The sequence below is a fragment of the Colias croceus genome, chromosome 27, assembly GCF_905220415.1.
Source record: "Colias croceus chromosome 27, ilColCroc2.1".
NCBI classification, from domain to species: Eukaryota; Metazoa; Arthropoda; class Insecta; order Lepidoptera; family Pieridae; genus Colias; species Colias croceus.
The window spans coordinates 2602015-2674103 of NC_059563.1; the positions used below are offsets into that span (position 1 = coordinate 2602015).

At 32.6% G+C, this 72089-nt stretch overlaps 4 protein-coding genes across 4 annotated transcripts; 1 reads left to right on the forward strand and 3 right to left on the reverse strand.

Annotated features, from left to right (window-relative positions):
• The first annotated feature begins 26700 nt into the window (after window positions 1-26700).
• Window positions 26701-35498, forward strand: LOC123703842 (protein FAM98B). The gene is made up of 10 exons (XM_045652002.1): window positions 26701-26761; window positions 27386-27618; window positions 28273-28409; window positions 29078-29213; window positions 29847-30001; window positions 31396-31596; window positions 32242-32325; window positions 32682-32941; window positions 33669-33841; window positions 34290-35498. The coding sequence occupies exons 1-10, from the start codon at window positions 26724-26726 to the stop codon at window positions 34382-34384; spliced, it is 1512 nt and encodes a 503-aa protein (XP_045507958.1). The 5' UTR covers window positions 26701-26723; the 3' UTR covers window positions 34385-35498.
• Window positions 35499-37899: 2401 nt separating this feature from the next.
• Window positions 37900-43411, reverse strand: LOC123703667 (BUD13 homolog). The gene is made up of 6 exons (XM_045651744.1): window positions 43202-43411; window positions 42442-42625; window positions 40432-41761; window positions 40032-40125; window positions 39024-39208; window positions 37900-38344 (listed from the first exon to the last, which is right to left on the reverse strand). Exons 1-6 carry the CDS (start codon window positions 43297-43299, stop codon window positions 38172-38174), a joined length of 2064 nt encoding a protein of 687 aa, XP_045507700.1. The 5' UTR covers window positions 43300-43411; the 3' UTR covers window positions 37900-38171.
• A 1253-nt stretch (window positions 43412-44664) lies between these two features.
• LOC123703668 lies at window positions 44665-45810 on the reverse strand. The gene has a single exon (XM_045651745.1). It carries the CDS (start codon window positions 45808-45810, stop codon window positions 44665-44667), a length of 1146 nt encoding a protein of 381 aa, XP_045507701.1.
• A 276-nt stretch (window positions 45811-46086) lies between these two features.
• On the reverse strand, window positions 46087-56169 carry LOC123703669. The gene is made up of 24 exons (XM_045651746.1): window positions 56146-56169; window positions 56066-56095; window positions 55786-55815; window positions 55384-55416; window positions 55092-55121; window positions 54931-54969; window positions 54808-54831; window positions 51639-51692; window positions 51315-51335; window positions 50696-50716; window positions 50113-50127; window positions 49936-49983; window positions 49654-49671; window positions 49547-49564; window positions 49376-49396; window positions 49070-49099; window positions 48914-48931; window positions 48536-48574; window positions 48308-48343; window positions 47714-47737; window positions 47545-47568; window positions 46886-46924; window positions 46696-46716; window positions 46087-46281 (listed from the first exon to the last, which is right to left on the reverse strand). Exons 1-24 carry the CDS (start codon window positions 56167-56169, stop codon window positions 46198-46200), a joined length of 741 nt encoding a protein of 246 aa, XP_045507702.1. The 3' UTR covers window positions 46087-46197.
• Between the last annotated feature and the right edge of the window lie 15920 nt (window positions 56170-72089).

Genomic DNA, 72089 nt, shown 5'->3' on the forward strand with positions numbered 1-72089 from the left:
TCAGTCCTGAAAACGTACGTAATATTCAAACTGCAGACTTTACACTTTCACACGAATTATTATTAACTACCTAGTCAACCTTTAAGAAGCATTGTTTTTTCTCCATGTTTGCTACTTTGCTACATTTTCAGAGATGCTTCGCTCCTATTAGCCGTAGCGTGTAGGTAATATAGCCTGTCTCAAATGGATTTTCCAATAGTAACAAAAGAAAATTCAATTCGAACCGTTCCTTAAATAACATTCAGCTAAACTCACAAACGAATTCTTAAGATTTATACCATTTTTATTAAAGATGAAATAGATTAGTGAGAGATGAAACGTTTTGAAACAATAATTAATAAGATATGAAGGTCTGAGCTGTTTTAATAAGGCAAAGCTATAAAATCCGTCTGCCAACAAAATATTAATGGTATTTACTTACAGCTTCAACCCTGAGGATCTTTATTAAACTAATTCTGAATATTAGATCCCTTTGTGTTTCCGTAATACAACAATAATGGATTACACCAATACTAAACTAGGTTTGTAGACTTGACAAATGTCCTAAATTGAATTCCAGTCAATAAATGTAGGTAGGAATATCTAGAGAAACAAATAAATTGCTAGGAGCGAGACGTACGCATAGAATGAGGTTCCGTAGCTTATATATAAAAGAGATAGTGTATTGTTTGCAGTGAAATGTAAGTATATTCGTAAAAGTTTCCCTGTATTACTTGAGGAGCTTTAAAATTGTTCAAAGGAAAAGGCTGTAGTGTTTTAAATTCAATAATACGTGGGCGAGAACATTAGATATAGTTAGTAGTATAGTAGTAGTAGTAGTATAAGTAGTATGTAGGTTTGAATACCCGTTTCCCTGAAACTTATGAACATGATTTTATCCTTGTGTTAGCTTTTGCTATTTGTTAAACAGCGTATGTTTTATACAATCACTTATTACTTCTATTGTGATTTTGGATGCTTTATATTAAAATTTACAATACTAAATGTATGTACAAAAGTAATACGTATACAAGTTTAAACTTACAATAAAGACAAAATTTAAGAAGACTACACAACCTCAAACCTGATTAACATATTCAATTAAATAAATTAAAGCAATTCATACAAGGACTTTATTATAGTAACTTTACGGATCTCTATAAACTATAGTTAAGTCACATATCGATTACTAAAGTCGCAACAAACGCGTAGTTTTTCATTTCCATCCCCAGTTCTATTCAATTACCACAAACCTCTTTACCTGCAGTTTACTTAAACGTTTTTCTAACAATCTCTTTTAAAGCGAAAAGGTAAACCGTCGCTTTTTATACTTTAAATGAAAAGCCGTAATGAGGGTTTGAATTTCAAAAGTTAAACCGTAATGTAATATAACAGATATCTTTATTTACTATAATTTAATATAGAGATATTTCGGTTAGTATTAAAGAGTACCTACGTTCGGATAAAAAAGAGTACTTACAGATAAAAAGGGATATTCGTGAATAGCTTTTAACAAATTAGAATATATTTTGTACAAAAAGCGTGCATAAAAGAAACATAGGTTACGTTTTAGCAATAATGTGGTGATGTCATTTATTTTCATTTGGCATACACAAAGATAAGTATTAAGTATCATGTGTGTACATACTAGATTTTTTAAAGAATAATATGAATACAAATAGAGTACATTATAAAGAAGAAGAACTGGCACAGAAAGACTATAGTTAATAGTAAATTAAAGTTGAGGCTTATTTTAAAACAGCTTTTATTTCCACCAAACCCAGAGTAGTAGGTATATTTTTATAAAACAAGACTATAAAGCTCGAAAACGGTTCATCAATTTATGAATAACATTAACACAGACAGACACACAAAAAATATGTTATAACACGTTAACCTTATTAAATATTAATCCATACTTAATATTATAAATGCGAAAGTAACTCTGTCTGTCTGTCTGTTACTCAATCACGCCTAAACTACTCAACCATTTTCATGAAATTTGGTATGGAGATATTTTGATACAAGAGAAAGGACATGGGCTACTTTTTATCCCGGGAAAATGACGCAATCCCGGAAATCCCACAGAAACGGAACTATGCGAGTTTTTCTTTGACTGCGCGGACGAAGCCGCGGGCGGTAAGCTAGTTATACATAAAATTTCGACAATCTATCTAGAGCAAAACTTGAAAGGCATAAACTTAGCGACGAAAATATACAAATTATATAAGTACTCCTAACATTTTTGTACAAATTGGCTATGAAAGTTTCAAGTTCACTTTATCGAAATTCAGTAAGGTTTATACAACTTTAAAGCCCGGCATTCACTACACGCACCGCGAGCCGAGCCCCGAGCCGTACCAATCCGTGGACAAATCCGTCATCGCCCACACACTACACGAGCGCCGAGTTGCAGTCCAGTCGACTGTGAACTTTGGTGAGCCTTGCACGTATCTATCCAACCACGAAAAAAAGCTCTCTGGCTCTAGTAGTCGGTGCAATGCTATTGCTTTTAACGCAGAAAAAAAAGCGCGTGTGGGCAAAGGAATAGCTGAAACAACGAAGAAAAAAAGAACGAACGAACTAGAAATGCACATTTGTTTAACTTTTTTCAATTAAAATAATATATTTATAATAATAATGACCGATACGAGCAATAATTTTTATAAGTATTTGATTTTACTAATAAACCATTCTTAACATAATAAACCTTTTCTGATTTAAAGAACTGAACCTTTTTTCTTTTTAAATACTTAGGTACTAGAGACGTTACTCGAAATCTGTTATCTAGAATCCACCATAAATAAATAAATTCGTTGTGATTTATGAATTCTTTTAATCCATACTTACTAATATTATAAATGCGAAAGTAACTCTGTCTGTCTGTCTGTTACTCAATCACGCCTTAACTACTGAAGCAATTTGCATGAAATTTGGTATAGAGATATTTTGATACCCGAGAAAGGACATAGGCTACTTTTTATCCTGGGAAATAGGATAGGTTTTATCCCGGCAATCCCACGGGAACGGGAACTATGCGGGTTTTTCTTTGACTGCGCAGGCAAAGCTGCGGGTGGAAAGCTAGTTATTTATAAAATTAATTATGTATATGGCGAATGACTGACAAGTTCACCGACAAATCCGCGCGCGCACACACACGGATTTGTCCGGCGCGGCTCGGGTGCGGCGCGGCGCTCGCGTCTCCAGACGGCGAGCCTGCGCCGAGCCGCGAGCCGCGCACAACTACACATACACACGCAGATTGGTCCGCGGACTTGTAGCCAGCTACAAATCCAGCGGATGGGTGCGCCTGTGAATGGTACCCATTAGTGTTCAAGTGTCTGTTAGAAATCATTACAAAAGATATTCTACTATTGAAGTTGTCGCCAGAGTTTTTATTAAAACTAGCTGCGTCCCGCGGTTTCACCCGCGTTAATATGTTATTCCTTTTAATCCTATTGTACCTGTGGAAATGTAAAACCTGTGTTCACTCCTTATAAAATCAGCAGTCTGTTATGAAAGTCCCACCAAAATCGGTCTAGCCGTTCCAGAGACTGATAGCACAGATTAGAGAATAGTTACTGATATTTTTGGCAGACAGCCAAAAATTGTAAAAATTATCAATTTTGGTGTATCTACCGCAATATGTAGATTAGGTATATAATATTATTATGTAGATGAACAACCAAAATTGGTGAATTTAGTAAAAAGCGTTTATTTCAATATAACAAACAGACACTCCAATTTTATTACTGGTATAGATGTTCTAGAAACTAATAAAAGGCAAAGTGCTTGGAACTAGCTATGTACATAATCGAGTTACTTCAGTTTTACTTACATTGATTGAAAGCACGGAGTCGCTTTTGTAGCCTTTTAGTTAGTGACGTAAAAATGGTAAAGGACTAAATTATCTTGGTGTTGTTTCTTTAGTTTTAAATAGATATTATTATGGACATCGAAATTTTCTATAAAAATATGAACAAGGGTCTGAAGTGAAACTTCTTTGGCAAGATTCAAAGATACCAAAATGGTCGCCTTACTTCATGACGTGACGGCATTGCCATGACGCGTCCTTCAAATTTTGCTCTCAACTCGCCTAAAGGACTTTCATTTAAATACTAAGATTTATGAAGTTTCATTTCCATTTTCCCTTTTTTAAAGATGAAAGGTATTTTTTTATTAACCGACTTCAAAAAAAGGAGGAGTTTATCAATTCGGCCGGTATGTTTTTTTTTATGTATGTACACCGATTACTCCGAGGTTTCTGAACCGATTTACGTGATTCTTTTTTTGTTCGATGCGGGATGGTGTCGAATTGGTCCCATAAAAATTTTATTCGGATAGGCCCAGTAGTTTTTATTTTATGAGCATTTTTGTCTGTACCTATTTGTAAATGTTGCAAGTGCAAGTTTGAAGTCGGTTGTTTTTAACGCAGTTATATAGACTTGTTGTACCTAGGTACTTTTAAACTTCTGCTAGGTACGTTGATGTTTCTATAATATTACAGTTTACTTGCGCTAGAAAATAAATAAGCGGATAAAATAATACGATTGCAATCCGTTCCCCTTGACGCGTGACATAACAATATTAAAAGACGTATTGAGCTATAAGTCCATGCATGCAAGAGACGTTGAAATATTCCATCGTTTTTGAGTTTATTTTGTTGGGAAAACATATTCATTATTTTAGCTTTAGTTCTGTAGATAAAACTTGAAGTCTATTTATTTATTTAAAAAGGCTTCTAGAAGCACTTTTGTGACATATGATAGATTTACCATTTACCACCGGTTCGGAAACCAGTTTCTACAGTTACAATAATTTCAACAGGTCTGTAGGTGCTCTTTTAAAGTAATATCAAACAATAATATTAGGCATTAGACGGATAGGACGTTTACGATGTTGAATTAGCGGTCCGCCCCGGCTTCCTCCGTGGTAAATATTTCGCAATAAAAGGTAGCCGCAGTAAATGGTATGTTCTTTCTCAGGGTCTAAAGATTGTCTGTGCCAAATTTCATCAAAATCGGTCCAGTAGGTTATGCGTGAAAACCATACATAGATACATACAAACTTTTCCTCTTTATAATATTAGTACAGATTAGTAGGATTTTGTACTTTTGTGGTAATTTATAATACACCTAACGATTTACTTTTATTTTAATGTTAAATTAACTGCCACGAACCGAGCACCTCATCCTTATATGAAGGTAGTTTATAACTAACGACGTAGAGCTACCAGTATAAAAATAGATTATTGAAATACATATTTGAATAGAACGATTCCAGCGATCAGATATTCTCAATAAAATACCAAATACTGAATTTCTATCGCATTCAACTCCAATTCCATACTACTTCGTATTTATCCTACTAATATTATAAATGCGAACGTTTGTGGGTTTGTTTGTTTCTCCTTCTAGCAAAAACTGCTAAACCTATTTTCATGAAATTTTCACATAGAAGGTAACTTCGATTAACACTTAGGATAGTTTTTATCCCAAAAATCCCACGGGAACGGAAGCTATGTGCGTTTTCCTTTGACTACGTGGGCGAAGCTGCGGGCGAAAAGTGACTTTTTGAAAAGCTACGTCTAAAAAGCTAGAACCGACATCATGAAAAATACCATAAGTATTCATTTCTATCTGAAAAACACTTTGCAATTGCTTCTCATGAAATTTATCAATTCCCACGAAAGTACAAAATCCTTATATAAAAGAGGACATTTCCTCAAGCGCTCACAGTTGCAGCTGTTGAAACAAGAAAGCTCTCTTGATTTATTTTTATTTAGTATTCTGAATTTTATTACAACTTGAGGGTAGAATTTACGTGCTATATTTATAAGATTTTCGTATTTTTTGCAACATCTCTCAGAGCGTTCGTTTTACTGTTTCAGTTGTTGACTGTGGTTATTTTAATAAGTACCTAGTGGCTGAGCTAGAAGAAGCTTGTTCGAAACGCACTCATATGAGTAAAAAGTATTTTAATATTCTGAAATGATTCATAATTAAAACAGTTTCTAATTAGATGTGGAGATCAATATACATATTTTGAAACATTATTTTTCGTAACAGTGTGATCAGGTTACTACGACATTAATATAATATTTAGTCATGTAAAACGTGGTCTTGTGTTCTCCTATATTTAGGTATATATAAAACATTTATTTGCATAAGTATACTATTAGTCTTGGACTTTTCGTAGACAGAAATCCAACCCGAGATCGCAATCTGTACCTACTGATTCGCTTACGCAATTTATCTACCAAGATACACCAATTAAGAACTAATTCACCAACTATATATATATATTATATAGCTTAGAATAATTAATATTGCGAGCTTCGTTAAATCCCATCATATTCTGAACGATGTTATATCACAGATGTTCAGGAAATTAAGTAATACAGAAGCATTAGCGAGATTGTCATATGCATCGTGAAATTGATTCGCCGAAAATTGAATTAAGCAAGCTAGAAACCCATATCACAGTATAATTGTAACAGTATGGAAACTATTTCTATATTTATACCTTCGAAATAGTTCACTCACACATACATGCGCGTTGATGAGACTCGAAGCAGTCATCGCGGTGTTGTTAGTATACCCTACCAAAATAGATAAAAATATTGCACGTTCTTAAGAAGCTTTGTCTCTGTACAATTTATTTACTCATGTGGTAACAACCTTATAGCTTCAATGCGTAAGAATTTTATCAAAAAGGCTCAGTTGCCTTACTGTTCCTTACTATTTACTGTACTGATATTGCCATATCTTCATATCCTGCAATCCCATTTATAATGGAAAACCGAGGTTGCTATCAGCCGCAACTATCTTCGATACATAATATGGGATTTGATAGGATGGGATTGTTATTGATGCAGTTGCTATTTACTTGCGTTGTTTTAACGTTTACGTTACTTGCAAAACTGTAAGTTACACAAAATACACAATATCTATGATCAATAATTAAGCGAGTTTTTTGTATTTTTTTTTTTGTATTGTTTTACATTAAATAAAAATTCAATATTAGTTTAGTTTGCAAATTCATATTTAATACGTAGTAGTTCAATACGTAGGTAAGTATGAAGAATGAAGGTGACTTTTAAAATTATTAGATATCTTTTACTTTGAAACGCAAGAAGTTTATGCAAAAGGAGAACAATTACAGTTCTGCCAATCTTTTAGTGAAGTAATTTCCAGTTTTACATTGAATATTACTGCAATAGTTTTCAGTTTATTATTTAAGATATAAAAATACTATAAAGACGTATTTAAATATACCTATTTAATAGCGACTGATTTCGAAAATTATTACGCCAGGTAGCACATATTCCTTAGTGACATAATATGTTGTGTTTTACCTTTTCTATCCCGATTCAACACATTGCGAGCGTTACGTCAATATTATTAGCAGATTACCTTCACATATTTTTTTTATGAACGTCTTTTTTTTTCAAATTTATAGTCAACAGATCTCTTATCTTATACAACATAGTGCTCTTAAGTATAGGTACTATACTATTACATATTATATAACCATTTCCATCAAATAAAAGGCGCTAATTATTCATCACAACAACGCACACTAAATGCACCGTCTTGACAAAACTATAGACAGTCATTACAGCTAGGAAACCGTAAAAACACTCAAAAGAACGAGTGCTTATGTACGTTAAGTATGTGCAAGTAACAATGCTTAGTGCTGGATTCAACACTAGCCGTGTTGGCTTGCCTCCTTGTGATGGTAGCGCAAGTTGTGAGTGATGGCGGTTGTGAATCCGCTTTGAGGACATCTTAACAGGTGAAGCGATTTTTCGAGATAATAACAGGTCAATTCACGTATTTTTATGGCTTCATAATAAATATGGTACAAAATGTTGATTGGTGAATTATTGATAAATATATTTTAATTTAACAATAAGGCAAACCGACAGACGATCCTTACTAGTACATAGATACACCTCCATGCACTACAATTTTATAAAAAAAGAAGTAAATTAGAAGCAAAGTAAAAATACAACAAGTTAGTTTTTCAGTGAAAATAATAAAAGTATATTTTACAATTTATTTTCGTTAACAATAAGGGGATTTAAAAGACACATCTACGAATACGATTATTATCAACTCTATATTCTAATAGTTGCTATATTATGTACTCATAACAATAAAATATCTAAGTACCTATATACCATTACATTCTGTATAGTCGCTATTAGCCCATAACTTACATTCCAAACAAATACGCAGACATACCGAGTGGTGTGTATGAACTTTTCAGTGCTTTCGACGGGAAATGTAGCCAAAGAAAACGTGTTTTCCTTACATGCACTCGGCGGGTAATATCACAGTCCACAGACTATACGCATTAGTTTCAAGACGTATACAGATAATATATAAACACAGATATAGTGAAGTTTTAGTGTGAATTATTTTTATGGCAATTTGATACTGTGTTATTTACAATTTATATGTTCTAAGCAATTGACTTATAGTAAACTAGAGGTCCGCCCTGCCCTGGCTTCGCCCGTGGTACATATTTCGCAATAAAAGGTAGCCTATGTCCTTTCTCGGGTATCAAAATATCTCCATAGCAAATTTCATGCAAATTGATTCAGTAGTTTAGGCGTGATTGAGTAACAGACAGACAGACAGAGTTACTTTCGCATTTATAATATTAGTATGGATGTGTAAGTTTGTATAGTTACTGAATTTTCAGGATATTATGTTAAGTATAATTGGTTAAGTGTACGCAAATGAAAACTTTTTTGGTAGATATTACATCCGTTGCTTTGTCTGAAAAGGCGATATGTTTGATATCTTGCTCCTTTTCTAAATACAAATTGATTTATAAATTATTTCTTTATTCCCTTATCCCTTTTAAGAAAAATTTAATTACGATGCTCACACAATGCTTCTTATGTTTAATTTAGAATGAGTTTAATCTTAAAGTTTATCTGCAAAAAATTATCAACAAATTTTCATACGACACGTTGAACGAAAAACACTTCAAACGTAGAATACAATACGAATTAGTATTGCATTTAAAGATTTTCTCACGTCCTTTTCATTTTTAGGGTCATTACACACTCAGCTTATCACGCAGGTCGTGTAAACAGAGCCTAATGACGCGTCGTCGCCATTTTTCAATTGCGTCATAATTATCGTCGCAAAAAGCCTTTGCACTTTTCAAATTTTAATGAATCTTCCTTTTATTGTGATTTATATGCCAAAATGTATTTTTAGTATAATACAAAAATTTTAACTTTTACGTGCTAATACCCGCAATCAAGATGTCAAGAGACATATTTACTTATACAGGGTGTCCCAAAAAGTAGTGATGAACGGAAGCTGGGAGGTAGAGGACCTAGAGGGCTATCCGAATCACCCCCATGTGTGTTATGCGATTTTTCGTATTTTCGGAGTTATGACATTTTTTTCAATTTTTCATCTATCGCTGAGTACGGTGATATTTTCACTCATGGTGACGTCAATTATTGCGCTAGATGCTTGATTTTTATTTGGGTTCTAAGCTGAAAGATAGGCCGATTCAGTATGGTAACATTTACTATCGTTAGATCTTCGAATGGAATAAAAAAAAGAATTATATGCCAAGAAAGATAAAATTACCCAGTATGTTCACAACTTCAAGGGCCCATAAAAAAATAAAATCACATAAAAAAAGTTTTCCATTTGGCTTTTAAAAACTTGCTCTATCTATCAGGTAGCTTCCCTAAAAATTTCATTTTATTATTCAGAAGGCTTCAATCGAAAAATTGAAATCTAAATGTGGTAAGTGCAAAAATTGAATTAACATGATGATTAATAAAAACAAATTAAAACCAATAACAAGGTGTTTAATTACCAGGAATTTTTAAAATAACCCCATTGTTGCTCAATGTTAGTGCGACATCACCGTAAAAAGTTGTCTTTTAAATTTATGAATGCCCTTTTATCATTTTTAATGGTTTCTTCTGCTACTATGAATTTCTGGGTTATTTCGTCCAAATTGTGGCATTCTCTCAAGTAGCCAAGGTCTTTTTAGTATCCCCATTGAAACAAATCAATGGGGCTTAGGTCGTGGGACCGTGGAGGTCAGGCTTTAAGGCAAGCGTCACCGGCGCATGCGCAGGCTGCAACGACCAATCCATCTTTCAGGGTATGTTTGCCCTTTAGCCTGGAGTCCACGGTCCCCGGACATAAACCCTATTGATTTTTTTCCGTGGGGATACTACAAAGACGAGAGACTGCCACAATTTGGACGACATAACCTGGAAATTCATAGTAGCAAAAGAAACCATTAAAAATGATAAAAGGGCATTCAGACATTTTAAAGACAACTTTTTACGGTGATGTCGCACTTGCACTGAGCAACAGCGGGGTTATTTGAAAAATTTCTAGTAATTAAACACCTTGTTATTGGTTTTAATTTGTTTTTATTTATCATCATGTTACTTCAATTTTTGCACTTACCACATTTAGATTTCAATTTTTCGATTGAAGTCTTCTGAATAATAAAATAAAATTTTCAGGGTAGCTACCTGATAGATGGAGTAAGTTTTTAAAAGCCAAACGGAAATTTTTTTTATGTGATTTTATTTTTTTACGGGCCCTTGAAGTGGCGAACATACTGGGTAATTTTATCTTTCTTGGCATTTAATTCTTTTTTTTATTCCATCCAAAGATCTATAGATAGTAAATGTTACCATACTAAATTGGCCTATCTTTCAGCTTAGCACACAAAAAAAATCAAGCATCTAGCGCAATAATTGACGTCACCATGAGTGAAAATATCATTGTACTCAGCGATAGATGAAAAATTGAAAAAAATGTCATAACTCCGAAAATACGAAAAATCGCATAACATACATGGGGGTGATTCGGATAGCTCTCTAGGTCCTCTACCTCCCAACTTCCGTTCATCACTACCTTTTGGGACACCCTGTATAATATAATTAGGTGTATGATTGCTCTTATCTCAGAAACTAATGGTTCGATTTGAAAATTTATTTCACTTTTAGATAGCTCGATAGGCCAATAGGAGCGGAGCAATGAGGATAAAACTGTGGGACACTACTATTATTCAGATAGTTGTATAGCATTCTTACATTCTTATGTAGGTACCTACTTTAGCTAAGTTTCCCGCAAAAATCCATAAAGGACACTAGATCTCGGTCGCACATAAAAAATTAATGAAACAATTTTGCCCCAGTACCTAGGTATATTATACCCAGCTTGTTTATAACTCGGGTTTTATTATTAGTACCCTCATTTTTTATTTATACATAATATATTTTTCCACTGCGTAAAGCAAAGATTTTAGCCTGCTTATAACCCTAGATGGAACTTGTTTTGTTTTAATTTTCAGTTTTGCGAAAAATATAATATTAATATATAACAAAAAATGTTGTTCATCCAATCCTCAGAAAAAATTAAATGAAAATTGTTTGCTGTTTTCGTATTTAAAATTGTGAAGAACCGATTTATATAGTATGGTAGGTATTATACAGAATAAAAAAATCTATATACAGGGTGTCCCACTATCGGTATACTAAGCGCGAAGGAACTTGTAGTCTGGCATACACTGATCATGTAAAAAATACTTAAACAACAAATTTTTTTGGTAATTTTTTTCTTAAAATTCTTGTTTTCTTCTCTTGCTTCGCGCAGTCGGCATATTATAATGCTTCGCTAATGTGAGCATATTTTTGTCTATGAAAACATAATCTTAAACAATAGCTCACGTGCGGGTGGCAAAGTTGGGCGGGATGCTTGTTAGGGGTGAACACAAAGAGTTTTAAGAATTCATCTATTTGAAAAAAATGTATCTGGAATTCTATAAGTATTTTTTACGTACTCAACGTATGCAAAATTATAACCTCCATTGAGCTTAGAATACCAACGGTGGGATACCCTGTATTACATAAATAATTATTAAATACTGATAAAGTGCTAAGCTCTTTAACAACGCTTGCTGAAAAAGTACAAACCGAAGGCTTCTGAAATAAATCATGATTTAATAGCAAATAATTTATTGTTTAATTATCAGCAGCTTTCGAGCTTCGAGCAGGGATAGTTAATTATGTATTATTAAGTCAATAAAATATGTGCATATGTGTTATAGAGTCATTATTTATCCATTTTAAAAGCAAAAACGTACGCCGTAAAGTACGCCGACTACCTACATAAAAATACGATAAAGGATACACAGACAAATAACGGTATGATCAACATTAAGGCAAAATTGCAATAAAAATGAGCGTGTCACACGTGTGAAACTTCTTTGGCAACATTCAAAGATACCAAAATCGTCGTCGTACTCTTTGACGGTATTGCCATGACGTCGTGTCCTTGAAATTTTACTTTCAAAAATTTCACTTAAAAAATACTTAAACATTACAGTAGCCTTACATATTACTCGAATGACCAAGAACACAGAATAGCAAAGAGCAAATTCGATCCCAGTGCAGTTCAAAACCTAGTCAATTAGGATATTTTACTTTCAGCGCATTTTCCTCCAATTGTTACACAAATGCGGCTGCCAATTAGAAAGAAGACAGAAGGTACAAAGCTTGTCTATTCATTGTTTTTCATTGTTTATTACTCGGAGCGAGTTTTCTTGAATACAGTTGTCAGTAAATGGCGATTTAAACAGGTACTACATTTATTTGTTTTTAAGTTGCTATTTTGTTCTTTTCTGAAATGGCTGAGTGCATGAAATGATGTTAAAAATAGTAAAAAGTGATAAAAACTAGTAGGTAATAACTTAATAAGTATGTTGTAGCTATAGTAATTGATTATGAATGAATGAGTCTCTAATCAGAGGTCATAATAATACTGAAAAAGAAGAATATAATTCAGTTTACTTTTAATTCTTAGATACAAGTTTTTCTTACACTAGTTACAATAAGAGCTGAATACATTCGATACGGTTGCTTAATATTAATCAAACATCAATGATATTTTAAGTAAAAAGATGTAGATAATAACACAACATTCGATCGTCAAAAACGGCACAATAACGCACACACGATTACACATCAAACTGCGATGACAACTGAAGTAAAATGTGGCTAATTAGCCACATTTAGACTTGACAAAAAGCTAATAACGTATCAACTACCTACACCTTTTTACTTATATTATCATTGTCAGAAATAGATAAAAAAAATCAAAGATTAAATCAAATTTCTTCATTCAAAACTACAGTTCCACATATAAGTAACCAACTTTGTCTCCTAGCATGATAAGAGGGGTCGTTTGCATTGGGGTTAAAACTATAATTCAAACTGAAAGAATTATGTGGCCTATTTTTAAAGGGCCTTCGCAAAGGGTTCTCATTCGTAGTAAATTACTTACTTTTTTTGTTAGTAAAATGTAAAAGTTATAGTTTATGGTAGGTAGTTTGGAGTATAACTCCAAATTGTAAGAAAACTTATATATTTATTCATTTTTCTGGACTTTTAGAAGTCATATTTATTTACAGACGAGAGGAAATAGGTATTGAAAATAATTGACAAGAATCTGTTAGTAGCTGTTAATGTTCACAATAGTAAAATACAAAACTCCATAGACTTATTTCCTGTGCGAATATTTTGAAGCTTTTAAAGCTAACAAAACCTTATATGGTATATTCATACCAGGTCGGAATTCTCTTCTCAATCTAACGCTCACTGCATGAATCTCGATGAAATATACATTCGACAAATCTGCATTGTAATACGAAAACAAAGATATATATGTATCATCACGATAGGTACACGGAGAGAACACTCTAAAATTAATATGAGATGACGTCAGGTATGACTCGTGAGGTGAGTGCGTAAAATAATCCGTATAAAATATAAACAGTTACAAAAAAACCCCGTGTGTGCCGAGCATACGTGTCAGAAGTGAAACTACTTTGGCAAGATTCAAAGATACCAAAAAAGTCGCCTTATCCATGACTTGACGGTATTGCCATGACGTGACCCATGCCATGAATTTTACTCTCAACGCGCTTAAGGAAGTTTTACTTCAAAAACTATATGGATAGGGGTAGATAATAAAAGCAGACGTGTCACCTGATATTCTTAAGTAATTAATCAGTACCTTATTCATTAAAACGCCTAAAACTGTATAACTTTTTATACATACCTACATAATATTATATCCCTAAAATTTTACATACACTATAAAATAGTTTAGCTAAATCTTTCATACTACGTCCGTCTAAGTAACTAGCAAATAAGCCACTGAAAATGAGCTTGCATAACATGACTCAGACTAGTTCCTCAAATAGGCATTTACGAGAGAAGTAAACAGAAAAACGGTTCTAGCATTCATGTCTCTTGTGACTATAGACACCTATTATAGACTGCAGAGTATAGAGTATAGACTATAGAGCATATTCTAAGCTAGGGTTGTCAACTGTCTAGCTTTAGCGCTTGCCTTTTTGCATTCGTGTCCGGCTAAATATTTACGTGTCCAGCCTGTCCAGTTTTTGTAAGGCTTTTTGTTAGGGGCGTTTTTGTAACGCGTCACATACAGTAGATCGACCTGCAAAATAAACCGGTAGCGATATTTTCTGTGAAAACTTTCACTTTGATAGAGTTTAGAGGGAATTTTTAATGTAATGCATATATAGGTAAAACATACTGTTATTTTACCTGTACGTAGATAGGTTAAAAATAATGTTAAATGTTTTTAGGCTATTGCATAGCTTTTATCTCAGACTTTGAGCGCGGCGACCGAATGTAAAAATTCAGTAACGATAAAACCTAACATCCCCCACTACAACCGGCACAGCGATGCGATGCTATGCAATAGCTTTACCGCGGCAGTCCTCGAGTGCCACACATATTTTTTTTTATTACTTAGATGGCAATCAAAAGTCAATGACGACAATAAAATTAATCAAATTATTTTTTGCTATTTATGTGATAAAAGCTAAAATATCAATAGCAATTTGAAAGGTTAGGGAGTTATACAATATTTAATAATGATAACATAATCAACAGTATTCAATTACAACTGGCGTCGAAATATCTTTCAGGAAATTCAGAAGGAATTCAATTAAAGTTAGATAACAATATTAAGATTCGCTTTCATGAAGAAGTCACAATAGTTAACGAATTAATTTAAATCCGATATTCAGATTTTAAATAAGATTTTTGATATCTACAAGATAATTTAATTCCTCGGACGTGTAAGAGATTCCTAACAGCATTTTATTAATACATCAGAGGTACATCAGCTTCATCAGAGAAAGTATATTATGTCTCAATAAATAGGCATAATGTGCTTGCACCATAATACCTACTTGAAAACATGTATTTTTGTTCTAATACAAAATCGATTATATTAATAACCAGCGGTCCGCCCTGAAAACATGTATTTTTGTTCTAATACAAAATCGATTATATTAATAACCAGCGGTCCGCCCCGGCTTCGCCCGTGGTACATGTTTACGTTTTCTCTACATAAGATCCATCCTCGTACTTCAAAGAATATAATAAAAAAAGAATTATCGAAATCGGTTCAGCCGTTCTCGAGTTATGCGCTTACCAACACATTTTGCGATTCATTTTTATATATTATAAGATTAAAAAATAAAAACCTATGTAGTGACAACCCTGATCTTAATCCTTTCTTATTTTCGCCCTAAATTTCTATTAAATAAAACAGCATTGCGTATTAGCCAACGCTACAGCCTACAAAAACCGCAATTGTTCTATTTGAACACACCCGAAAAATGTCAACACAATTTATTCACTTGTTTATTACGTTTAGATAATATTTCCCTTAATTATAGCGCGAATCTCGACACTTTCATTCAGGCAAACGTTGTTTGTTATTTAAATTGTGGTTTTATGCTTTCGGGATGAAACTGTAGACGTTTAAAGGGTCAGAGGATAATATAATTCAAACCGTTTTTACCGCTTAGCCTGAATAACGCGTCTGTTAAAATGATTTAAGCCTAATGGGCGGATAGCAATCGTCAAAAGTCTGAAGTTTTTATGGCGACGATAAATCTGGTTTATTTTAATGAAATTGTGTAACGCGCGGAAATATATATCCATTTTACGCTTCGTTTGTATATACGGTTTGATGTAGGAACGCAGATTTGTGAGACGTGTGTACGCATATATTATAATGTCAAGAGTCGTGGGCGGACGATAATTATGATGATAATTTTATCGACGAAAGTTTATTTATTTTGTAATAATTATTGGATGGTCTATTATTGTTCATGTTACGCACACGCCTACGCTTTCGAAGCGGCAACGTCGCGTAAGCCGCTTGTCTTGCGTTGGTTAAACGGCCGTAGACCGACTACGATACAATTTAACGCCATTTACATAAAACATATTATATGCAACCGCGGACCCTCACACAAAATCAACAATTTATATAACTCATATTGTGTATTATATTATACTAGTTACTACCTACATACAAAAAAATATTGTACAATACAGTAATCCATCTAGTAGTTATTTTTGAAACTTGTACGTACGTCCATCTACCCTCACATGCTTTCGCATAATTACAATATTATCGGTTACCAAGAGGATAACAACAGTTTGTAAACCTTAACGCAATCAATACCTACCGTATATTATAAAATTAAAACAAAGACCAAAACGCCTTTGTAGTTGAAGTTTTTAAAACTATAATTATGATCCTTTGGCGCAACAGAGGGGAAAAGTTCGCAAACGCCTGGAAACCTTCCAACACTAAATCCTTATAGAGACACTTTTTATAACTCTTTTATCAACACGGCTTTTTAAATATTAAATTATTACTGAAACTTTTTAATGATGATAAATACTACCTTAAAGACTTCGTTCATAATTTCAACGTTGCGTCTTGCGTCGAATCTTCCTTCCTTTCCTTCCCTTTCCTTTGGGTGTAATAAGTAATAATTATCCCGTTTTAGAGAACAAATTACCTGCAAATTAATTGCGACATTAGAATGGCGCGAAAAATCGCCGTACTTATAGCGAACTGTCATCACTAGGGTTGTTTTGTTTCTAACAATATGCTTCTAACACAGATAGTTAGGTACATAAAATTAAATTGTATTAATATTGCTAGTTGTTATAAGAACCTACGTCGTTCCATTAGAAAACGAACTGGGCTGTCAACCGTCGCCGATTATAACTTAAATTGCCCTGCCCCCCTAGACAAGTGGCTTTCTGTTAGCGTAAAGTTTGATAGAATAGATTGTGAATGTATGAGATTGACGTAAGCTGGAGATACGTTTATCCTTCGTTTATCTATAATATTATTCAAACCTAATTCGAGGTGAATTTCTATAACAATAATATTTTTTTGTAGTTAATAGGTAGGTACCTACACAAAGTATCGATACTGCACGTTATCACATACCTACCTATTACGTAACGTGATCAAACAGTAGTTTTACCTACCTACATTTTATTACAGACTGTAAAATTCTCAATTTTAACAAAAATATGACAGAAAATGATTAAAATATCTGAATCCAAATCGTTTCCTATTCTGGGAGTTTTATTTTTATAATAATTATACACACTTACCTAAGTACCTGCTTTTGTTTTACTTATTTTATATTTTGTCGTAGGTATTTTACTCTAAGTTTACGTAGATTTTACCATTAACCATATAATAATATTATTATCACTAATGACTATGGGAATTGGGATTCATTACCCATGAAAGAAATAACGTTGTACCTATTTAACTTTATAACTGTTCTCTCACTTTTACAACAATTATATAAGCATACATACCTACCTATATGTTTCACCATGTGATGCAACTTAGTAATGGTACCTACCAAACTAGAGAAAAGACAATCTGTATTTTATTTTATGGGGAAAATTATTAGGTAATAGGTAGGTAACGGTCGAAAATCTTTTTGAAATTAAAGTCAAGTGCGTTCCGTTTTTGAACGTCACAGATAATATATACAGATAATAAAAGTGTAAACGCCACAACTCAAATAGTTGCCTTTATCAACAAAGCTGGTACGATAGAGGGCAGTAAAATATGTTTACTGATTCAATAACATATTATTATAATATTATATATTTTAAAATAATTCAAACATTCCAATTTATTCCACCCACATTCCACCCTATAATAATTCAAAATGTATAATGTTCTACTCTGTTGATTATGACTTTATCCTGCTTTATCCTAAGAGCAATTATTAACCTATAGAGTTCTTATATTAAGACAGAACAAAATACATATTTTCTAATCTACTTACTCTTAGTCAATAACAGCATAAGCCAGATTGAGATAGCGATAGAGTATCTGCACTGTCTTCAAACGTAGCGCGCCGGCAGTCAGTTTGTTTTCCAACCAGCTGGTGGGCTCAGTGCGTCAAGTGTTTTTAACGAAATATTTAGAAAATATAAAGTGTACAGTGTTTCTTTTTATTTGTCAGTGTGCTAAAATAACTATTGTATGTTTAGCAACCGGCTATCACTAGTCGAATGGGAGTTTTGGATAAAAACAATGTAAAAATATCTTTCCATCGGTAAGTGATTTTCAGCAAATTGATAAATATTTATGTTTTAAACCTATTTGAAGGTTTTATCAAGCACTTTTTTGTAATTTTATGTTGTAACTGTAACATTTACCCACTTTATGGGGTTGTGGAATATAAAATAATGAAATAATTTTTAAAAAACGTCACAATAATATCACGTTTGGCATTTTGTTTACCACCGTAGTGTTGTAACACATCTAGCGTATATTATCGATTTATGACAAAAAATCTATTTCATATTAACGTTGATTTATTTATTTTGTTTCATAAATCAGATTTATATGTAGTTGTTGTTGCAAATAATAGATGTAAATTTTTTATCGCAGGAAAATAAAACATACCACGTGGTTGTTTTATTTGCACTATGTGTTTTAGTTTTCGTTTGTTGTTTATTAATTTCTCTTTCAGATTATTAATAAATTCATTTTGTTTTAGATTTCCAGAGCTAAATAAAAAATGGGTATAAAACGTGAGACATGAGTTGATTGGACGCCGCCACAATTTGCAATATTGTGTTCACTGCATTTCGAGCCTACGTGTTATCAAGATGGATACTCTAGAAGAATTGTGCAATCTTACGCTTACGTTTTTTTTTTTGTTCCTGTAGATAATAAATACATTTGATTAAAGAGAGTGAATTTTTATTTTGAAATTTTTTACACATAAGTTACCTACTTTAAATGTGTAACTATGTGAAAATTAAACGGTTGATTAAATGACAGTTCTCATAGATGAGAAACTACTATTGAAATACATACTTAATATACATGCGTTTTCAAAGAAAAACCCGCATAGTTCCCATTCCTGTTGGATTTACGGGATCAAAAGTAATTTTTCCAAATTTCATTGTAATCGGTTTAGTAGTATTCGCGTGAAAGAGTAACAAACATCCATCCTCACAAACTTTCGATTTATTAGTAGGATGTTAGGAAAATGTTTTCATTAAGACTGTCCTTTTATTAACTTGTTAAAATGCTGCATGATTCCTTCATGCTGACTGTGCCTTTCTCCTCACTCCTTTAACTTTATCATCATTTCCTTCTTTATTTTAAATTACATTTCAAGTTTTAAAATTTCTTTTATAATGTACTAACTTTCCGCCCGCGTTTTTAAAGAAAATCCTGCACAGTTCCCGTTCACGTGGGATTTCCGGGATAAAACCTAACCTATGTGTGTATGTACAAAATTTCATTGTAATCGGTTCCGCAGTGAAAGAGTAACATCCCTTCTCACATAATTTCGCATTTATTATATACGTAGGATTAAACAAATAATGTATTCAACTGAAATTAATTATAAGTTTTGTTTTTTTATTATTTATTATTTCACGAAACCGTAAATGCAAAATACATTCACGATTTTATCGATTGAAGCACATCCCATCACTATCACCTTCTATCTATCTAAATACGTACCTATAGTAAAAATGGTGCCATGCTAAGAGCAAATAACCTATAGAGTTCTTATATTAAGACAGAACAAAATACATATTTTCTAATCTACTTACTCTTAGTCAATAACAGCATAAGCCAGATTGAGATAGCGATAGAGTATCTGCACTGTCTTCAAACGTAGCGCGCCGGCAGTCAGTTTGTTTTCCAACCAGCTGGTGGGCTCAGTGCGTCAAGTGTTTTTAACGAAATATTTAGAAAATATAAAGTGAACAGTGTTTCTTTTTATTTGTCAGTGTGCTAAAATAACTATTGTATGTTTAGCAACCGGCTATCACTAGTCGAATGGGAGTTTTGGATAAAAACAATGTAAAAATATCTTTCCATCGGTAAGTGATTTTCAGCAAATTGATAAATATTTATGTTTTAAACCTATTTGAAGGTTTTATCAAGCGCTTTTTTGTAATTTTATGTTGTAACTGTAACATTTACCCACTTTATGGGGTTGTGGAATATAAAATAATGAAATAATTTTTAAAAAACGTCACAATAATATCACGTTTGGCATTTTGTTTACCACCGTAGTGTTGTAACACATCTAGCGTATATTATCGATTTATGACAAAAAATCTATTTCATATTAACGTTGATTTATTTATTAAAGTGAAACTTTTATTACATCGCCTCAAACTTTTTGGTCTGTGTAGCGCATGTCGCGTGTATCGCGGCAACCGAGTAGGTATTACCTACTCGGCACGCGACATGCGCTACACAAAGCAGTGTTCCGAACCGTTCGAACAATTTCATTTTACCGGGGTTTCATAAAACCACACCCTTGGATATGTCGCCATGACCTCACCTTCACCGAGTAGGCCGAGTAGGTAGACCATACCTATTACCGAGTAGACCAAGTAGACTGCACCTTCGAGTAGACCAAACCTATTACCGAGTAGACGAAGTAGACCGCTCCTTCGAGTAAACCAAACCTATTACCGAGTAGACCAATTAGACCGCACCTTCGAGTAGACCATACCTATTACCGAGTAGACCAAGTAGACCGCACCTTCGAGTAGACCAAACCTATTACCGAGTAGACCAAGTAGACCGCACCTTCGAGTAGACCAAACCTATTACCGAGTAGACCAAGTAGACCGCACCTTCACCGATTAGTCCAAGTAGACCATACCTATTACCGAGTCGACCAAGTAGACCACACCTTCGAGTAGACTAATCCTATTACCGAGTAGACCAAGTAGACCAATCCTATTATCGAATAGACCAAGTAGACCACATCAATTTCCGAGTAGACCAAGTAGACTGCACCTTCACAGAGAAGACCAAGTAGACCGCACCTTCACCGAGTAGACCAAGTAGACCGTACCTTCACCGAGTAGACCAAGTAGACCACACCAATTTCCGAGTAGACTACATCAATTTCCGAGTAGACCAAGTAGACCGCACCTTCGAGTAGACCAAACCTATTACCGAGTAGACCAAGTAGACCGCACTTTCACCGATTAGTCCAAGTAGACCAATCCTATTATCGAATAGACCAAGTAGACCACATCAATTTCCGAGTAGACCAAGTAGACCGCACCTTCACCGAGTAGACCAAGTATACCACACCAATAGACCACATCAATTTCCGAGTAGACCAAGTAGACCGCACCTTCACCGAGTAGACCAAGTATACCACACCAAATTCCGAGTAGACCAAGTATACCACACCAAATTCCGAGTAGAACAAGTAGACCGCACCTTCACAGAGAAGACCAAGTAGACCACACCAATTTCCGAGTAGTCTACATCAATTTCCGAGTAGACCAAGTAGACCGCACATTCGAGTAGACCAAACCTATTACCGAGTAGGCCAAGTAGACCGCACATTCGAGTAGACCAAACCTATTACTGAGTAGACCAATAAGACCGCTCCTTCGAGTAGACCAAACCTATTACCGAGTAGACCAAGTAGACCGCACTTTCGAGTAGACCAAACCTATTACCGAGTAGACCAATTAGACCGCTCCTTCGAGTAGACCATACCTATTACCGAGTAGACCAAGTAGACCGCACCTTGGAGTAGACCAAACCTATTACCGAGTAGAACAAGTAGATCGCACATTCGAGTAGACCAAACCTATTACCGAGTAGACCAATTAGACCGCTCCTTCGAGTAGACCATACCTATTACCGAGTAGACCAAGTAGACCGCTCCTTCGAGTAGACCAAAATGCATCGGTCGAACCGTACGATAATAATTATCGTACAAATACGATAATTTTGTGCCTAAGTTTCACTTTTACCGTGGTTTCATAAAACCACACAACATTTTTTTGTTTCATAAATCAGATTTATATGTAGTTGTTGTTGCAAATAATAGATGTAAATTTTTTACCGCAAATTACATGTCCCGCAGCCGGAGGCCCCCAAAAGAAACTCAGATATACTTAGAAACTACATTTAATGACTAAAATGAGACTTTTACACCCATGTCCGCACGATGCGGACCGGAGTCAAAGAATGAATTTATACATTATAATAATTATAAAGACGTAAGCTTGGATGCTAACTAAGGGAAATCGCACCCACATTCTATTCCCGTGCGAACGGCGTATTCAGCAGTTTTGTATGAAGGCAGGGCCGTAACTCCTCCCGCCGAAGTTCAGCGACCATTTTTGAATATTGTGAAAAAATGTTGCTGGAAGCTGGGGCTCATCTGCTTCCTTATCTGCTCATCTGTGGTCCTCTATAAAGTATGTGTCGATCTGCGTCACATCGTGTACCAAATGGCCAAAATTAAGACTGCACCAACCAGAATTATGTATATAGGGATAGTTGTTTGATATATTGCAGGATCCTTTTCTATAGCGATAGGGGTTTCTTCCAAATTAACTGAGTTGAGAATTGCGTATCTTGTATATTTATTTCTAATGTCCTTGATATATGTACCGCGTATCTTCAGTCAGTGGCTGTTCCTTAATTTTGTCATTTACATTATAGATCTTGAAATTCTCCGACTCGAACATACATCCAGTAGGTATAGTTAATAAGAATGTACCTTGGAGTATCACGAAGTCCTCTTGTTGCATTTATAGTGAGATTTTAAATGAGCGTGGTAAATATAGTAAGTAATGTATTATACTTCGGGCATTCAGCCTCTATGTACAAGAATGAGTTACTGTTAGTTGCTATATAGGGATAGGAAGGGATGGGGGCCTGCCTATTCTTATTTGGAAAAATAGCTAAATGAAATAGTTAAATCAAGAATATCTGTAAAACTAATGGAATTTTAAAAATTATTTACAATTTGCTTATTTGAAAAGTAGTATCCAGGCTTAAGTATATTATAATATTCCCTATCTTTTAATTCTTATATTTTATTCTAATTATAAATGTTACCTAATTTCTTAATCATCTCCCTAACTGTTTCCATAACTTACATTGAATGATGATAACATAATATCTAATAATTGTCATTTAATTTTTTTAAAGAATTGAATTAATATGAAATTAATTTTCTATTGATTTTCCACTATCTGAGAAAGAATACTATGATGGCCTTTGATAAATCATTAGATGATATATAAACTGAATGCTGATTTTTTTGAAAAGCTTTAAATGAAATTGATATATTTTATAACATCATTGTAATCCAAATTAATACCTGTAATACCTATAATGATCGATCCTAATCTTCACAGTCAGTAAAGCACAGTGTGTAAAGTTCGGATCATATGTATTGTATAGTATATACCGATAAGGCGATTCACTATAATTTTAATACGAATAATTCTCGGAATAAAAGTCAGGGCCGTACTCAGGTGGATATAATTCATGCATATTCATTTCATGCATTTTCAAATATGTAATTTTGTGTTAAACGTAAATCTCTAATGGGTTTCGAATTAAATTCTTTTCTATCATTTTTACTAATTATTAAAATTATTTTTATTCTGTAAATAAGATACATTTAATTCTTTATACACAAATTCTAATGATTCAATTAAATTAAATTTAATGAAAAATTTAATTGTCACAATTTTTTAAACGTTTTTTTTCAATTGAAATCGGATACATTGAATTTTTGAACCTAAGGCCTCCTATGAACCACGAATAAAATCTTAAGTAGAATTATTATATATTTTTTATATAAAATGTATGTTTTGCCTAAATGGTGGTTACTACTGAATCATGAAGCGAAATGTAAGTCATGAAATTAGGTAATTTTATTCAATTTATCATTGATTAAGAAATTAAGCTATTCACTACCTTCAGTAGTACTTATATAACTTTATAACCTAGTTAATAAGTATATAATCTAGTTAATAATATAACTCAATGTAGTGCTCTCGGGAATTAGACTTTCACGGATGGAAAATCTTGGAAAGGAAACTAGGACTAAAAAATAGGTATAAACTAGTAAAAGGAAGCAACACAGAACTATTCTATGTACTTACCAATTAATCTGGTTACTTTTCGGGATCGATGTTTGATTTAGCCTCCAGGCCGCAGAAACCGTAGATTCTGGATCCCCAGCTCCGTAGCGATAGCAAGGTTACTATCTATGCCACGTTTTTTGAGGATCCTACCGACTGCGCCAATTACATGTCCCGCAGCCGGAGGCCCCCAAAAGAAACTCAGATATACTTAGAAACTACATTTAATGACTAAAATGAGACTTTTACACCCATGTCCGCACGATGCGGACCGGAGTCAAAGAATGAATTTATACATTATAATAATTATAAAGACGTAAGCTTGGATGCTAACTAAGGGAAATCGCACCCACATTCTATTCCCGTGCGAACGGCGTATTCAGCAGTTTTGTATGAAGGCAGGGCCGTAACTCGCAGGAAAATAAAACATACCACGTGGTTGTTTTATTTGCCCTATGTGTTTTAGTTTTCGTTTGTTGTTTATTAATTTCTCTTTCAGATTATTAATAAATTCATTTTGTTTTAGATTTCCAGAGCTAAATAAAAAATGGGTATAAAACGTGAGACATGAGTTGATTGGACGCCGCCACAATTTGCAATATTGTGTTCACTGCATTTCGAGCCTACCTACGTGTTATCAAGATGGATACTCTAGAAGAATTGTGCAATCTTACGCTTACGTTTTTTTTTTGTTCCTGTAGATAATAAATACATTTGATTAAAGAGAGTGAATTTTTATTTTGAAATTTTTTACACATAAGTTACCTACTTTAAATGTGTAACTATGTGAAAATTAAACGGTTGATTAAATGACAGTTCTCATAGATGAGAAACTACTATTGAAATACATACTTAATATACATGCGTTTTCAAAGAAAAACCCGCATAGTTCCCATTCCTGTTGGATTTACGGGATCAAAAGTAATTTTTCCAAATTTCATTGTAATCGGTTTAGTAGTATTCGCGTGAAAGAGTAACAAACATCCATCCTCACAAACTTTCGATTTATTAGTAGGATGTTAGGAAAATGTTTTCATTAAGACTGTCCTTTTATTAACTTGTTAAAATGCTGCATGATTCCTTCATGCTGACTGTGCCTTTCTCCTCACTCCTTTAACTTTATCATCATTTCCTTCTTTATTTTAAATTACATTTCAAGTTTTAAAATTTCTTTTATAATGTACTAACTTTCCGCCCGCGTTTTTAAAGAAAATCCTGCACAGTTCCCGTTCACGTGGGATTTCCGGGATAAAACCTAACCTATGTGTGTATGTACAAAATTTCATTGTAATCGGTTCCGCAGTGAAAGAGTAACATCTCTTCTCACATAATTTCGCATTTATTATATACGTAGGATTAAACAAATAATGTATTCAACTGAAATTAATTATAAGTTTTGTTTTTTTATTATTTATTATTTCACGAAACCGTAAATGCAAAATACATTCACGATTTTATCGATTGAAGCACATCCCATCACTATCACCTTCTATCTATCTAAATACGTACCTATAGTAAAAATGGTGCCATGACTATGTTGAAACGTAGCTTGTTGTCTATAGCTGTCTCATTCTTTCATACGACGTTTTCTTTAGATAGAGAGAAACAAATATATGTAAATTGTATACGCTCGATACAAGTACTCTATAGGTTAATTGCTCTTAGGTGCCATGACTATGTTGAAACGTAGCTTGTTGTCTATAGCGGTCTCATTCTTTCATACGACGTTTTCTTTAGATAGAGAGAAACAAATATATGTAAATTGTATACGCTCGATACAAGTACTCTATAGGTTAATTGCTCTTAGGCTTTATCTGTCATATTTTGCTGTGCTGTCAGCGCTCTCGTTTCTGGTGCTGTCAATTGATGGGGAGTTCCCCAATTTATGGGAGATTTCGTAAAATTCTCACGGTACAAAGAGTACAATTACTAGTTAAGTACACTGCGTTATAAGTAAAATTGTTTGCTTCAATCGTTTTAATAATATAAGAGATATTTCAATATTATATTTTCATAATTGATATTAAATCTTATTATACTAAACAAGCCAAATATGTTATCCGTTAAGTTTTATGTGAAGGAATATTAAAGAATTGTTAACGAAAATAACTATTTTACATCTGTCTCCAAGACATTCCTTTTAATTATTATTATCCACTTTAAAACGATAATAAACAACGATTTTTTCGGGTAATAGTCGACATCTTAATGGCAACACTTTATACTAGGTACATTTTGTTGTTAGGTAGGTACCTACTTGTTAGTCTGTGGTTGCCATTTCGATTAGATGTCGAAAAAATAAAGTGAACACCGAAATCATTACCGGTGATAATAATTTTATGTGGAAAGATATAAGTTGATTTGGTTATAAATTATAATTAACCATACAATCTATACAAATATGGAAAACGAAATTTTGGACTCGCTCAACGACTTAGGGTAAGTTATTTGAAAGCTTTGTTGTTCCAATTAGGTTATACTAAAATTTTCTTGCAAACTAAATTCCTGTTATCAAGAAATTTCCTATTATTTCTATTGATGATGCATTGTAATTAACTGTACTGTTTCGCTATATATCAATACATATAATTATTAGAATATTATCTAATTATACTGAACTGATAATGTTTCATTTAAAAGATACAATATGTTCATCAATAAAAATCTTTGTAGATACTTTTGTATTTTGAAATCTAATACATATTTTACTTTTATACATTTTGAATGTTCTGCATATATTTTTTCACAAAATATGTTGATTATTTAAAATATTGATGAACCATACTAAACTATTTAATATTTTTAATTGTAGGTATCATTTTTATGCCTTGATGCAGGGTTTTCTAAGTGTATTATACTGTTAACACTTATTAAACGTAAATTAAATAATTTTCACAGATAATTCTTATAATTTAGCAATCATAATAAATTATATAAAATATATGCATAAAAAGCATCTAATAACTAGCCTAAATCTCTGAAATCATTTTAGCTTAACCGCCAATAATGTATTTAATTTCTGTACTTTCAAAATATTTACTTAAACTTAATTTCCTATAACAGGTATGAAGGCCCCTTATCCGATGAAGTAGCGTTCGCCAAAGCCCTAGATGGCGGTGCCAAATCATTAGAATATACAAAACTAGTTCATATCCTAGCTGAAGAGATTAAAAAACTATGTAACCTTGAAGAAACAGTAAATATAATGAACGATCCTGATGAATCTAGCTCGTTCTTGCTTGAACTCAGTTCATTTTTGAAGGAACTCGGTTGTCCATATAGGAAACTTGTAACAGGTATGAAATCTTTTTACAAAGAAAGCTAGTAATAGTGGGTAGTTTTATTTAATAGAAGTAGAGCAATAGAATAAAAAGCTAGTACCTATGTCTCTCTTTTGAAATGTATGCATGAATGAAAACCAAAATTGTTTATTGTATTTTTTTTAAGTTTGTATGGGATATTATTAAAATTAGTATTATGTAAAGATGAAAGATTTTAATTTTAAGAACACTATGTAACTAATTTAAAAATATCTTCATGATTAGAAAGTAATTACTAATCACTAAATCATAATATAGGTATAATATTTATAAATAGTAATTAAGTGAAGTCCCGTGTCCCCGTAGTGGGGTAAAGGGCAGATGCATTATGCATACATCTGTTGGGACAAGTAGGTGATCAGCCTTCTGTGTCCTACCAGACCGAGACATTTTTTTTTCTTTGTCCCCACCGGGAATCGAACCCAGGACCCCTCGGTTCTATGCTCACGCGTCAACCACTGTACCAAGGAGGCGGTCAAATAGTAATTAAAATATATATTTTTATTCTCATAATATCTATTAAACCAAAAAAGGAATAATATTTCTATTCTTTTAATATCTTTTCAACCAAAAAAGGACTAGTATTATAAAAATATGTAATAAATATTAATAAAATTTGAATTATTTCAGGTCACATGTCCTCCAGGTTACAGTCGAGAGATGATAAAATATTACTATTAGATTATCTAGTATCGGAATTAATGGCAGCCAGAATGGTGAATGTCGACTGTCCAAAAGAGAAACCAGCTGGAATGGATATTGTAGTGGTTAGTTATGATAGAATAATTATTTTGTTTCATGTATACATTATATGAAATTAAAGTAATTTAACTTTTATGATAGGACTACGGTTTAACCCGCATTGCTCCGCTCCTGTTGGTCTTAGGGTGATGATATTATAACCTTCCTCGATAAATGGGCTATCTAATAGGTACTAAAAGAATTTTTCAAATTGGACCAGTAGTTCTTGAGTAGAGCGCGTTCAAACAAACAAACAAACTCTTTCAGCTTTATAATATTAGTATAGATGTTAGTTGTCATTATTTTAATTCAATAAAGGTAATTTTTTGTATACTTACTACTAATATTATGAAGCTAGGAATGACTTTGGACAGGAATGGGTTTGAATTGAGAAATTGTTTTTTTTTTCAACATTAATTAATGATAAGTAGCTTTAGTATGTATGTCATCATGTAACAATCATAAGAAAAAAAAAATGTGAAAGCCTGATAAATAATCCGCTTTTAAGATCTGTGTATCAGTAAGTTGTGTAAAAAAAGCAAATTAATAAATCATGCATCATTTATTTTTGTCCACAACTTACCTGAAATTAATTACCTACAAAAAATGTATTAACTATTATATTCTGCAACAAAAGATAATGCCTCCGGGGCTTGTTCTATTTAATATTCATATTGATTTATTTTATTTCCAGCAAGAATCGCCAACAGCGAAAGACTTGAAAGAAATTCTGATTGCACTAAAATTTAATAAACCTCCACCAAATATTACTCCTGAAGTATTGTTTTCGAAGCTTGAAGCTAAATTAAAGGAAACCATACAGAAAGAAGGTAATTATTATTAAATACTAGCAGCGCTCCGCGGTTTCACCCGCGTGGCTCCGCTCCTGTAGCGTTATGATATATAGCCTTCCTTGATAAATGGGCTATCTAACACTGAAAGCATTTTACAAATCGGATCAGTAGTTCCTGAGATTAGCGCGTTCAAACAAACAAACTCTTCAGCTTTATAATATTAGTATATTAGTATATAAAATTCGTTAGTTACTGAGTGACTGATTGACTGACAGACAATGCGCAGCAGAAACTAGGAAGCAGTTGAGATTAGTTTTGAAGGTTTCATAACGAAATTTTTACCAGTTAGTTCATAAATTTTTACCATTCAAATATTGTTTAATATTTTTTTTTTATATTCTAATCATCGGAACAATATGAAGTTTTTATGACTTGCGTTTTAATTTTTATATCAAACTAGCGGTCCGCCCCGGCTTCGCCCGTGGTACATGTTTACGTTTTCTCTACATAAGATCCATCCTCGTACTTCAAGGAATATAATAAAAAAAGAATTATCGAAATCGGTTCGGCCGTTCTCGAGTTATGCGCTTACCAACACATTTTGCGATTCATTTTTATATAATATAAGAAGATTTAATGTCCAAAAATTCATAATTATGAAATTTACAGGTGACAAACTAGTTGGCAAGCCGTTATACAACAAAGCGTTAACGGAAAAAGATTGGAAACAATTAGAGAATACGTTCACGGAAATGTTTGAAGAGTACCGTTTGAGACGGGAGACTTTGTTAACGAGATTGGAGTGTACTATACAGAGTTTTGAGGTTAGTATTTTTATATAAGAAACTAGCTTTCCACCCGCGGCTTCGCCCGCGCTGTCAAAGAAAAACCCGCATAGTTCCCGTTCCCGTGGGATTTCCGGGACGTCATTTTCCCGGGATAAAAAGTAGCCTATGTCCTTTCTCGGGTATCAAAATATCTCCATACCAAATTTCATGTAAATTGGTTCAGTAGTTTAGGCGTGATTGAGTAACAGACAGACAGACTGAGAGTTACTTTCGCATTTATAATATTAGTATGGATGTTGTAAGGATATGTTTAATACAGTGTTATCCAGTTTTGAAGGAATACTATAAAGTGTTCTGTTCAAGTTCCAGTTATGATTGGAAACAAATTTCATACAAGTTTAAATCATACTGAAACTATAGAATACTAGCTTTCCGCCCGCAGCTTCACCCGCGTTTTAAAGGAAACCCGCATAGTTCCCGTTTCCGTGGGATTTCCGGGATAAAACCTATCCTATGTGTTATCCAAGTTACTCTCTATATGTGTGCTAAATGCCAATCGGTTCAGTAGTTTATGCGTGAAAATCATACATACATACATACAAACCTTTCATCTTATAATATTAGTATAGATAATATACCTACAACATTATAAGTTTCAGTGACAGTAATAAAGTATAATCAATACAATAAGAGCAGCTTTAAAACTAACGCAAGTGGACATTTATTAATAAATGGTCTAAGATCCGAACATAAGGCGAAATTCAACGGCGTGATAATAGAATGAGACCAATTTTATAATTAATTTAGTCTATTAAAAAAATGTATTAAAAATGGATTGACTGGGAAAATCCTGGACAGGACATTTTTAATGAATTAAAAAATATTCGTTTTCTTAGTCGTTTTCTAATATTACACGGACAAACGGCTAGGTTGGCACTTGGCAGGTATAAACAGGTATGTCGGTACCAGTTATTTTCACTTGATAGGATGATGAAAAAAAATTTATGTCAGCACTGTTTTATTACAAAATTGTTTTATTATCTCGAAACTGCAATTAATAAAAAATTAAAATAAATGTTTTTTTTTTTAATTCATTAAAAATGTCCTGTCCAGGATTTTCCCAGTCAACCCATTTTTAATACATTTTTTAATAGACTAAATTAATTATAAAATTGGTCTCATTCTATTATCACGCCGTTGAATTTCGCCTTATGTTCGGATCTTAGACCAAAAGAAATGCACTTATATTTGTGTATTTCATAGTTATTCAACATATTTTCATTCTATTGTTAAACTTTAAAGCGTCTTTGAGGGTTTTATCTTTTTCTAAAGTATAGACTTATTAACATACAAACCATTTAATTAATTTTTAATTCCACTAAAATATTAGTGATATTTTTAACTAATATTTACATGTTAAATAATTTCAGTGGTCAGACCGTCTCAAAGGCAAGAAAGATCTCATACAATCTACATACAGACCGAAACGGGAACATTTGCGGATCAAGCCAGACGTCAAACTGTCTGATTTCCTAGCGGCAAGAACGTCGTTGTTACATATAGAGAAGACATCAAGTGCGTCTGTCAGGAAGAATACACAGAGCGAAGTCAATAAAGTACTTATTGGCAGGGTGAGTTATTTTTTCATATTTATGAGGGTAGTTTTTATATTTGTAATCTATACTAATATTATAAAGCTGAAGAATTTGTTTGTTTGAACGCACTAATCTCAGGAACTACTAATCCGATTTGAAAAAAATTTTGGGGTTAGATGGCCCTTCATCACCCTAAGAACAACAGGAGCGGAGCAATGCGAGTGAAACCGCGGGGCACAGCTAGTATTATGTAAAATTAAAATATGATATTGACATGATTTTAAAAGTGCAACTATGGAGTTTCTTGCTGCTTTCTGAATCGGTGGTAAATGGTAAAACTGTGAGTAGTGTTATTGAAAAAATAAATATTTGAGTATTAGTTTTTAGATACTGTAAGATAATATCGAAGATTTATAACTATTAAATTTTATTTTTTGTTAATTGAGGGTAGTTTTTTGTTTTTAAGTACAGTTACGTGGTAAATACTGTAGAATAGAATAGAATAGAAAACACTTTATTGTACTATGCATACAAAATCAAAATAACAAAATAAAACTGTAATGTGATAAATAAAAAAATCTTTGTGAGGTTTTCGTTTCGTGACAATTACACCTAACCTTTTCTTAAGGTATGCAAAATAATATAAGTATGTACTAATATTATTTCATCTAAATATTTCAGGTGCCAGATAGAGGAGGTAGACCGAATGAACAACAGCCCCCACCACCGGAAATGCCTTCTTGGCAACAGAGATCTGCTCCACAGGTAAAATATGTGATTTTAATTGATATGAAATAAACAAAGATTATAAATTATCATTTCATTCATTTACGGTAATTGTTTTGGTGTAGTTAAAATGAAAACTAAAACATTATTCCATTTTCGCTTTTTTTGGGTCGGTTTTTTTTTCAATATTGATGAATGTTTTTATAGGAAAATATAATATACATTGAAATTATGCACATACTTAATTTTAGTTGTTTACGTGTATACTTAAATTTATGAGTTTCTTCCACTTATTTAAGAGCCAGATCAATTTCTGATTTATTTTTTGTCCTTTTTATATTTTTCTATAATTTATTCAACATCAATCATTGAAAAATGTGAATTATTTATTTCAGGGCGGTGGCCGTGGTGGCGGTGGTCGTGGCGGTGAACGGGGGGGTTGGAGTGGTGATCGTGGGGGTCGTGGCGGTGAAAGAGGGGGTCGTGGGGGTTACGGTGGTGACCGTGGGGGCCATAGCAGTGAGAGAGGGGGTTACAGTGGTGAAAGGGGGGGTTATGGTGGAGATAGAGGCGGTCGTGGTGGTCGTGGCGGGGATAGAGGGGGTCGAGGGGGGAGGGTTCAAGGTGGTTATAATCAGGGGAGTGGGGATCAGAGGTATGTATAGTAGGAAAAAATAACAAAAACCTAATCTTTCCTCTTTTAACGCCCGCAGCTTCGCCCGCTTTGTCTAAAACCTAATAATTTATATACTAAAACCTTCCTCTTGAATCACTCTTTCTATTAAAAAAACCGCATCAAAATCCGTTGCGTAGTTTTAAAGATTAAATTATACACAGGGACAGATAAAGTGACTTATACTATGTAGTGATAGTGAAAGGGAAAGATTAGGTTTGTGTTTGTATTGTAATGGCATGACAATGTTTTTATTGTTTATATGTAAAAGATAATTAAGTGATATATACTATATTTTTTTAATTTGTTATATTATTATGTACAAATAAATGATTTATTTATTTATTATTTGTTTTCTTTTTTGTCCAGATTAAAGACTCTTTCGATTTATGAGATCTTTGTTCGATAATAAATAGACTGATTTATGGCAGGACACATAATGAACAAATATAACAATTTTACATTTAAAATTTTAATTTGATACAAGTACGAACTATTTTTATTTATTATTCATTTTGAATACATTTTATTAATGAATAATAAGAATGAACCCGCCAACGTTATTTAGTAAATAAACACAATATTATTTAATTTATGCTTTTAGAATAATATAATCGTAAACATTGTTTTTAAAATGTATTCTATACAGTTACAGTGCATAATCAAGAAATTTTCATTTATTCATTCATTCATTCATCACATATTTCAGGCCCCAATCAAGTCCAGCATTTAATCAAAACCGTAACTACCAAACCTACGAAGTTCCTCCCGGTGGTTATAACCAAAACCAGAACCAGGGTTACGGTAACCAGGGCTATGGTTATAACCAGAGCCAGAACCAAGGTTATGATAGCATGGGAAGTTATAACCAGGGCTATCAAGGTATGTGTTTTAGTATTGCATTATAATTTAGAACATTAAATAGAAGTTTTGGACTTTGGTTCGTAAAGTCTAAAAATATTAGTCCTAGTAATCATAAAAACTTTTTGGAATCCTGTATTAAATTGCTTTTAGGTATTTTTGTGATATTTTCAATTTAAATCTAACGAAATCAAATTAAAATTCATTAAAATCGGTTAGCATAATTATTGCTACCAATGTCTTATTTCATTCTATAATTGTGAACTCCACGCCAACATAAAACATTATATTACTTTTATCAAATTGTAAATATAAAAAGGTTCTGACAGGGCAGAACTATGACTGCCCATTGAAATGATGATAATAATTCTTCATATGACGTCAATAATTCAAGTAATTATTATTATTTTGTGTTGAAATATGTTTACAAGTTCTTTATTTGCATTTAATTTATAATATTTATTTATAGGAGGCGGTGGGGGTTACAAAACATACCAACCGAACCCCGGCTACCAAACGCAGAACGACAGAAGGGGTCGCGGCAACTATTCGGGGCGACGTTGACACAACGCATTGACATACACACTAAATAATAACGATAGTTGACGGTAGTTTTAGATTTTAATATTGCGGGTAGTTTGAAATTTGAATGGGAAAAACGAAAAAAAAATGGGGGTAGTTTGAGGGGTAGTTCACATGATGTTATGAGTAAAAAGCCAAAAAAGTATTTTAATTTAGAAATATTGTATTTATGCCCTTGGTTGGATAAAAAACAATAAACAGCCAAGTGTGAGATGGACTCGCGCACCGAGGGTTCCGTATAAACAGCTTTTTATATGTTGTTACTTTAAATATATACTTTCGTTATTTTTCGACGACAGAAGGGGTCTTAAACTTCCTTTTTTTTGGCTTTTATTTATAATATCATCGAGTAAATGCGGATTCGTAAGCTTTGTTCGGAATTGAAATTTGTTTTATAAGAATAAGGTAGAAAATAGTAAATTTTATTGAGATGGTTGTTTTTCGTTTTAAGTATTTATATTTTTTTTAGTGGGCAGTCTCGTTTAAAATTTGTTTTTAATAATTATTCAGTGAAATTTTATAAAAATTTGAGAGACAGATTTTCAAAAGTATTTTTTTTTATGTTGACAATAGTTAAATAAAGTCTAAAGTTTTTACATTTTAGACTTTTTTCAATGAAGGTATTTTTGAAAAATGCGGGTAGTTATGCATACAACGGTTTTGGTTTATTGGCAGTTCCTACTAACGTGATTAAAATGAAAGCTGTATGTGATTTATAAAATGTTTTTAAAATAATAAAATGTAAAATTAGTGTCATGCAAGTACGCCCTATATTGTAGACATTAGATTAAGGTCTTAGGGGTGTTTTTCCTTATTTCTCAATCTCAAATACTTATTTCTGAATACAATCATCAGAATTACATACAAAACGTGCTTATAATAACTGCCTTTTCAATACAAAATTAATATTATTATTAAAATATTCAACGAATTGCCAACTTAAACTTAAAATTATCGTCAACTTTTGTTACTAGATCTAACTTATTCTATATTTATCGCTAGTGTTTTAATTAAAACTTACAAAGTCATTTTGTAATTAATAAATTGTTTTAATAACTTAAAAGGTATATAAAATTGTGACTAATTAAGCTTATTTATAGATATTTTGTTGTATTTGAATAAATTAAAAATTGTAAAATGTATCTCAGTAGGTCTTCTGTATAGTTATTGAAATAATTTTCAACGTGTTATGCATCATTTTGTCGTATCCTTCTTTTTTTAACTCGATCATAAATTGTATTCACGACAAAAATATAGAATCATATATGTTATCTATACTAATACAGTGTAAACTCTATATAACGACACCGAAGGGACTGTGCATTTTATGGCGTTATATAGAGTTGTCGTTAAATGGAGAGAAGAAAAATCAGAATTAGAAAAAGAGAAAAATTTTTTCAGACTAGTGTTAGTAGTTATGTACATAAAAAAGAATGTTACTTGAACGCTATTGTGTATAGTCTGTTGTCAGTAGTCGTCAATACACAATGATTTTCTTTTACTAGCCATGTTTACAGTTTGAAAGTTTGTGAGCAACTAAGAATATGATAACGTATCTTTCCAAAACAGTCTACACGTGCAAGCAATCCCAATTTGTAAACAAAAGAACGAATTTCTTAGAAAGTTCGGTATGAATGACGTCGAGTTTATTACTTAATTGTTGTCGTTATTGAGAGTGAGCGTGATGCTATATGGAGTGTATTATTGTATAGACAACAATATAAACCAACCAAAGTCGAGAAATCTTGACGTTATACGGAGTTTGACGTTAAATGGAGTGTCGTTATATAGAGTTTACACTGTATTATAAAGCTGAAGAGTTTGTTTGTATGTTTGTTTGAACGCGCTAATCGCGGACCAGTTGTCCGATTTGAAAAATTCTTTCGGTGTTAGATAGCCCATTTATCGAGGAAGATTATAGGCTATGTATCATCACGCTAAGACCAACAGGAGCGGAGCAATGCGGGTGAAACCGCGGGAAACAGCTAGTATTATATAAATTTATGATTCTCCTAAATGATAATATTACTTGTGTAAAAGCGTGCTATATCTGTATACAAAAACTTTTAATTTTAAAATATCCATGGTGTAGTATTGAATCAAATATTGAAATAATTCTGAACTGTTTTAAAGGTCTTTTCTATCTTAAAAATGTTGTTATTAACAATACAGTATTGCTTAGGAGGGAATAATTTCAAATTTTGTATTGGCATGAATTTTTTAGCCATTTTTAATTATTTCTGTGGCCAGATTTAAACTTTGCGAAAAATTACAGGTTATATTTGAATAAATATCGTTTTGGCAGCAAAATATGACAAAAATAAAAATAACTAAGTAGTGGTTGTTAAAATGGGATAATAATATACAATAATGCCTTTAATTCAGTGGTGAGTGATTTAGAACCAAATAGTGTGGGTTCTGCGAGTGTGTATTGTATTTTTATAGTGTCAAAATATTCATGTATGTATAATATATTATATTTACAAAAGTATAGTATAAAATTGCCCCAAATGGTAAGTGAAGGGAAACAGTGAGAAAACCAATATATCGTAGGTTATCTTCGTTTTTTATACCAAATATCTGAAAAAAATCCCATTTTTGCAACCTAGACATACATTATGAATAATATAGGAAAATGAAATTTTAGTAATGTAAGGTCTCCGACATGTCATTTTTAGCGTAAGGCACAGATAATCAAGATTTTTGTTTCTGTATACACAATATTTTAAACGACTAACGAACTACAGCCTTGCTTAGGAGCAATAATCCAGTGCTTTTAATAATGTGGCCTTTGGACTCAATTTGCAATAAATTAGGTAATAAATAAAATATACATATACCATACATAATAATCGTCACTTGTGTATTTACTCCGTATATAAAAACGTGTGGTGTCTGTGTATTTTAGTATGTATTTGTATTTCTTTAATCTCTGTATATGCGAGTTAATAAAACAATTGGTAATTTCAAATGTATTTTATTTACACCCATTTTTAGATTGATTCTTATATGTATGTTTCACAATCCTAAAACATTGGAATTAGTGGTCACAAGAAAATTGTCCGAAACTTCCCACTTTAATGTGGATACACTATAACTTTAAAAATACTATATTGAAATCAATCGCGATATTGTACAAAATAAAATTACAGTAAGTAAAAAATATAAAGAAAAGTTTTCATAGATTTCTGTCATTTACCTATTCATAATGGATTCATTTCAATTTTAAATACCTTTTTACTGATACTGACCGATTCTTAAAGGTAAGTAGCTCAGTTTCTGCTACTAAATCTTTTTTACACCAATAACAATTTTAACTACCAAACCAAATTACTTATGACTCACAATAACAAACATTTGATATTTAACATCATATTTCAAGGAACATAATTTTCAGAATAACAATATAGAAAAGAAATGCAATATTTCTTATACACATCAAATGAATTACGTAAAAATATTCAAAGGTTGGGGTTTATTGATTGAAACTACATGTTCACAACATCAAATATTTATTCACTAAACATCCAATGATTTCATAAAACATGTTTTTAGGACCTATTATATTACTCAAAAGAAAATATGGACCACTTGTTACACAGTAAAATCGACTTTCACAAAAAAGTAAACCTTCTAAAAAATAATGTGATTTTTAATTCGTTTCTTATTGCATTTATTACATTTTCAATCTCAAAATCTTGTTGAAAACATATTGGAACAAATTAGCCCTTATTTCTTTCAAGTAATATGTAAACAATTTCTTGCATTTTTATAAATCTTCTGTACTCCATTTATAAGCTTCTTCCTCCATAGCTTTTCTCTTACTTTGATTGTCGAAGAATTTCTTTTCATAACCATTTGATCTATCAACTCCATCCCACCTATATCCTGGTCTAATGTTAAATCTATTTGGCGGAAATTGACCTTTGTATGATGGTTTCTCTGTAAAAATCAAACAAATGGCTAAGAAATTTTAATAAATAAAATAAAGGATACGCTAATATATAATAAGTAAATATTAAAAAAAAATCTGTAACATGACCTATCTTAAAAACCTTATGTATTTGTAAATGAATGAATGAAAAATACTTTATTGTACACCTTATAGAATACATTTTATAAACTTAAAAATATAATATAACAATGTACAGTGGGCGGCCTTATCGCTGGCAGCGATCTCTACCAGGCAACCCAGAAAAGACGAGGAAAATAAATGAGTCAATAACATGGTGGTGCAAAATAAATAAAAGTGCCAGAATAATAAGTTTATTATGTATATACTATACCTACATATATGCAGCTTACATTATAATATACATACACAAATAATAAAAAAGAAAAATATATAACTATATACATATTATATAATATAATTATAAGAATACATACTTAAATATATACATACATACATATATATAATATTACATACATACATATTTTTTAAGCATATGTTATAAATAAATCGACAAGAGTTAACACCTAGCCTGTGACAGAGATAAATAATGGTTTTTAACTTTCTTTTTGAAAATAAGAATCGATTGAGCTCGTTTTATGTATGTGTATTAAATGTATAGATTACAAAGACAAATCTTTATATTTTTCTATTTCTAGGACTAATTACCTGGTCCCAATTCTCCTTTCTCTCTCTTCCTATCTCTTATATACTTGAGCATGGGATCCCCATCTCTTTCTATCTCTTTCAACTGATGTTCTAAATCCCTATCATCTTTATATCTTGCTAGTGGCTTAGCCGCTTCATGCATAAAGTGTTGTATCCTTTCTTCTTGGGCTTCTATTTGTTTGAGACTGAAAATAAATAATTAAATTAAGTAAGTACTTTATCCTTATATTGTATTGACATTTTATTTACTACTACTAGCTTCCGCCCGCGACTCCGTCCGCGCGGATGTCGGTCTTCGCGTGGATGGTTATTTCTCCATTTTGAGTACCTCTGTCAATAACATCTTATAAATATCTATTGGACCCAATTCCCGAATACGGCTAGGCCTATAATAATACGCAACGTGTGTTCGCGGTTCTACGGAACAACGTCTATGGATAAAACTGAAAAATTAAGATTAATTTTTTTCTACGTATTTTTCCAGGATAAAAAGTATCCTATTTTACGCCCAGGATAATAAGGTATAATTATACCAAGTTTCATCGAAATCGAACCGCTGGTTTTCACGTGATGCCTTCACATACAGACAGACAGACAGACAGACAGACAGACAAAAATTTTTTTAATCACATATTTGGGTTTGGTATCGATCCAGTAACACCCCCTGCTATTTATTTTTTCAATATTTTCAATGTACAGAATTGACCCTTCTACAGATTTATTATATGTATAGATTGCATAGCTTCTATCGCGGGCCTTTAGCGCGGGGAGCGAATCGAGAAATTCCGTAACGAAAAAACCTCACGCTCCCCACTCCGACGGGCGGAGGTGTGGCTTGAAGGCATAGCATGCAATAGCTTTACCGCCCCAGTCCCCGAGTGACACACGTCTTTTTATTTAAGTTTCATTAAATTTTGTCTTAAGTAGATCTTTATATAAAAATATATAAGTAATACTGTATTTTCCACATTACGACAAAAAATTTAATCAAAATCCTATTTCACTTACCCCTTACTCCATTTCTTATACTTTTCATCTATTTCCTTTTGTCTTTGAGCTTTTTCTACCTGTTTCTGTCTTTCCTCTGATGTCTCACGTTTTTCTAAAAGGATCATACATATATATAATTTAACAATAGACACTTTATTACTATCAGTATTATAAATAACACGAAATTAACTAAAGTATTGTTGTGCATCTGTTACGCTATCATGCTTTAACCATTGAACCGATTTTGATAAAACTTAATCAAAAAATATTTAATGAAGAGCCTGGACATTTTTCAACATAAACTTTTGCATCAGAATAATTGTATGTTTATAAATTATAAGGTATTGCATGTGATAATATGAAGTACATGCATGCAATGTAATTGAAAACTAATATAACATAACTAATATGAACTTACGTTTTCTAGAAACCACTTTAGCAGTCCTTCCAGAAACGTCATCCGTCATTTTGCTATAAGCCTCCTCTTCCCTTCGTCTAAAGGCTTCATTTTCTTGTCTCAATTGTACTGCATCTTGTAACCCTGCCAATTTGCCTTCCAACGTTTTAGCCATCTTTTTATTACTTGGCGGTGGACTGTCACTACTCCTTTTATAATTTCTCTTATCTTCTCTTCTTGGTGGAGATAAATCCGAATCGTCATCTCTTCTATTCTCTTTTCTGTATTTGTCTTTATTTTTACGTACATTTCGATCAGGTGTGTCAGAATCTGAATTGCATCTCTTACGATTGTCTTTACTTTTGTCCGATTTTCTGTCTGGGGAAGGTTTTCGTTTCCTTGGCAACGATAAATCGGAATCCGCGCTAGATTCTCTCTTTCTTGATGGTTCGTTTTGCTTCTGTGATTTCCTTGGCGGTGATAAATCGGAATCTGATGATCTTTTATGCGATTTACTTTTACTCTTTGAACTTTTATGTTTTTTTGATCGTTGTGGGGAATCGGATTGTGATCTGTCTCGCTTTGGTTTTTCCTCTACTGGTTCCCATCGACTTTTTCTTACTCTCTCTTTGGTTCTTTCATTAGTATCTTGACGTGAATTCGAAGCGTCTTTTCGTCGAGGTGGACTTGTATAGCTATCATTTTGATACTTTCTAGAGCTTTGAGCTTTTGATTGTTTCCTCGGCGGTGATAAATCTGAGTCATTTTGTCTTCTATCTTTATTCTTTCTTGGCGGACTTTCGTCGCTATCGTTTTGATACCTTCTAGAACTTTGGCCTTTCGATTGTTTTCTTGAAGGTGACAAATCTGACTCATTGTGTCTTCTGTCTTTACTCTTTCTTGGCGGACTTTCATCAGTATCGTGTTGATGTTTTCTTGACCCGTGAGATTTTGATTGTTTCCTTGGCGGTGACAAATCTGAGTCATCATTATGTGTTCTATCTCTATTTTTTCTTGGCGGACTTTCATCACTGTCGCTTTTATTACGTCTTTTTGAGCTCTTTTCTTTATTAATTTTCCTTGGAGGCGAAAGATCTTTGTCTTTATTATTTTTTGAATCTTTCCGTCTAGGTGGACTAAAATCACTATCGCTAGCACTTCTAGGTTTCTTGGCAGGGGCGTGTCTATCTTCATTAGACCGTTTTCGAGGTGGTGATAAATCTGAATCATTTTTCTTTTCATCTTCCGAATCGCTGTACATTTTACCGAAAATAACTTCATTTTCTTTTTCCACCTCTTTTTTGTCTCTTTTTATTTCTTCAACTTGCAGTTTCGAATTGAAACCATCATCCTGAAATAATTAAAACTATAAATTTATAATCATTTAAAGTCACACAATATAATAATCCATACTAATATTATAAATGAGAAAGTAACTCTGTCTGTCTGTCTGTTACTAAATCACGCCTAAACTACTAAACCAATTTTCATGAAATTTGGTATGGAGATATTTTTATACTCGAGAAAGGACATAGGCTACTTTTTATCCCGGAAAAATGACGCAATCCCGGAAATCCCACTGGAACGGGAACTTTGCGGGTTTTTCTTTGAGTGCGCGGGCGAAGCCTCGGGCGGAAACCTAGTATCACATATATTCGAAAAATCTAATGTCCTCTGATGAAAATTTGTGTGCAACTAGCAAATATAGATATTACATGAACATGAACTTGAACATGTATTGTACCTTTAATTATAATAAATCTAGATTCTAGAGCATCTATTTCATGCCTCCAGTGTGAACTCATTATAACTTAAAATCGAAAACAACAAAATTTTATAACATTACTAACGGTCCGCCCCGGCATTGCCTGTGGTAGGTACATGTTTACGTTTTGAGAACCATCCTCGTACTTCTAGGAATATTATAAACAAAGATTTATTGAAATCGGTCCACCTGTTCACGCGTGATAGCGTGACCAAGAGAAACGGGTTTCATTTTTATATATATATAGATAAAAATCATTATCATACCTGATTGATAACTCTCCATTTAGAGCTAGAATTAAATAATTCAGCCTTTTTCACCTCCTCAGGTCTCTCGTCAATGATTCCTGCAATCTGCGGAGCGTCTTCACCTTGATCTAGAATATCTAATTCATCACCATCTAGTGCTTGCATTTTAGATAGGTCTAAATCATCATCTATTATCTTGAATCTGCAATTAATTGATAGTTTATTATTATAAAATACATACAGATTTTATGAATACAAAAATAAAAGTAAAATAAAAAAGACTAGTGTTTGCCTGCAGCGAGCAAATGCATGTAAAAATAAATGAATAATAGGAAAAAAGATTGGAGACTATTCTTGTTTCAAATAGATTTAGTAGAGTTTACATTTAACAATAAAACAATAAACACTTTCTAATAGGACTTAATACAGTTTTAACTTCTGTTAATATAGGTCTCTCATTCTTAAAAAGATTTAATATGGAAAGCATAAAGAAAATTAGATGATGGAAAAATAAATTGGATGTAAAATCTTTCTACAGTAGCACAAGACATCAAATTAGTAAAAGCTATGATTGTGAATGCATTTTAATTGTAGATATGGTTGGTTTATCATAAGTATTCTGAAATCTGAACACAGTCATGTTTTACAAATAGTGTAATTTGACTAGAGAATGAACTAGTAGTAATATTATTAAAATATACTTGCCTATAATTCACATAAGCAAAGTATAAATATAATATTTTAATTCAATAAACATAAATTTAAAAGTGATACTTACCCCTTGCCTTTCACAACCTTCTTTTTCTTTTTCTTTTTTTCAGATGGACCTCCAAGGTATTTTTGCAGGTATGCTTTCTGATCTATTTTTGCAGCCATTTTAATTACCGTTATTTGGTAAATGAATAATGTACAATTCCACTAAATTTAATAATATTATCAGCAATACGAAAACAAGCTGTTTTTAAGTCTTGGCTTTCTGGTTATTTTAGTGTCATCAGTCATGTCATGTTTCAACTGTCAATATGACACGAATGGATGGCTGTCAAATACGTCATGATTGTCCAATTTTTTTTAATAATTTGGATGAATGGATACAAAATTGTCCAATGTCCTTATCTGGGTTGCTACTTTATATAGAACTGGCTTTTTCCTGCGGCTTCGTTCGCGTTGAAAACTTGTGTTTTGACTACTAGGTACTATTACACAAATATTCAATACAGAACTTATACATCGACCAAGTTTCGTCCACTGTAATATTTTTTTTTTATTTTTTTTATTTATAACATTTATTTCAGGTAACAGACAATAAATTGTACAGACCCATAGAATAAATACCTTACAGACTAACATACATAATATAATATTTTATATAGGTAAACCAGAATCTGATGGCAATTAGGGAAATCAAAATTTTGAGTGTGCAACCCTAGGGAAAATGGACTGAACGATCTTGATACTGCATATTTTTTAGTTTGTTCTCAATATCATTAGTCACATTACATAAGTGGACAATACTGTACTTAATAATGAGATATCCACTTAATCTTATGTAGGTACATACTTACATGTATAACATACATATTACTTTTATACAGGTAAAACATATTATTATTTACACATACCTATATCTGTATGTTCATTATCAATATGCCATGTGAAAATATCGATGTTATATCGATAGAAAACTAGACTGCTTATAATTTTTTATAAAATAAAATAAAAATAAAATAAAACTATGTTTATTTTCGTAAGTATATAACAGATACACACATTATAAAATTGACTTGGACAGCTTGGACTTGACGAATAGCCGTATTGGAAACTCCTGTAATAAGTTTTCATAAAATTATATTCCAATCAACAAACAATATTATAGTTACCTACATATAATATTTTTTAATTGAAAGTATCAAAGCGGGTAAGTCCAATTTACCAATAAAATCTTCTAAATTGAAAATTGTGATGTGTTTGACCCTTCTTCATCAAATATTTTTCTATACACATTATAAACAGCACCTCGTGCTTGTGATCACAGCGGCTTTTTCGACATTTTCTAAGATTTTTTAGACAAAATCCTAAAAATTATTTATCAACTGCAAAAAAGACAAATAATTTGACAACCAATTTGATAGTTGTCAAATAAGTTGCCACATGAAAATCTTTTATTTCTTAAATATAAATATGCCATCAGATTCTGGTAGACCTATAACTAAAACTATTAAGCACTACACTATACACAATTCACGGCACTGGCAGAGTCATATTGCGCTGAATGGGCTTCGGCTGGGTGTTGCGAAGCCGCCCGCGAAACCGCCGGAACATGACACCACGGGGCCAGAACTCCTCGCTCATGAAGGTCGACAGCTGCTCGCTCGGTACACGCACAACAAATGAATTAAAATTCAAATTATTGCGCGGCTCCAGGCGCTGGACCCTCACGATAAACTTGGTCTTAACCCGCACATACTCCACTACATCAGAAGCTTGGGTGGAGTGGTGCAGGCGGGACACGTACAGCTGCGTCGTCGGTATGGCGGGCCGCAGCAGGTTGTTATTACCGGTCGGGGCAGTACCGCACTTGTTGGAGGAGGGCTTCTTTTTCTTCTTCCTTTTCTCTACCTTTGTAAAGCCCTCCTCATCGAGTGGATGACTATTCACGCTCGACAAGGGTGCCGCACGGCGCGGGGAGTCCCTGTGCTTAACGGGATCTCCATCTCGGGTGATTTCTTGCCGCTTTACGGGAGGCTTGGCGGCAGCGGCCGCGTAGCCAGCCGGTGTCAGGTTGGCTACACGAGGCGGGCTCTCCGGGGGAGGCGCGGGTCGGGCGGGGCGCGGCGTGACGCGGTCGACGGCCGGCGGTGTCGTCAAATTCGCTGACTCAAAAGTCTCACGTTGCGCTCCACGACGCGTGTTCACATTTGAAACCTCCGTTGACCTACATAATGAAATTGAATCGCGCAGGGCGACGACCTCATTACGTAGATCATTGATGGTGGATTGGGAAGCTCCAAATTTAAACTCCATCTCCTTTAGGGCAGTCCTTAATGAAGTGATGTCCTTAAGAAGGCGGGTGACGTCGACGTGGTCGAATGTGACGGGAGGCAGCTTACGCAAATCCTTCGCCACGAAAGTCGGCACGTCGTCCGGATCGGTCTCCTTGAACACCTTGATGATGTCCCGTAGACTCCTCTCTCCCTTCTCGTCCCTCCTGCGAGACGGCATCCGGTCGGCCATATTCAATGCCGAAAAGAGAAGTGATTTGGCGTCACGTATCTCTTCTTCAGTAAAATTGCTGGTGCAAATTTGCTCTATGCTAACTTCATCCATGACATCCAGCTGATACTGCAGGAATGCCAGGACTTCATTAGGCACAAGCGTAGCGCTCATTGTTGCGAGCGATAACTTCGACAATAAAAAATATTAATTATTTTTTATGCATATTCTGCACAGTGCAATGCGTCCGCTTTTGAACGCGCATTGCACTAGACTCATATATATATATAGACTCATATTTAAAGTTAGAAATGAAGAAACAAAGTAGTAAATTTTTAAAACAATTTAAAACTGTGTTAAAGATTTTAGATTGTGTCAAATAACTCATATTTTGTTATGGATGTGGTTACAATGCAAGGTAATTTATTCATAAAAATTAAACACGTCATATTTACTGCAGTAAATTTTATTGGCATATGCACAAGGTAAATTGCGATTTATTAACATTAACTAAGAGGCGTTTCGATTGTCCATACAATATCCATTAAATTAGAAGGGTATTCAGTTTCTGTCATATTCATCATCGTCATCGTCATCATCACGGTCCCGGAGATCAGTCCGATCGCTGTCCAGATCGCGTTCCCTCTGTAAAATATACATGAATCAGTTATTATTTTTGCCACGTCACTTTGGCCTATTATTAAGTGTTATGCACGTATAAAAAATATAAAATATAATATATTATAGTATAATAGACTTGTAATAATTATTGTTTGTTAATTAACATGGAGCACATTTTTTTCTTCATTATATTTTTAGAATCTTTTTTCTGATGACATTGTTAGTGACGTATGAGTTTATGAGATAGGTTCGACATTTATTTGTGTATTATCTATTATTACTTACCTTGGTCACAGAATAATAACTAGTAGCTAGCCTTGGATTTACATTGAGCATAAATTAGCACATAAAAATTACTTACTTACAGTTTTGGTTAGCAGCATACAAACAAGCATACAAACAACGAATAATAATTTGTTCAAGTCGGTACTTACTCACCAATAAGACATATCCATTATTCTAAAACAAAAATAAATATGAATAAAAAGCGTTCGAGATTATGTAGAAAATAATAGAAAATTGAATAATTTATTATTCAATGTTTTATTTTATAATTTTTGGTCAAAATGCTGTGAAAATAACTTTAATTGCAGTATATTCCTCTCCACTGTTAATATTCTTGACTTACGTGTTTCGATACTAATTGGCTAGGTTTCACTGAACCGGGCTGTAAAAAAAATTAACTAGGTAAGTGAAATATAAATGCTTTTTTACAGAATAACGCGATTTAAAAAAATGGTAACAATAATTTGTAATTAGTGTAGCAATTGTGTAGGTAAAGTAACGCTGAAAATTATTAAAAAAAAAATAGATTTATTACAAAGTGTTTAATTTAAAATGTGTTTTTATAATTCTGATTTATAAAAGGAACCTTGTAACACAGTTGACAGATATGTGCTTGTAAACTCTTTCAAATTGAGTTGTTCAACTTTATAGCTAGAGTTCTTCGCTCGCAAAGGTTTCATACCTCTTTGATATCAATTTTAAATATTCAAGATTTTTTCATAAATTCTATCTATTCTTCATGGACGAAAAAATGTTTGGAACTTTTATTATATTATGTATGTAAACAAAATATAGTTCCGTTTACAGACGTTAGGGGCGCTTTTCAAATCCCCAAGTATATTAATTGAATATTATTGCTCTCGATAACGATACGAACTTGCTCGCCCTGTAGTTTTATTTAGTTTATTTTAATTTCTTAGATTATTATCCCTATGCCTTTCCCTAAGTAGGTACTTATTATATTGTATTAAATATAAAGATAATAACATTAATTATATTTACCAGTTTATGAAGAGACACAGCAAACTGGAAAATATTTTTAAGGTTACTTTAAAAAGTAAAGACAATAATTTGTAGTTTAAATTATTTTGTATCAACATAAGAAAGGCAAAGGTAAATAAAAACTTGTTTATTGAAATGTGAGCTAATGCCCTAATATTTTTTCACTTACAGGTCTCTGAACAGGGATTGGCTCCTGAAATATAAATAAAATTTTATTAAAAACTAGCTGTGCTTCGCGGTTTCACCCGCATTGCTCGGTGCTCTGCTCCTGTTGGTCTTAGCGAGAAAATATTGTAATATAGCCTATAGCCTTCCTCGATAATTAATGAGCTATCTATCTAACACCGAAAGAATATAATATCAAATCGGACCAGTAGTTCCTGAGATTAGCGGGTTCAAACAAACAAACAAACTCTCTATTTAATGTTAGTAGGTATAGAAGCATAGATTGGATACTACCGACACATAGTTTTGATTATGGTTTTGATACACTTTGTATTACAATAACATAAGTACCTACTTGACACTTGTATCTAAATACTAAACAGCATTAAATGACAGACCTTACTCAACATATTTTAAATTTTAAAATATGTTGAGTAAGGTCTGTATTTAATTTATCTATTAAGGCGTAATCATCGTAATTTTGTATAAGCTATGAATTACTTTTTGCAAATTTATAAGAAGGTGAACCACGTATTAGTATTAAGTATCTCATATTTCGTTGCAAACATAACAACAAATAAAATTAAAAAGTACGTACCGCTCTAGGCACGGAATTGATACTAACAGGTCTAGGCTAAAAACAAATAAAAATAATATAATTAGGTTATTACAATAAATAGTGTAGGTACACGTAAGCTATAATAATATTATCTCAGGAAAAGCTCACTAAGACCTATAAACATTTATGTTCCATAAATCGTGAAAATTAATAAAAAATCTGCTCAATTTTTATAGATAAATAAAATAAAAAAACTCTTTTGAATACCGCGTCCGGTCTAACAGGAATAGCTTCATGTGGAGGATACTGTAAAAATCAAAACATTATTTATTAAATTTATAGAGAAACAAACTTTTTATAATTTATGCTACAGTTACATAGATAATATTTACTCTTCAATCCCTACTTAATACTTAATATAATATTATAAATGCGAAAGTAACTCTGTCTGTCTGTCTGTTACGCTTTCCTGCTTAAACCTCTCAACCGATTTTGATGAAATTTGGCACAGACAATCTTTAGACCCTGAGAAAGAACATAGGCTACCTTTTATCAAAACACCACGCGGGTGGAGCCGCGGGCGGAAGCTAGTTCTTAATAAATTATGTACCAGTTATATTATGGTGCCTTATTAACTGTACTTACATATTGGAAATTCAAACTCTGCAATACATAATTTAAAAAAAATATATCAAAATGGCTTTCGTATTGTAGTTATTTTTAACTATTTTCTTTGCTTATTTTAATGTTGTGTTCAAATATTAGATCAGGATAAACATAGGTATATAAAAAAAAACTTACGCCTAAATTATGTACTTTTGATCCGGGAACCTATAAGAAAGTATCTAGATTTATTAAACGTCACAAAATTGTAATATTTATTTGGCCCTGAGTGTAAAATGTAAATCACTACACCATAGAAATGAGTTCAAAAAAAATAATAATTAATAATAATCCTACTTTAAAATATTATTGTTATCGCGCATATTTTTAAATCTAATTTATTTAATTAGTAATTTACGTATAAAGTGAAACAAATAGATATTATATATTTAATTAGCGAACAATTTAAAAATATACATAGTTAAAATGTCCGTAAGTATTTACATGACTTATTACAGCTGGCCTCTGGAACAAAAAAAAATAATATAAATAAGAACTAAAATTCACAAATAAGGCTTAAAAAGGTAACTAAATAATATTCCAACATCCTAGAACCGATATGCTAGTTAAAAAACTATCTGTTTTCGTTTCTTTCCTCGAGAATTTATTACTCACGTAAGACACTTTCAAAACCTGTGAAAAATGAATTTATTCGGTAACTTATTTATTCTATTAAGTTTTAAAAATAACATTTAATTAATCTATAATTAATAAGTACTTACACCACGACCTTTATATTTCTGAAATAAAAAGACAAAAATATGATCTTAGTATTTTTCTGAACTCGTTAATCAATTCATCCAAGTTGTTAAGTGTTCTAAGATAAAATTAATTATGCAAAATAAGGTAAAAAGCACTCTTTTATTTATTCCATGAAAGAAATTTACACAAATATCTTATTTTTAAATATTCTCTTATTTAATGAGTGCAAATAATCGTAATTTGTGTTACAATTGGTTTTTTGATGTCTTGAAGAAAATTGAATACAGAAACTTGAAACTTACCGAGGCAATTTGATCTAATTCTCTTGCAAGTAAATCTAGGTTTGAGCTCTGAAAATAAGATTTAAACTCTTAGTTACCTATATTTTGAATTAGAACATTATATTTTTATAGTTGTGATTTTAAAAGCAATTAATTTCAGTTTACAAATAAAATAAAAATTACTAAAATTTTACTTACACCGTCATTTGGATGCTGGTGGAATATTTATTATTAATTTGATGTAGTTAACAATGTATATTTAGATAAAAATATAGTTAAAATTTCCGTAAGTATTTACTTATTATGTTCGCATCTTTTAAAGTTGTTGAAAAATTGAAAGAAAAAAGGAAAAAAATTCCTAAAAATAGTTGGTCGTCGCAACGCTGTCGCAATTAAGTAGGCAAAATAATTATATTATTATTCAATTTATAATTTATTCTTAATTGTAAAGAAATATGTTCATTTCTATATACAATATTATTTATTCTGAAGTTTTATCGAGAAGTAATTACTTCTCAGTAATCTATAATATAAAAATGAATCGTAAAATGTGTTGGTAAGCGCATAACACGAGAACGGCGGAACCAATTTCGATAATTCTTTTTTTATTATATTCCTTGAAGTACGAGGATGGTTCTTATGTAGAGAAAACGTAAATATGTACCACGGGCGAAGCCGGGGCGGACCGCTAGTTGCTAATATTGTTCCATTCAGGTATAATTTATCTGTACCTAATTCTAGTATTATTCTAAGCAAAATCTAATATTAATTTAATATTTACAGGATGCACCGGTACTGGAGCCTGGAAAGAAAAGTACTATTTAATTCCTCCAAACAATTATGTAATGTACATATACTAATACCTACTAGCTTTCCACCCGCGGCTTCGCCCGCGCAGTCAAAGAAAAACCCGCATAGTTCCCGTTCCCGTGGGATTCCCGGGTTAAAACCTATCCTATTTCCCGGGGTAAAAAGTAGCCTATGTCCTTTCTCGGGTATCAAAATATCTCTATACCAAATTTCATGCAAATTGGTTAGTTAAGGCGTGATTGAGTAACGGACAGACAGACAGAGTTACTTTCGCATTTATAATATTAGTATGGATATAAATGGTAAGAAATTACTAAATTAATTATTTAGGTATTTTGTTTCGTTATTGAAAATTAGGAAAAAATTTTCGAAAAACGAAAAAATCACATTATTTAGTTGGTCATCGCAAGTAAATTGAGAAGTATTAACAATTTATTATTTATTCTTAAATGTAAAGAAATGTGTTCATTTGTATTACAGATACATTATTTTAATTTAAAGTTTTATCGAAAAGTAAGTTCAGGCATAATTTATCTGTACCTAATTCTATTATTATTCTAAGCAAAATCTAATATTAATTTAATATTTACAGGATGCACCGGTACTGGACCCTGGAAAGAAAAGTACTATTTAATATCCCCAAACAATTAACATAACATAATATAAACACTAGAAAAAAATATTTGTTGAATTAGAAATAACCTTAAAATATAAAATACTAGCTTTCCGCCCTCGGCTTCGCCCGAGTTTTCAAAGAAAAACCAGCATAGTTCCCGTTGCCGTGGGATTTCCGGGATGAAACCTATCCTATGTGTTAATCCAATTTATGAGTGCTAAATTTCATTGTAATGTGAAAGAGTAACAAACACACACATATCCTCACAAACTTTCGCATTTATAATATTAATAGGTACCCTCAGAGATTCGTTGTCTTCTTCATTTCTATCCCTCAGACGTGCTTCCCGCCTCTGTAATCATTAAAAAGACTTATAAATAATCATATAGGTAACCCTGGACCATAGACAATCATAATATTCATAGATTTATTATTATTATAGACTACGCTCGCATAGGCAAAAAAATTCACATCAAACATCTCATATCATAGCACTGTTACAACACATTAGCAAAACATTAAAAAGTAGCCTATAAGCTTTCTAACTGGCCGTAGATAACCAAAAAGGATCCAACCCACAAAATGTTACTTTTGAGTTATTGAAGTTTGAAGTTTAACCTGTGTTTGTTCATATAAAGACTTGCTTGTGTTAATTGCTTCATAAGGAAAAGTGTGTGTGTCAATGTATATTTTATTCTTACAAACAAATTTTATTGAATTTAGTTTTATTTCTTGAAATATTCAGCTAAATGTGTGTTAGGATCCTTTTTGATAAAACCTATTTTCAATTATGATAAGTGAATTTTCATTTCGCAAAAACGATTCAAAGTAGCTAATTGCTACTAAGATCCTATTTTTTTTTTTAATTTCGTAAATAAAACAACTAACTTTCAATTTTTTTTTTTCATTATTTATATAAAACATATTAATTCTATCCGATTTACTATTCTTCTTCGTGTGCAAAGTCCGGTTCATCGCCATATCTACATCGTCATGAAGTCTTGGATTGCCCCCTTGGATTGATTTATAGAAATCCAGGCAGTATTTAGATAAATAGTCAAAGATTGACTCCAAATCGTCTAATTGGGCTTTTCTTTAACATTTGGCCATAGTCATTGAAAATCATTATCAGATACCTCCGAAGATTTACCTTTCGAGCCCGCCCATACATACAACTTTTGCATCGACTAAACTGATCTGTCGAGCTGTATTCTCCTCTTGAATTCAACATGACTAAGCTGTTTAGTCGATGGAGGTGCGCATACAATCGATTTCAGTCTTAATAATTTATATCCCCAACAAACCTTACAGTCTTCTATAGGCAATTCTTGAATGAAGGTAATAAAGATCACTTGAGCGCGTGATCGATAGTTGTGCGAGTAATTTTTTTTTTGTTACTTCGACATGTTCGTCAGCTTCGTAAATTTTTTCAGGTATTTTCGAAGTGCTTCTATTTTAGAAAAATCGGTATAAAAAAGGCAAAGATGTGTGACCCGATCAAGATACTTGGAGTGTGAACTTAATGCATGCCTAACGCCTCAAGCTTTAAATACATAATATTCAGTCTGTCCAAATGTTCTGAATCGTTTTTGTTATTAAACCAGTATTCATTTCTACAAAATTCAGTTTAACAAAAGAGATCCATGCTTTCTGAATCTTTTTAGTGATTTATCTATTGCATCATAATATCATAAAAATTAAATATCTAAAAGGATCCACATGCTTTTGGATTTTTTTAAACATTTTAGTTTTGTGTTAGTTTCTTAGACTGAGCGTTTTACAATATGATCCAAGAAGAATGGATTGTTTTTACGAAACTAAAATATGGCTTCTCCATACATGTGGGTTGGTACCCAGTGTCAATTTAACGTCAAAATATTCATATTTTACTTGGATTGTTTTTGCTAATCGAAAATATAGACCTAGACGAGCAGTTTGGTATATTTAACTCATTTTCGGTCATGTTGTGGGTTGGATCCTTTTTGCTTATCTACGGCCAACTATCTCCAGACACAAAAAATATGTAGCAAAATCGCTCCGTTACGACGTCAAAGAAAGACTAACATACATAACATATTCTTTCGCATTCATAATAGATATTATAGCAACGGTATAGAACTACGGAAACCACACATTTTCACAAACTTTTCTCGATTATTATTATGTCTCTCTCCATAATACACGGGCACTACCAGAAGGAAGATACCCGGTCCTTTGGAAGGCTTACGTGGGGACACAGGTCCAACACGCAGAGGCCCTTTAGAGAATTTTAATGTGTTGTGGGACACCAGCCGCAGCCTGCCCATGACTGCACTATAGAGATACAGCCCTGGGCAGTCCGCGGCCAATGTAGGACTATTGCAGAAAAATGGAAATGAATAAAACTGGGTTATGGAAGGGGGTGTTAGATGGACTGGTATATTGGGTCTATGGGGACTATGGACGTCTGCCTTTTCAATATTAGAAATTGAAAATTATGGCAGACGGTGACTCGCCAGTTCGGTCGATGGGCTCCCAAAAAGGTTACCGATAGTGGCAACAAGGGGGCAACATCAGCTGAGCGGCTAGGGGTGTAGAGAGGTGCGGCACCGGTTTCACCATCGCGAGCCCTCGGGCCCGGAGCGGGTTTCCCCGCTATTACGCCATTAGACACTTCCACCCCCGAGCATATAGCTCTAGCGGCTCCACTCTGGACGGCCAACAAAGGCAAGCCAGAGGTGGGGGATCCTGAACCTCGTCATTGTTCACTCTGAACTGCCACCGGGACAGCCCAGAGGTGAGGACAGGGACCTCCCCCGGGAGCGCTCGGTTCCCGCGGGGTCGCTACTCCCCGACACCTCGCCACAGGGTGCCCTGCGGGGTGACTGACTGCACGGCTGGGATATCTATTGTAGATATGCCAACCGCGGGCGATGGGGTCGTCACATCCCTACGCCTCGATTATTATTATTATTATTTTTTATTTTTATTTATTACTTTATTTTATTTTGATTTATTGATTTTTATTTGAAGTTGAATGTATGTGAAATACTCCTGAAATAAATCAATTTTATTTATTTTATTATAGTTCAAGTCTTCCGAAAGATGAAAAAGAGAATAGGTATATTTGTAATGTATCAAAATTTTTATTCAATAACTTTACGAGAGACATTCATCCAAATCCAATTATTATTATTGGGGTGCCCCCAGGCGCTACCTGGGGCCACAGCCCATTTTCATGTTACTTTTTGTAGTTGTTAATGGTAACTTTTCCTATATCCTAAGGTTGCCTGGAAGATATCGCTTCTTAGCGATAAGGCCGCCTTTTTGTACCGCTCTACTTTGTTTGTATTTTTGTTTGATTGTGTTTTGTTTTGTGTGTGCAATGAAGTGTTTATTATTGTGTGATTGTAACTTATAAAGAACATAATTAATACATATTTTTATTGTAAAAAATTATAAATATTTTGAGTGAAAATGATACTTACATCATCATCACGATCATCGATGAGCTGAAAAATACGTGTTTTAATGATAAAAAAAAATAAAAAATAATAACAGTTTGTGTAGTTTTAATAATTAAGACATATCTACTGCAATAAATAAATTACCTTTAAGCTAAGGCTTTGCAATCTTCGTCTACTTTCGAGCTATAAATAAAAATAAATGAATAAATTTGTATAAATATATATTATATGAGTAAATGCACAATATATTTTTTAATTACAATTAACTACTATTTTATGTTATTGTGAAAGATTAATAATCAAACCTGTCTGTCCTCATCATCATCGTCGTCCAACTGAAAAATAATAATTAATTTATCATCTGAGTTGTTTTATGGCAATTAAAAAACATTATCAAAAATAAACATTAATATATTCGAATTTCAACTGTTACAAAACAAAAAGAACAAAACAATAAAACTTAAAATTGTCTTGTAAATGATAAATCATTTTCGAAGTCGCTCGGTGGTTTTTGAAATTAACCATTAAAATTGATTTATATAATAATATCTATGTAATGTTTGTGTAAATGTAAATAATGATATTTTAACTTAATACCTGTTGATGTTGATGTCTCCTGTGTTGAGAGTGCTGCAACACGAATAAGTAAAATAAAAAATACGTTAGGTCATAAACTTAACAGAAATTATACACAAAACATATAAATGCTAAAGTTTGTGTGGATGGATGTATGTGTATGTATGTTTGTTACTCTTTCACGCAAATACTACTAAACCGATTACAATGAAATTTTGCAAACATATAAAGGGTAATTTGGATTAACACATAGGATAGGTTTTATCCCGGAAATCCCACAGGAACGGGAACTATGCGGGTTTTTCTTTGAAACGTGGGCGAAGCCGCGGGTGGAAAGCTATAAATTTACTACTACAACACAATACTACAAGTTGCTAGTGTGCAAAATAACTATATTCTGAGAATTCAAAATAATTATCAAACCTGTCTATCGTCATCATCGTCATCATCAAGCTGTAAAAGAAATAAATTACATATTTGTTGTTTTAAATAAGTTTTTTATTTATATTACCTCGTCCTCATTTTGTGCGTCTTTTTTATTCAGGTCTTTATATATTTAGCAGATGATTTATTAAAAAACAAATTGCGCAAAATATTACTAATATTATATGGAGATAATTACTTTATACAATATTTTAAAGTTATCTGGTGTAGAACTCATCAATATAATTGAATAATTATTGTATTTTTTAGGAAAAATTACCTGTTGATGAAGATACCTCCTCCTACTTTGCTATTGTAAAAATATAACACGTATTAGTAAGTATTTATAATTTAACTTACAAAGTATAATTTTGACAAGCCCATTTATTTCAACTATAAGAAAAACCATACTAATTCAGTAAAGCTACATCATTGCCAAGTATCATCAAAATGGGTTCAGTAGTTTTTGCGTGAAAGAATAACAAACATACATGCGTTTTTCTTACATAGGATGTATTATTTTATAAAATACCTACCTGTTGTTGATCATCTTCGTCATCGTCATCTGGCTATTAAAAATAAAAAAGGTACTTTGATAAAAATTACAAAGTGGCAACAAAATGTCGAGATTTATTTAATACTTAGGTACCTAACAACTGAACTTCACTACATAGTATAAATCAAAGTCGCTTTCTCTGTCCCTATGTCTCTATGTATCTTTGTATGCTTAAATCTTTAAAACTACGCAACGGATTTTGGTGCGTTTTTTTTAAATAGATAGAGTGATTCAAGAGGAAGGTTTTAGTATATAATTTATTAGGTTTTAAAAAAGCGGGCGAAGCCGCGGACGGTAAGCTAGTTAATAATAAATTATAAGTAAGTAAAAATATATAAACACAAGTTTTACATTAATATGATGTTGTCTTGTTTTCATTAGGTATTTTATGTGCTTATTTAACATTAGAAAACAATTACTTTTATTTTTGTTATCTATTATTTGGCTTAAAACAACAAAAACAAGAAAAACACATTAAAACCGGCTCTTCCATTTAGAATTTAGATTATTATCTTCTGCCTACAGCGTTAAATAAAAATGTTGCTGGGTTCAATAACCTTCAAAATTACTGAAGTAAAATTCACTAGCTTCAACCCTCAGCTTTGCTTCTTATTTCAGATTATTTTATAATATCTGTGCCGAATTTCATCGCGATCTGTTCATAATTTTTTTTTGTAAAGTAACAAACATGCTTGCAAAAAATGTGTTTTTATCAATGGTTTATAGCAGTAATTTTAGCCGGTTTACTACATTATTATTTTGTTAATTTGTACTAAATAGTTTAAGTTTTTTTTAAACTTATGAGATAAAGTCACTAAAATAGGCAAGCATGACATTCTTTTTATTTTTGAGTACTTCAGACTAGATAAACATATCTTCTTATAATATAAAAATGAATCCCAAAATGTGTTGGTAAGCGCATAACTCGAGAACAACTGAACCGATTTCGTTAATTATTTTTTTATAATATTCCTTGAAGTTCGAGGATGATTCTTATGTAGAGAAAATGTAAATATGTACCACGGGCGAAGCCGGGGCGGACCGCTAGTTTAATATAAAAATGAATCCCAAAATGTGTTGGTAAGCGCATAACTTGAGAACGGCTTAACCGATTTCGTTAATTCTTTTTTTATTACATTTCTTGAAGTACGAGGATGGTTCTTATGTAGAGAAAACGTGAATATGTACCACAGGCGAAGCCGGGGCGGACCGCTAGTTTATTATAATAAAAACTTACTACTTAGTTAGTACTAAAATATACTTACCATAGGTGCCGCTAAAGCTAATGCCACACAAAGCCCGAAAATCAACAGCCTCTTCATTTTAATAACTAAATAATGAGGATTAATTCAAAAAAACCCTATTTATACGAAACACCATAGAAAATCACTAATTACTAATATAATGGACTTAATCGCGTGAAATTTCATACAAGATTCAATTAAATTTAGTCAGAATTTTAATTTCTCTTGTTGATAGAGATAAGCAAGTTAAGGTTTTACATTCGGCTTTGTTCCATAATTAAGTATTTTTGATTTATTCTATGCGAAAGTTTATTAATTATTTATTTATATAGATTTCATTTTATTTCATGGTAGAGTATGGTAGATATTAATAAAGGTTATCTACAGCTGAGATATGATTTTATTAACTAAATATAAAGATCTTATGTTTGTTATGTTGTTTGTTTGAATAAGCTCACCTCAGGAATATGATTTGATTTCGTTTTATGTAAAATATTTCTTTACATAATACAATATGATACAATATATTAATATATTATACATACAAAAAGGAACCCAGCATCAATTTATATTACATAAATAGGGAAGAGCCTTTTGAGAGCAGACAAAGCCGCGCTCACAGCTATAGGTATTATCATCAAAAAATTGCGAACGTAGGTACATTACATCACTTTTATTGATCGAATCTACGTCCCTTGTGTCGAAAAACAAAATTATTAACCACTGAACCCATCAAGTTCATTCATTTAGCTGGAAGACCGGGAAAAATATATTTTAATACAGTAAGTCTAATTTAGTCATGGTAGCGTTAATTATTCATACGTATTGTAAATATAGAGAAAAGGATGTAGCCGGGAACGATCGCTGGTCGCTTAGCAACGGTTGCTAGGCAACGGTCGTATAGGATAACCGCGAATAGAGATCGTAATTGAGAGGTGAATGAAGAATGCATTTGCGGAAAATCGTTGTGGATGGTTCTATTTATATATTTTTGAGATTTTACATAAAGATTTAGAGATCAACTTTATGCCTAGGTAAAAAAGGTACTTTTGACATTAATTATCTCACTATCTGCTTTACGAAGAGGTTAAAATAATAAAATAACATGGTTCGCTTATTTCTGTATATAAATCTATTGAAGTAAGTACCTACAAATATTTTTAGTCAATGTTAATTCGAAACATATCTTTTTCATTTCACTATAAAAAACATGAAAGAAGGCGAACAGATTGAACAAATTAATTACGTTTTCCCATTTTTCTGAATACCTTTTTATTTGTATAATTACTGAGAATAAAACTTATAATATCTGATAACCAACCATTTATTTATACCACTAAACATCTATTGATTTTACATATAAGTCAAAAAATACTACACTCTACACATCAATTACTCTATACTATCTCCCAGACAACATGACGCCAATGAAAATCCGTTTTCCTCCCCCCTCGTACCATATCATCGATACACGGTTTCGCCGTGTTCCATTTATAACAATACGTTTGATGGCTATCGCTTTTCTATCGCAAAAATCAATTCAACGGATCTCGTGGTAGCGGCCGCAATAATGTCCGCCTGACATCGATAGTTGTGTTTTTTTGGATTTCTTTATTTTGGATGTCACTAATGGATACCGTGAACTTGGGACGTTCTTGATAAAAACATTTTTGTCTAACAGAATAACAACTTTCCTTTATCTGACTAATCCTGCTAATATTATAGCGACAGCGTTTCTATGTAGATTGAAGGCTTTATTTTGTAATCTAAGATTGTAGGTATTGATTCATTCAGTTTTGAATGTATGTTTGATTCCTTTTTTAGAGTTTTTCCTTAGCGTGATGATATACAGTATACTTACATAAAGCCTTCGCCGATAAATTGACTATCGAACAGTGAAATAAATTAAAATCGGGCCTGAGATTAGCACATTCAAGCAAACAAACAAACAAACTCTTCAGCTATATAAGTACATATTAAATTTTAAGTTAAGTTCTCGGCAAGTCTGTAAACAAGAAATTTTACAGATGGACTATTCTCTTAATTAGATATTTAATATATAATTATACAGTCGAAAATGCTCTAAGGTCGAAAACGTCGTGCAGTTTAATTGACGTAGGATGTGACAGGCATGATGCAGGGAGGCGCGCCGTTTGCAAGTGACACATGCCGTCTAAAGACTACCATTGTATAGGTATAGTCAGCCAAACATACATATTGTGATTGGCTCTACATGGGATAACAGACAAACATGAAAATCGTAAAAAAAACATTTGATTATGTTGAACATTAAAAATAAGAGCTTGTGTGCCGAGCACACACAGTGTCAGAAGTGAAACTTCTTTGGCAAGAAATATACCAAAATCATCGCCTTACTCCATGACGTAACTTTGAAATTTTACTCTCAACGTGCTCAAAGAAGTTTCACTTCAAAAAATTTATTCAAAATCGGCCCAGCTGTTGAAGAGGTTCAGTTTTATATACACATACAGAATCTTACGGAAATATATATCAACAAATATAATGACTGAATACGGATTTGCAATTAATAATAATTTAGAAAAAAACAATCAAAAGTAGGATTAATATTCTATGAAAATGGTGGTTCTAAATCCATGGCAGATTAAATCTTATTATAATATAGTTGAATGTGAGTAATGGTAAAAACCCTCCTGCTGCGTTGACAATACATTATTTTGTTGAGTCATTTTATCTTGAATAAGAACTTGATGAATCAGATTAAATGAATATATCTTTAGTTCACCAAAAGAATTATATTATGTATTAAATATAACCTAAAACTAAGGAATTGAAAGTCCTAGTTTACTCTTATTGTTATCTTATAGAAAATCGCGGTTTCAACCCGGACAAAATCACATATTTCTATAGCTCATGTTTTATTTTGATGTACCTATATTACTGATTCAAACCCGTCCAGTAGTTCAATTCGTGAAAGAGTCACAACCATACTGACAAACATTCACATTTATAATATTGTCAGAAGGACGATATAGAGAATAAATTCAAAGATATAACGTGATACATATTATAGGGTTTTTAAAATACATAATAGTAATAGTATCGCTTGATAGTCGCAAATCAACCGGTACCTACTCTAATGCGGGTTGCAGACCAAGAGCTAAGCTAAGTTAGTTTAGCTTAGCTCGCATAGCTGACGCAGTTTTCCATACTTGTGTGCAGACTGCAAACTATGTGAACTAAGCTATGTGAGCTAACTAAAATATTCGAAGCTATGTTAGTTGTGTATGCCGATGCGCAGCTACGCGAGCTAAGCTATGTCCCTCCCGTCTCCCCGCACGCCCTTCGTCGTCCGTCTAGTTGAACTTCGCAACACTAACTGAGCTTTGGCGTAGCTCTTTGTGTGCACGCCATTTATTTCTATCTTAGCTTAGTTTGGCTTAGCCTAGCTTCCCTAGCTTAGCTTTGGAATAGCTTAGTTTTCGGTCTGCAACCGGCATAAAGCCTGTTACCACCGTTCCACTGCACGTATCGCGATGAAACATACATTCGACTTATCTGCATTGTAATGCCGGTCACTCACATTCGCACGAATACGCAAATCCAATCAAAGTGTAGGCCATTTGTAAATGTAATATCTCTACCACACATTGACACATAATACATACTATGCGATATATAGATAACTAAATAGTTACAAGTACGTAAATACAACTAATAAATTAACAATAGGATTGTTTCAACGCCAGTTTTAGCGTCACATGTGTTTATTAATATTCCAAGTTAATACTTAGTTTTTTAATTATTTAGTGTAGAGTCAGGCATAAAATTAGTTCGGTTTCACCCGAACCAGGGCAAAATCTAATACTTATTTCTATAGCTTATTCTGATGTACAACCTATATTACTGTGAAGTTTTATCTACTGTCCTGTAATTTTTCGTAAAAGAGTAACAAACAGACATATTATATCTATCTTCAAAAACTTTCGCATTTAAAATAATACTAGCTTTTCTTCGGCATTGCCAAGTGTGTGCCAAATTTTATGAAAATCGGTTTAGCAGTTTTTGCGTGAAGGAGTTCACAATCATAAATAATTCATCCTCACAAATTCACATTTTTAATAATAGTAGACAGTACAACTATTTGCGTGATTTCCTTGCAAACAACAGAGTTCTAAGTTGAGATTGATATAGTTTCTCAGTATACTCCTGTATACAGATAGAATTAATCTCGACGAGTGGACCTTTGTAGTCGGTTCATTGAACTTCATAAGCTCATGTGCTCTTATAATTATCTGAATTATAAATGTAAGCAAAATCTTTCAAATGTAGTTTTACTAGTGATTTTTAAGCTATTGCATAGCTTCTATCGCGGGCTTTGAGCGTGGGGACTGAATCGAGAAATTCCATAACGAAAAAACCTCACGCTCCCCACTCCGACGGGCGGAGGTATGGCTTGAAGGCATGCTATGCAATAGCTAATTACCACGACAGTCCCCGAGTGCCACACATCTTTTATTTTAATGGTAGGTTTTAATGGGTATGAAATAGTATTCGATTAGTAGAAAATCTAATTTTTTCTCTCTAATTCTTTATCCATACAAAACTTAAGTTAACTACCTAACCGTTTTGACGATCAAGTGTCAAGATTTAGCTTCTTTATTTAGCAGCTAGCTTAATTTCAAAATAATGTTAACATTCGTGCAATTAAATGATTGAACAGAACATAAATCAAAGGTTTAAAATGAAAGCTTACTTACTCAGATAGATTTCAATTCAAAAATTAAAAACGACAAGTAAACAATGCAGTTCTTTATTGTACCAATTGTTTTGTTTTATTTATTTTGGTGTGAAAACTACAAGGACATAATATTCCCCTTAATACAGTTGCAATAAAGTTAAATCGCTTATAATCAAAATACTTTCAACGCAATAAAAGTGAGTTCTACCAACCTAACCTGAACCGTCTGAAATTGTAGACCAATTGTATTTGACAACAGATCAATCAGAACCATTTCGAACTGTCCCCCGCAAATGTTGCCGTCTGCCCATACCCCAAGCCCCTATAGAACTATACTATAGTTTGTATGATAAATGATTTATATAGGAAATCATTTTTTTTAAGGTTTAATTATAGGAAGAAGATCTAGAAGGTGGCTAATAGATAGTGAATTAAATAATATGTTTTTCTTATCGTAATAGTTAATTTTAAAAATTGCATTCGTTTTTGAATTTGTATTTGTCTGTAGAAATTCTTTAATTCTGATAGGAATAGTATTAAAGGTAAATTAATAAATGCGTGGCTTTAAAACGTAGCATCTAAAATAAATTATAGTACAATGTTTCGTAATTGATTCATTCCCATTTTTTCGAGTAAAGGTTGCCTGAAAAAGATCACTGTTTTAGCGATAATGCCGCCTTTTTGCTTGTATTTGTATTGTCTGTGAAAGATTTTTCATATTGTTTCCTTGTTTTGGTGTAAATGAAGTATTTTCATTCATTCATTCATTCCCTCTGAATTATAATTTCATTGAAGAATAATGTATCTTTCTTCTACGTAAAACGATATATAACATAAAACGATAGATAACTAGTTATTGAGTCCATCCATAACAAAAAAACTCGAAAACGCATATTTTCTTTTAAAAGATTATAAAGTAAAAACGGCCAGATTATTCCATGTAACACCCCAAAATCGTGGCCCTTCGTCTTAAAGTGAACCTGACCATTAATCACGGGATGAAATTTTGTTCCCCCTCTTTCTGTTTACAGGAAAACCTCTCTTAAAAATATTAAGGTCATAAGACTAAAGATTGCGTGCAGTAATATTCATAAAATATCGTGTTGTATGTATGAGGTACAATATGAATTCTGTAAAATTGAATTTTCTTTATAAGATAAAGAAGTAAAAAAAATGTGTGCGTGTACTAAAGTAAACATGTAAGAAGTGAAACTTCTTTATGACCTTATTTTTCAAAAAATAATTTACTATATGCAACTTTACAGAAATACGTCGAATCACGCATGGTAGGAATAAGAAGAAGATGGCGCGTAACGGAAAAATGTCACGCGTAACGAAAAAAATGTTACACTAAATTTTTTTCCAACCCCGTTAAAGAAGTTTCACTTAAAAAAAAAAAAGTCTGTTGAATAAAAAATATCTGTCGGGGTTATCCCTAACTAACACATGAAAATTTAGTTCGATAAACATTACATAAATGTAAAATATATATAATGTTTGTAAACATTGAAAGCGTATTCGTAACCCACGCCTGGAAAACAATATAAAATTTAATATTATGTGGTACTAAATAGTTCAGATTCACTCGCGAAGTACCCGATCAGATCATCATTGTACCAAATTTCATACAAATCCGATATTCAGCAGTAACAAACATCCATACATTCTTACATTCTTTATAATATTACTTTATTTTAAGTACTTTAACATGATGCAGTCTAACAGACAACATCAATATTAATTTAACAATTAAATTCTCAAGTCATTTCAATTGTTTTGAACCAAACAACTCAATGAATCTCTTTACTTTCAAGGCTTTAAACCGTCTATTAATAGCTAAAATCGCGTGTCGAATCTGAAATCAGATTTGTAGCGAATGAATCGCCTAATTTAGCAGATTGCTTGTGGATCCATAATGACAGAGACATGAAGCATTAGGGTGCTTTTCCACTAATGTGCGAGGATGTGTAGCGATTAATGTGTTTGTAAATAACCAATAGTATCGCTTCAAACGCTAAACGCCTCAAACTTCAAAGTAAATGAAGCTGGAGCAGCTTCAATCTTTACAAACACATTCCTCGCACATTATTGGTGGAAAAGCAACCTTAGGGTTCATATCTTAAAGCAGTGTTAATTCCAGTGTGGAAAGACGATAGCGTATATAGGTCGTATAGCGCCATCACTTTCCCATACTGGTAATAATACTGCTATTGTCTAATAGCAGTATTACTTCCAGCAGGGTAACCCCTTTGAATTACCGATCTTGATAGATTCAGACGAAAGCTAATTTAGCAGTATTAATAATTATGAATGAAGTTTAAGGCGTTTATATATATTCTTAATATATATAAATCTCGTGTCACAATGTTTGTCCTCAATGGACTCCTAAACCACTTAACCGATTATAATAAAATTCGCACACCATGTGTAGTTCGATCCAACTTGAGAGATAGGATAGGTTTTATCCCGGAAATCCCACGGAAAAGGGAACTATGCGGGGTTTTCTCTGAAAACGCGGGCGAAGCCGCGGGCGGAAAGCTAGTATATATATATAATACATGTCTGTATTCTGGGGACTGAAACATGCTTCCTGAGTATGTGTTCCCCGACGAGTAAAATATGGGGGTCTTCAAGCGAAGAGTGAACAGGTACCTTCTAGGGAAGCGCGCTCCATCTTAGGACACATCTCAGCTTACCATCAGGCGTGATCGTGGTCAAGCGCTCCGAAAATAATAGTAATGTACTTAAATACAATTGTAATTAATGAAAATGAAATACGATTGTCAAAGGCAATTTTTACCTAGTGTTTTATCTAGTAGAGCAAAAGCCAATAAATTTTCATCAATCATAATCATATCGCGGGTCTCAAACCATAGGGGCTTATCCACAAAACCCCTACTTTTCAGGAGAGACAAAAAACTTAATAACTTTTTTTGTGATTGAGCCACCTTGTTGTGTTTATGCATGTAGCTATATATTTACACTGCAGTTAATATGGAATGCTTGGTTTTAAGATATTCTCTCTGTAACACTAGTTTTTAGCTGATACGTCTATTTGCCATGACGAATAGACGGCAAAACTCCGTCAAATTTCCCCCATAAATGTATGGAATTTATGGACGTAAAACCCTTCTCCTTAAATTATTAATATTTATACTTATATTTATTTTTACCTAGTCGGTGACTCAAAATATTGTAATTTAGGAATGAGAACCCATCGAAATTGACGTTATTTACGCGGTTTTTAAAATTCTTACGCCTTTTTGGCTTGGCATTTATATTGAGAGGCGTTTGAATTCAAAGTAGAGGTATAAACCAGTTTTATTCTACAATCTGACAAAAAAAAACAAATGGAAGTAATTACACAATATTTTCTGTGTGAAAATAAAAATAAGCATATAAAAAAAATATTTATAAATCTGAACATAGTTACTTACCTACTTTAAATGACTAAAGTCACAAACATTTATAAATACGTTAAAAACAACCGACTTCAATAGGTATGTAACGGAAAATTAAAAAATAATTATTGATAAAAAAGTTATTGAAGTCGGTTGTTTTTAATGTAGTTATTTTTATTTAATACTTTACAAAAATACACTATGTATTTTTCAACACGAATCAAACGAGCCCAAACTCGATAAAGTTGAGTCAATATATTACTGAGTTCCTATGGCCACCTTCCGATTCCATCATCAATCAGCTCTATGTCATGATAATGTTTCATCGTTATCCAATTTACATACGTATACAAAATTTCAGCTTAATCGGTTACCGGGAAGTGTATCAAAGTTACTTGCTAGATTTCAATTAAGTCATCGAGATCAGACAAAAATGCTCATAAAATAAAAACTGCTAGGCCTATCCAAATATTTTTTTTTATGAGACCAATTCGACACCATTACACATCAAACAAAAAAAGAATCACATAGATCGGTCCAGAAACCTCGGAGTGATCGGTGTACATTAATAAAAAAAATATACCGGCCAAATTGATAACCTAATTTTTACATGATTTGCTGGAGACATCATTACATATCTTAGCATTGAAGCTACCACTGAATTTCGATTTTGTCCTGGGCAGCAATCAGAATAAAGAATCAGGTGTTCCACATTGGTAAGCTTGGTGATATAAGTATACAAACATGTTGAGACTTCATTTGCCCCTCTATTTCTCTCGTACTCTGGCCAAAAGTAACAGTAGCCCAGTTTGCTCACTGCATTATGTATTGTGAAATTCATAAAGCCCAATTTCCTTTTATAAAAGATAGGTTTACCCAAAATGTCCATTAGGGACAGTATAATACTGCTTCGAAATCAAAGGTACAGACAAGAAGAGTAGAGTCAACCATTGCCTTTAATTTATCTTCTTCTTTTCTTCTTTGGCATGTTCTTTCCTATTAACATGGTTTTCATACTCCTCCTGTTTTTCTTTCTGTTCTTCTTCGGGTAATTGCTCAAACTTATGACACCAACATTGGTCTATCCTCGGCTTGTGAAAATCTATATTATTTTCCAGAATTAATTCTTTGTATGAAATCTTGCAGAATTAGGAACCTTATTATTCTCCATGAAATTTTCTTTATAAAATAACTAGCTTACCGCCCGCGGCTTCGCCTGCTTTCTCTAAAACGATTTGAAATTTAAACTATCCTATCTCTCAAGTTGGATCAAACTGCACATGGTGTGCGAATTTTATTATAATCGCTTATGTGGTTTAGGAGTCCATTGAAGACAAACATTGTGACACGAGATTTATATATATTAAAGAAGATATATACATATATAGTAAATTCACTAAAGTTATTCCACGCATTAGGATTACATATACTCGCTTTGGCATCTCACTGCAGAATGATCGTGTTTCCGTGTTGTTGACATGACGATACGTCCACCAACTTGCTCTGTGACGTCCTCCTAGTGACGAAATCTTGAGACAGCAATACTAAAATATGTAGACGTATGTGCATACGTCCGCAGTGATGACTAAATATCCCCAGGATCATGTTGACATTGATGGTCGTAGGTATGTGCATACGTCTATATAGCTCGACACAATGATTTCAGGTTAAAATAAAACAAACAGTCGTATGTGCATAGGTCTATAAGGCATGTCAAAACTGCCTCGATAAGCAATAATATTGCTCTTACGTCTATTATACGGCTATATGGCCTAACAATAATTGTAGACTGTCTAGCTTACGGCAAATAATATTTTGCATTTTATACAAAAAGTAATCAGTATTAAATTATAAGAAAAATTGAGGTTATGTATTGCTTAAAGTAGAATCCAATGGCATTAAAAACGAAAAATCGCATTTTTGCATATACGCCCCTATGGTTTGAGACCCGCGATATATAATTCTTGACCGCTAATTAGAATCTATTGCACTATAAGAAAACGATTATTATGTTTTTGTGATTTGATTTGGATGTATTGTGCCTTTTATAAGGACGAAATTAATGAATTTATAGCATTGATATATTCTTATATATGTAGAATGTGGAAGATGTTTTAAAACTCTTATAATAATTATAATAAATTAAATAACAAGTAAATAAAAATATACTATGTCATACAGAAAGGATGGCATGGAACTTTCAATAATATTGTTATGGTCTTCTTATGCTATTTACTATACAGGGTGTAATCGTTAAGTGTGCACAGTACACATACATTTAGTATGAGATATTATTATCCCCAACATGTAATATGAAAGGTTTTGGTTCATTTTTTGGTTTTGTGCTTTAATTACTTTGCTGTGGAATACAATGCTATTCCATAACGACGATGTCACTTTGAACATTTGCTTTGAATACAAAATGTATGGGAAATTAAAAGTATTTAATAATTTTTTTTTGGATATTTCTCGTTTCAGTTTTATAAAGTTATTATTGTCATTTTACTCATTAGTCATTATTAGTACTTTCGATATCAGTTTAAAGTTTTTTGATATCTGTTATAGTTAAGAAATAATCGCCTGTGCACACTTAACGATTACACCCTGTATAAATGAACGAATGTGTATTATATTTATTAAAAATGCCTATTTTCGTAACGGTAGAGTCTATGGGTAGAGTCGAGTTGGTTAACTTATTATTTGCTATCTTTACCATCAAGAAACTTCTAATGAAAGAAAATTTAAGAAAACATAACACCAAATCAAGTTTTCTTACTCGGGTCAGCAAGTAATTTATAAGCTACATAACTGTTCCATTCGCAGCATTTAACGTAGCTTTGGTTTCGAGAGCTTTCAGCATTATGAGCTGTTAAAAGCTTATCAGATATAAAAGCCAAACCCGGTAGAAGTTGCTTTGTATTGTATATTATAGATTATAACTTTCTAGAATATGTTTTATTAATATTTTAAAGAGGAGAGATTTGTATGCAACGTATAAACATAAAAACAACTGTATCGATTTCAATAAATCTTTTACTAGATGAAGATGAAATTATAAAAAGTTTTATTTTATGCTTTAAAGGTTGCTTTCATTTTCATTTTTTGCAAACCGTAGGTACAATTCTGTATGTAAAATACTTTCTTTTGAAAAATATAGCGTCTATAATGTGAACAACTTAATTCTTATTATATTGTAGGAATTACATAATCCATACTAATATTACAAATGCGAAAGTAACTCTGTCTGTCTGTCTGTTACGCTTTCCCGCTTAAACCTCTTACACGATTTTGATGTTTGGCACAGACAATCTTTAGAGCCTGAGAAAGAACATAGGCTACCTTTTATTGCGAAATATGTATCACGGGCGAAGCCGGAGTGGACCGCTAGTATTACATAAATCAGAATAATTTGAAGCTTGTAGAATATTTTGGTTTTAATTAACAAAATTCGTTGCTATGAAAACTTTAGAAATGATGTGAAAAAACAGTTTGTAGAGTTGACTCTATATTGCTGTTTTTCATGTCATTCCTTCCTACGTACATTATGAATGAAAACTTGCTTATTTGGTTCGTTTATAGCATTGCTTGTATGCTATTTATTAAATATAATGTAATAAACATTAATTTATACGTCTATAGATATATTATTAAAATTTATCATAAATATAAACGCAATTTAGATTAGCTTACATACTAACTTAAATAACAAGAACACGAAAAAAACATTTCAGAGGTTGTACATACCTCTCGATGTTAGCAGAAGGGCTTCTACATCTTAACGCGAAAAGTACATCTTAATATCGCCTAACTCTATCGTCGTCAGACTTTTCTAATACAAAAAAGTCCAACAAAGCTCAACTAGTAACGGGCTGAAACTCATAATGTGCAAACTCAGAGATTCAACAAACATGGTGCTTACAATGCCCCTTCTTCACAATGGGCAGCGTTGGCCCAAAAAATGATTGTCGATGTTTGCCGCTATTACGGCTATTATGAATAAACATCTACAATGCTGCCGATCAATATGTATCAATATGTATCATAACATTTATGGTCTTACCGCAAAATTTAAAAAACAGACAACTGTCACTTTAATAGTTGTCTACAAGGTTGTCTATGTGAAATACGACAAAACCAGATTAAAGAGAACCCGCGCTTAATGTTAAACCCTGTCTAAAGTTTTTTGTAGTAAGACAGCTAGGCTCTACACTATCGTGATTGCCTTTAATCGCCCAACACTGCCTATTGTGAAGATAGCCCATAAGTTACCCCACAGTCCTGCCGTTCCTGACTCCTGCACGTCAGTCGTGTCCCGGACACCATAGGGTGTGGTTGTGTTGTGTTATATTGGATTTCTATTTGTGAATGGTAAGAAATTTGTATTCAATGAATTGCTATTGAAATGAGGGTTTTATTGCATACAGTATTGGGTTTGTGAATATATTTTTATTGGTGAAATAAATACGTATTTTAGGTGTATAACCGTGGACGCAATTGAAAAGGTTGAATGTATGAATTAAAACAATTGACATAGAAGTTACGCTCTATATTCAGTTTTGTTCTCAATTATTTATATTATTTCAGCTTTACTGAATAAGAGCCCATGTAGCGTAAGTCTAAGGTTCGGTGCTTGGTTGAAACATTGTGTTGTACTTATTTAGGCGCGTATAGCTTCTAATTGTAACAAATGATACAGATTCTCTTCACTACCAAGAGATTGGCACATTTAGTAGTGTAGTACGTATATGTATTATGTATGTAACTTGTTATATACTTAAAGTTTTAATTTCTAGACAAGTTTTATAATTGTGTCCTTATAACTATTGACTAGATTAGATAGAGATTAATATGAATTATCGCTATTTATAAAGAGACTAGCTGCGCTTCGCGGTTTCACCCGCGTGTCTCCACTCCTGTTGGTCTTAGCTTGATAATATTATAATATAGCCTTCCTCGATGAATGGGCTATTGTTAGATATAGAATTTTTCAAATCGGACCAGTAGTTCCTGAGATTAGTACGTTCAAACAAACAAACTCTTCAGCTTTATAATATTAATATATATAAAAAAAATGTATAATAAAAGAAATGTCTATGTTAGTCGAATTAATATTTTTATGAACCTCTAGTTTGCGTATGAAATATGAATGAGAGTTTATTTGCCTGTTTGCATACTCGTCAAGTGAATGTGAATACAAATCTCTTATATTAGTTTTATTTTAGTGTTTGCTATTCTGTGATTAAGTCGTAAAATCTAATAGACATATAAATGATGCTTAGCGATGTTTTCTTTTTCATTGTTCATATAAACGAGAGTCTCATATTCGACTTACATATTAATTAAACAAATTTTATCACGCTCGATTAAGTAGTTTCGCAGGTTAGAAGAGACAAACATTAAAATACTTGACTTTGAAATGTATAAAGCATGAAAGAGCGGATTTGAACTTTCAAGTAGGTATTGCACATAACAGTATCTATCAAGTATATAAGTTTTCTAATATAGGCTCAAATAGAAGCTTTATATATCTCAAAAAATATGAATAAATAAAAAAATATGGGTATGGGGAGCGGCTGTCGCGATAAAGTAAAGTTGACGCGAGCGAAGCCGCGGGCGCAAAGATAGTAGCAATATAAATTTTATACCAATTTATATATTCGTTTGTTTTATCCCATATAACACATATAATATAATATAATAGCGGTCCGCCCCGGCATCGCCCGTTGTGCATATTTACGTTTTCTCTACAGGGTTTCATTTTTTTATTTATAGATAATATACACATATTTATTCGTTCATTCATTCATTATACAGATATTTATTATTATGTAGGTACTAAAATATCTACAAGCCAAAAATTGTTATTTAATTTTATCACTCAGTAATATAAAAATTGTCAATAGGCTATCCTAAGTTACCTTTACAGAAAAACATAAGAAGAATAGGTCAAGTCTTTTCAGAGGAGTTAATTTACAAACACTATGACACGAGACTTTTATATAATATAAATCTCTGCAAAAGATACTTATTTTAATTTCTACGTACTTAAAATACTTTTATTTAGAAATACCAATTAAAAATAGATCGCTGAAACCCCACGCAATAAAAACAAAGTCTAGCAACTAATTGGTTCCATGAAATCTTTATTTTTAGCATTAACACCTACATCTACACGGGTATTCTTTAGTAAATAAATATAATAAAATAAATATAGTATTTTCATATAAATTGTTTCATATAAATATGCTTTCCACCCGCGGCTTCGCCCGCACAGTCTAAGAAAATTCTCAGAGAAGTCACAGGAATTAAAAATTAAATTCCTTGAAGTTCGATATCGCTCTGTTGTGAAGCAAAAGGACAAACAAATATTCGCAAGATATGAT

Coding starts and splice junctions, on each gene's coding strand:
- LOC123703667 (XM_045651744.1), bottom strand. CDS start 43,299: ATGGCTGCAAAAATAGATCAGAAAGCATACCTGCAAAAATACCTTGGA. Junction 40,126..40,431: donor TAAAGTGGTTTCTAGAAAAC/GTAAGTTCATAT, acceptor TGATCCTTTTAG/AAAAACGTGAGACATCAGAG. Junction 39,209..40,031: donor TATAAGAAATGGAGTAAGGG/GTAAGTGAAATA, acceptor ATTTATTTTCAG/TCTCAAACAAATAGAAGCCC.
- LOC123703842 (XM_045652002.1), top strand. CDS start 26,724: ATGGAAAACGAAATTTTGGACTCGCTCAACGACTTAGG. Junction 32,326..32,681: donor AACAGAGATCTGCTCCACAG/GTAAAATATGTG, acceptor TATTTATTTCAG/GGCGGTGGCCGTGGTGGCGG. Junction 32,942..33,668: donor CAGGGGAGTGGGGATCAGAG/GTATGTATAGTA, acceptor CACATATTTCAG/GCCCCAATCAAGTCCAGCAT.
- LOC123703669 (XM_045651746.1), bottom strand. CDS start 56,169: ATGGGCTTGTCAAAATTATACTTT. Junction 51,336..51,638: donor AAGACAACGAATCTCTGAGG/GTACCTATTAAT, acceptor TTTTCTTTCCAG/GGTCCAGTACCGGTGCATCC. Junction 48,344..48,535: donor TTCCTGTTAGACCGGACGCG/GTATTCAAAAGA, acceptor ATTTGTTTTTAG/CCTAGACCTGTTAGTATCAA.
- LOC123703668 (XM_045651745.1), bottom strand. CDS start 45,810: ATGAGCGCTACGCTTGTGCCTAATGAAGTCCTGGCATTCCTGCAGTAT.